The 71,785-nt window shown below is 47.2% G+C and overlaps 5 protein-coding genes and 1 pseudogene across 5 annotated transcripts; 3 read left to right on the forward strand and 3 right to left on the reverse strand.

Annotated features, from left to right (window-relative positions):
- Positions 1 to 3,579: 3,579 nt before the first annotated feature.
- Positions 3,580 to 4,393, forward strand: LOC141020567 (uncharacterized). The gene has a single exon (XM_045232508.2). It carries the CDS (start codon positions 3,638 to 3,640, stop codon positions 4,175 to 4,177), a length of 540 nt encoding a protein of 179 aa, XP_045088443.1. The 5' UTR covers positions 3,580 to 3,637; the 3' UTR covers positions 4,178 to 4,393.
- A 13,176-nt stretch (positions 4,394 to 17,569) lies between these two features.
- Positions 17,570 to 21,927, forward strand: LOC109745025 (uncharacterized; annotated as a pseudogene).
- Positions 21,928 to 23,093: 1,166 nt separating this feature from the next.
- Positions 23,094 to 27,911, reverse strand: LOC109745023 (uncharacterized). The gene is made up of 4 exons (XM_073506796.1): positions 27,612 to 27,911; positions 24,124 to 24,132; positions 23,841 to 24,027; positions 23,094 to 23,723 (listed from the first exon to the last, which is right to left on the reverse strand). The coding sequence occupies exons 1-4, from the start codon at positions 27,909 to 27,911 to the stop codon at positions 23,158 to 23,160; spliced, it is 1,062 nt and encodes a 353-aa protein (XP_073362897.1). The 3' UTR covers positions 23,094 to 23,157.
- A 16,667-nt stretch (positions 27,912 to 44,578) lies between these two features.
- Positions 44,579 to 46,812, reverse strand: LOC109736450 (uncharacterized). Its single transcript, XM_073506797.1, has 3 exons — positions 46,541 to 46,812; positions 46,385 to 46,464; positions 44,579 to 45,105 (listed from the first exon to the last, which is right to left on the reverse strand). The coding sequence occupies exons 1-3, from the start codon at positions 46,680 to 46,682 to the stop codon at positions 44,641 to 44,643; spliced, it is 687 nt and encodes a 228-aa protein (XP_073362898.1). The 5' UTR covers positions 46,683 to 46,812; the 3' UTR covers positions 44,579 to 44,640.
- Positions 46,813 to 59,630: 12,818 nt separating this feature from the next.
- On the reverse strand, positions 59,631 to 60,767 carry LOC109736451 (uncharacterized). The gene is made up of 2 exons (XM_020295678.3): positions 60,571 to 60,767; positions 59,631 to 60,423 (listed from the first exon to the last, which is right to left on the reverse strand). Exons 1-2 carry the CDS (start codon positions 60,713 to 60,715, stop codon positions 59,930 to 59,932), a joined length of 639 nt encoding a protein of 212 aa, XP_020151267.1. The 5' UTR covers positions 60,716 to 60,767; the 3' UTR covers positions 59,631 to 59,929.
- Positions 60,768 to 67,289: 6,522 nt separating this feature from the next.
- Positions 67,290 to 68,316, forward strand: LOC109736448 (uncharacterized). Its single transcript, XM_020295676.4, has one exon. It carries the CDS (start codon positions 67,369 to 67,371, stop codon positions 68,005 to 68,007), a length of 639 nt encoding a protein of 212 aa, XP_020151265.1. The 5' UTR covers positions 67,290 to 67,368; the 3' UTR covers positions 68,008 to 68,316.
- Positions 68,317 to 71,785: the final 3,469 nt, after the last annotated feature.

Below are 71,785 nucleotides of genomic sequence, written 5' to 3' on the forward strand. Positions count from 1 at the left end.
CCGATCCACAACCTCCGGCGGGTACGACGCCCCCCAATCCTCCTCCGGCGGGTACGACGCCCCCCAATCCACCTCCGGCGAAGAAGCAGAAGCAGGCGGACAGCAAGGAAACCCGCTCCTGGACTATTAACCCGGACCCTTATGTACCTAAGACCACAAGGGTACCAGAGCCATCACTGAAGCCTCTCCTCCCAAGGCCTGGGGAACTTAGTGAAGCTGAAACCAAATTGGCCGCGTCTGCTGATTATGAGAAATGGAAGGCGGATATGAAGGCGAAAAAAGAGCCTGAGCCCAAGCAAGTATTCACTGAGAAGCAAAAGAAGTGGGCTAAGGATTTTTTGACGACACCGTCCCAAGCCGAGCTGAATATGCCTGACGACTATGGACATGAACTTCGTAGGCAAGCAAAAATATTGAAGGAGGAGAAAGAAGAAAGTAAAAAAAGCGGGAAACAAGTTGACCAGCTCGGGATGCAGAAGAAACAATCGATCCCCCTGCTCATAGTGAAAGCCGGTCCGGAAGAGGACCCCGAGATCATAGCAGCTGCGGCAGCACTTGGATTGACTATAGCGAGTGCCATGAAACAAGCGTCCGAGATGGGTTTGACTCTTCGTGCCTTCTTAGGCCTTGAGGATGCGCCAGTATGTGAGATAGCATTACAATATGTGCGGAATGGGCCTCTCGTCGAGCCTGCGCGGGAAAAGAGTCTACCACCACAAATGCGAAATCTGCTACGTTGGTACAAGCAATTCATAACATGGGCCGACAAAGAATATATTTATGCGGATGTTACAGATGAGCATCACACCAAACGGTACTCTGTAGAAGTTCATATGAGTGAATTGTTCCAGCTGTTCAATCTGTGCGACCTCGACAAATCTATGCTGAGTTGCTACGTTCTGTAAGTGATTTATTTCTACCTCATCTCGTTCTTCATTGCCTGCACTATATATATATATATATTGTCCTAACTATATTGTTGCGTACGCTATTATGCAGATTGAAGATTTGGGAATGCAAAATAAGAAACATCCATGATGTTGGGTTCATTGACCCACATATCGTTAATGGACATGTGTTACAACATCACCCCGAAGACGTGGAGAAAGACTTGTACAAGTTTCTTAGAAAGCATCAACTCAAAAGTCATATTCTATTTCCTTACCATTTTGGGTGAGTGTTTCTCTCTTGTGCCCATTCTCTTTTGTTTACTCTTTGCATGGTATGTCTAATCGATGAGTTATGCATGACTGTGCATGCAACGTGTCCACAGGTTCCACTGGATTCTGCTAAATATTGAACTTCACACCTTCAGAGTTCTAATCATGGACTCTATGGATTCGGATCCAAAGCGTTGGGCCGACATGAGAAAAATGCTGCAAAAGTAATTATTTTCAATCATTTGAGCTCTATATCGATTGGTCTCTTTCGTTCATTTCCTAATATCAAGTAACTAATAACTCCCTTGTTCATTTAATTTTCTTTGCCCTGTAGGGTTTGGAGACGGTTCTCAGAAGAAATTGTCGGTGAATTCAAACATGAGCTAGATTTCAGAAGGTTAGTTAATGTGGATAAGCAGCCACCGGGGACCAATCTATGTGGATACTATGTTTGTGAGAACATCCGGAGACACACCTCTGAGCGGAAGGCATCGGATAGCGTGCGGAACGCGACGGATAACTTGCGGAGGAGGCTTAGTCCAGAAGCTCGCTTCCGACCAATTCAAGAAGAATTAGCAGGATTTTTCATGAGGGAAGTCATCAATCCTAAAGGATAACACTATACCGAGGACGAAGAAATTTATATGCATACCCGAGATTGAAACTTGTACGAAGTTGTATATGGTCATCCATCCTAATTGTGTATGGAAACTTGTTCGAAGTTGTATATGGTCACCCGAGATTGAATATATATTATATATTCCTCTTGAATTCTTCTTGTTTGAAATTTCATATGCATGTATATAGTAGCGTAGAATATGTGTACTGAAACTTTATCAAAATTAAAATAAAACACAAAATATAATATAAAAGAAATAAAACACTCCAAACTAAAAAGAAACCAGGTTTAGGGGGGCTAAAACCCTAAACCTGCGGAGGAGGCCTTTAGTCCCGGTTGGCCACAAGAACCGGGACTAAAGGTCCTCCGCCCCGACGGACCACGGGCGCCCACGTGGACGGGCCTTTAGTCCCGGTCAGCCACAAGAACCGGGACTAAAGCCTTTAGTCGCGGTCCGTAAGAGGCGCGACTAAGGGGGAGGGGGGTCTTTAGTCACGCATATTTAGTCCCGGTTGCACAGCCAGGACTAAAGGCTGTTGCGAACCGGGACTAAAGGGCTTTTTTCTACCAGTGGCCGGTGAAGGTTTCCCCGCTATGTACAAGTCCATGTGCATTTTAAACAGTCCATCTTGGGATTGCAAGCCAGCGTTTTATTCTATCACTACTAAGGTGCTAATCTGTTGTATATATTGGTCTTTATGAGACAGGCAGAGCTCTATTCATCGTTCATTGGGGTATGAGTAGACATCTAAAACATATATATATTTATAAATATGGAATTGTTCGTGCTGCGAATTATTTTCTGGAGTGATAACAACCTTCATACAATGATGCCTTATCACCCTGAAGAGAGTGAACATCGTCTATCGAATATACACCTTCGGCTCGCTCCAGTGTTTGTAGTCGTCGCTAGGTGGTCAACGGACCTGGATGTATTTTTTATTTTTGATGATCTTTGTAATACTTTGACAGTTGATAAATAGATTGAAATTTTTCTCGCACACACACAACTATGTTCCGGTTTTCCTTGTAAGGGCAAACTATGACACTTGTAAACACAGAGGTAAATCCGTGACCCTTCAGACATTGGTGTCAATTGTCACCTATGTTGATCAGCGGATCAAGAGCCTTGATCAGATTGATATACTGCAGGACATATATGTAGCAAAAGTATATTTGTCCTCACCGGTCCATGCTGCTTTACTGCCTCGGAATGAGGTACCTTGCTACATTTTTAGGCACAATTCTACCATGGATCCTGTTTATGTGCAGAGACCAGAGATAACGTACGCCACGATATGTCGTCGTTCCCTCGATATGCCGGGTTTCCTGAACTCATGCCATACCTGGAACAGAGTGATGAGGCAGCAGAGCATAACAGAGTGAGTGGAGGCAACCATCTCGATCGACGTGGTATATATCCAAGGAGCAAGCGATGGACATGTTGTGAACTTGCTGACCGACCTGAGGGTGCAAGCATAATGCCAGCTGAGGGACGCGATCGACCACCGCACGAGTCGACCACCAACCGAGTAACTGGCCAATGACGTGGATCAAATCGACGGTCGACGCATGCATGCATGCAGTGCATGGCGTGATCAGCCGACGGAGTTTTAATTCGCCATCTGCAAATTCGGCGCGCCAAATGAGCCGGTCTCTCCTTGTCTCGCTTCACTGCGCCGATCGACGGCCGACCACCACCACCAATGGAGCATTCAACCAGATCATCCATCGAGCTGTGCCGTGCCGACCAATGCGGAGCGGAGGCCTATATAAGTCATGCGTCGCCAGTTGCATCCATCCATCGAGCTGCTACTTCACGCCAGCAGGCAGCTCAGTTCATAGAGGAGACTCAAACATGGCAGCTCCGAGAGCATTCTTCCTCGGCGTCTGCGCCGTGCTGCTGGCGGCCACCGTCGCCAACGCCGAGGCGGCGTCCGTGGTGGTCGGCCTGGCCAAGTGCGCCGGCTGCACCAGGAAGGACATGAAGGCCGAGGAAGCCTTCAAGCGTCTCCGGGTGGCGATCAAGTGCAGGAACGTCCACGGCGAGTACGAGAGCAAGGCGGTGGGCGGCCTCGACCGCACCGGCGCCTTCAGCGTGCCCCTGGCCACCGACCTCCACGGCGCCGACTGCGTCGCGCAGCTCCACAGCGCCGCCTCCAACGCGCCGTGCCCCGGCCAGGAGCCGTCCAAGATCGTGCCGCTGTCCGAGGGCACCACCACCTTCGGCGTCGTCGCCGGCGCCAAGACCACCGCCACGCCGTCGGTGGCGTCCCCGGAGTGCGCGTCGGCCTTCTGCCCCTCGACCACGCACAACATCGGGAAGAAGCCCCGCGGCGGCGGCCACCACAAGAAGAAGCACAACCCGCACAAGCCGGAGACCAAGGCCCTGCCGTAAACAGAACTCCATCCGACTCCATTGAAATCCCCATGATTTCGTTCTGTCACCGTGTGCTATTTACGATTTCAGTGTCTGCAGAACTCAGCAGAGTTCAGAATAACACGATTATAAGAAGGACAGACGGATCTGCGTGTGTCACGGTGTATCCTTCTTACCAGTGTTTGTAATATCAGTGTGATTTTTCTACGGGAAACAAGAAGTTATCGTAATAAATCAAGTAATATATCCGGTTTTGATGGTTCAGGGTTGAAACTTAGCCGGTTTAGAGTTTAGGGTTGAATCTTATAGATAAACCAAAGAGATCAGAGCTATAATATGGTACTTACAGGGCTTCCAAACGCGGCCAGCAAGTCATGAACATGACAAACAAACGATTAAGATTACAACGGGGGAACACAAAGTCATTACTACAAGTCATGAACATGACAAACAAACGACATCATACCTGGAGCAACATTATCCAAAAAGCACCCCCAGTAATGAACTCCATATAAGATGAGAAGATAGCATAGTGCACAATGAACAAGAACCACGTAGTGAGCAACCAGCAGGGTCGCACATTCAAATTTAAGGAGAGATTAGGTGTCTGCTGCTGAATGCATCCTGAACTCTGACGGATCAAGGTATGACATATCAGTTCAAGAAACCCCAACATATGAGTTTAGGCCTACCAAGTGCATCACTGTAGCTACAGAGAATTTCTGCATGGCGTATGATATCGAGGGAGCTTCGCAAAAGTTTCTTCATGCCATTCTGTAATGGACTGCAGACTGCACATTACATATCTTAGAGATTACCACAATCTCCACAGAGTTCCGTATCAAATCAAGGAGAGAAAAGATTAATTTCCAGTTTGAGTTCACAAGATTCAGTAAATAACATACTAGAATGAAACATATCAGTTGTTTTCGGTGCTTTCAGTGAATATGGCAAGCAAAACGGATTGCATGAGGATGAGGTTCCCACGTGAAAGCGTACCAGCCCAGGAAACTGTCACAAGATCAGCTTTTTATACTTTCCAAGAAACTAATAACAGAAATTCAGCATGTAAATTCTGGACATGATATGATCTATGGTGGAATTGCGCCTAAAAGGCAGCGAAGCACCACCTTCCGAGGCAGTAAAACAGCACACAGCTACAGATGCTAACCTCGGTTATGACAAATATACCTATGCTGCCATGTGTTCTGCAGTAAGGCTCTAGCTAGATCCACTGACCAACACAGTTGACATTTTTTTTGACCGGAACGGCAGGTGCTCTGCCTTTTCATTTAAGGAGGGGGGGAAACTTTACGGTAGTAGTGAAGCTACTAGTAAAAGCCAAAAAAAGAATAAAAGACCCAGTACAAGCAAGGCCTGCCTCGCTGTACAGTTCAAAAAAACCTATTGCTCCCATGCCTCATCAAAGAGGCTGATCTCATCGTTAATCTTCGAACACACAGAGGGTTCATTTGCTGATTTTTGAAAACTCTTCGATTTCGCTCATTCCAGAGGTTCCATGCATGCCACGTAAGCTGAGAAGATGCAATCATCAGTGCCCTCTCCTTTTTTCCTGAGAGGCAGGATCGTCTCCCACTAGGTCCCAACAGAGGTTGAGCGCAGCGCTGCCTGGCTTGCCAGTGGTCTCGTATTTTGGTATGCAGTCTAGACCTGCTTGGCGAAGGGGCAACCCAAGATCGGGTGGTGAGCAGACTCGAGCACCTGCCAAAAGTGGAGCAAGTATCCTGATGATTCCAGCCTCTCACAAGCAGTCGATCCGCAGTCCAAAGTCTGTTCTGCAGCAGCGTCCAGACAAAGAATCTAATACTTGAAGATGGCAAAACTTGCTCCAAACTTGAGGCAAACCCTCGTGCACCTTAACCACTCCGAGCTTTAGATAGCAAAGATGAGTAGGATTTACCAAACTGCACATGAGGGAATTAAAATCAGCAGATGTTGCAGATGTCTGTAGGAGATGAAGATTATGTGCCTTTCGGAGCACATCTTGGCGCTTGCTGCCGTGGCGCACCTCCCTCCTTTTCTGACGAGAATAGAATCTCATTAAATTCACCAATGACCACCCACAGGAGATTAGATTGAGCATGCAAGTAACGTATTAGCTGGTACGTATGATCCTTGTTATCCCAACTCGGCTCCCCATACAATCCCTAAAGCCTTCATTCTCTTCCATTTGATTCCTCCACCATCACATTGATGACACGAAAAGTGGTAGTCCGGGAGTAGATTCTCACCTCCTTCTTCCAGACTAAAAGCAAACCACCTTTCCTTCCATCAAGGCTTGGCGCAATGATTTTGTAATCCATCCTCGTTTTCCTTCTCAAGTTCTCTGCCCTATCCTCATCCAAATGCGTTTCAGACAGAAAAAACGCATCTGGATTATGTCACCTCTGGATGTCCAGAAGCAAAAGAATTTTCGGGGTTCCCAAGAGACCCCGACAGTTCCAACTTATTATTTTATTTGCTCCCAGCGATCCTCCCCGGAGGAGGACGTCGATCGATCGTTTGGTGCATCCAAGGAGGACGCCGATGGAACAACATGGTAGTGTATTACTGGAATCATCTCATCTGAATTTAACGGAGCATCTTTGAATGGTCCTTCCACACGCGCACACACGATCGAACCTTCCGCACTTCGGGTGGGCAGGTGTTTCAGCAACACCCCCATAATCACCCCCATTGCTAGCAGCAAATGACATCGGCAACGTCACACTATCAGGCAGCTTTGTGGGGAATCTTTATAATAAATCTGATCTTTTTGCAAAAAATAAACCCAGCTCGTGTAAGAAGAACCGAAACGAACAACTTATATAATTTTTTTTGAAGAACAACTTATGTAGCTTTAGTGGTGTGCACGGGACACACGGGAAAACCACGATTTGATTAAGTTCGACAACCCCCAGCCCCATCAGGTGCACATTCCGTCCCCAGGCCAATGATTTTCCTCACATTCCTGAGCCACGCCCTATAACTTCGGACTCGACGCCTCCGTGCGCCCACCCCATTAATCTCGCCTGCCACCTACGGTTTGGTCCCGCCATACATCACTGTTCTTACGACCTCCTCATGTATACGCGATTTTCCAACTGCTAAAACCTGTCCCACGTCAGCATTTTTCCAAATCCCCACACCGGATCAAACGCACACGATACCGGCCACATGCCCGCGCATCGAATCGCCGTCCTCCATATTATACTTGTTGTCCTGTTTGTATATAACATATTTGTAGAGCGGAGATGCGGCGGTGGCGGATACCACGGACCACTGACTCTGATCTGCCACCGTCCGGTGCACCACTGAAATCTCATCACGGGGTTCATGATCAGTGAGTGATCGAGGTCGTTGCTTTGGTCTACTGCCATTCGCTGCCGCGTTTTAGTATCTGCACTGCAGATTTGTGAGTTCAGAATAACAGTTGTGAGGAACACTTGCATGGATTAGTGTGCTTGGATTGCTTTTTTAAGATTGTAATTTATGTCAATGAAATTACTGCAGATGTTGGCTTCTTCTAGCTTGATCTCGTTCTGCTGTGTGCTGCCTGCTTTTACTTCATGTTCTGTCTAATGATTTAGGCTTGCTTTATGTTTTTCTTTTTCATTTTTTAATTAGAATTGTGTGATGGTTTCTTTAATGGAAAAATGTTTTGCCATTGTGCAGTTGTCTAAAACAATCATTACTTTCAGTTCATATTCAGATCTGTGGATTGAAACTCAAGTGCGATGCAGGCAAGTGTGCAAATGGATCTGTCATGGACAACTCATGGCATTCATGTCAAAAACAAAATTGCAGCTACCAGGGATCATACATTCATATATACTGCCCGTTCTACTTGGACTTCTTTCAGCCTAAGCAGGAGGGGAACTGGGCCATGGTCCAGTCCAGCTCAAGTACATAAGGGTGCATATTTGGCTTGAATTGTTGAAGACCACCAAACGATCAATACCACTTGGGCATGAGGGTGATGCTAAAAAAACCTAGGGCATGAGAGAACCTTCTAAGTCAGGTACATGTATTTATAGGGGTAAAGTTTTTCTTTGGCAAAAAGGATCCATATCTATTATAAAGGTTCACCAAAAGTAGAATTACAAAGCACCAGATATATGATAAAAATTACATCGAGGACCCTTAACAACCGAACGACCACTACGGCCACCAGAACGAGCCGCCGGATTGTCGGTGTCACCGCTCCCATATCGGCGCCGGCCTGACCTTGCCGGTGACAGCTGAAAAGTCTTTGTGCACATGTCCTTAATTAAGGACTAACGTGTGACGCCCGGATAATTAAGCTACAGTAAATTTCTACTAATGATGCCACGTCACCTCGATTACTGTTGCTAATCTCACGTAAGTTCGAAACTGATTCAAATTCAAATTCAAAATCAAGCAAACAATAAAAGTTTTCAAATATTAAAACTAAAATGTTCGGGGTGAGCCAAATAATCCATACTAAATATTGGTGTAGAAACCACACTCCTCTAAAATATTTAAATGCACCATAGTAACTAAAACAGCGGCAAAACTGTTATTTAATAAATACTTTTAAATAATAAATAATTACAAAACTATTTTATTTAGGTGCCAAAGTTAATGTGGCAGTAGTATATTTATAAATACAAATTTAGGTGCTAGTGTTAATTTTTATAAAACTGAAATAAAAAGGAACAAAAATAAAACAGAAAAAAAAGGAAAAGACTAAACAAAGAAATAAAGTCAAACAAGAAAAAAAAACAAAACAAAAGAAAAACCCCCCACTGCCCTTGGGCCTCGGCCAACTGGCCAGCCCAGCTGCCACTGTACCCCCTCGGGCCAACCAAGCCACGGCCCAGCCTGCCGCCCCCCACGCGCTAACCCTAACCCCCCCACGTACCCACTCCCCCTCTCGGTCCACTCCTCTCCTCCCCGATTCACGCCTCTCCCTCGCCACTCCTCCTCCCACGATCCCGATCTGGATTGGGACCGCGCCTCCCCGACGACGACGCCCGGCGGCCCCCCGTCGCCCCCGTCCTTGGTCGCCCCCGACGCCCGTCCGCACCACCCCATCCCCTCTGCCCCCGATCTGGAACTCGGGCTCGGCCCTGACGCCACCGCCGCGCGGAGCTCGCCGTTGTCCGCCCCGTCCTCTCCCTCGCTGGCCTGCTTCCTCCCCCCCACCGGACTGCCTCCTCTTCGCCGCCACGTCCTTGACCTCCTCCCCACGCCCCACTGCCCGTGCCCTACTCCTCGTCTGTGAGCTCCCCCTCCCTCCTCTCTCTCTGCCGTGGCCGCGCCCTCTCCTCCGCGCTCGTCTCCGCCACCAAACGTCGCCCGCGGACAGCCGCACCCGGCCAACCCCGCGGCGCTCGTGCCCTCACCGCCCCGCCGCTTGCCGCACGCGCACGCGCCCCGCGCCTGCCGTGCCCTCCTTCCCCTCGCTGTGCTCTGCCCCTGGCCTCCTCCTCCTCCTACCCCTGCTGCGTGGCTGTTGCTGTTGCCTCGGGCCGCCGTCGTTCGTCACCGGGTGCGCGCCCGCTGCCGCTGCCCCTGTCCGCCTCCCCCCGCTCGCCGCTGCTGCCCTTGCGGGCTCGGTCGCGCGCCCGCGCCGCCCCGCCTCTACGCTCCCGGTGCGCCCCCCCCCCCCCCCAGCGCCCCAGCACCCACTCGCCCGTGCGCCCGTGCCCACTGTGGCCAGGGCCACTAACCACTGGGCCAGTGCCCCTGGCCCTATGACATGTGGGGCCCCACCCCCCCGAACGTGTAAAAAAAGAAAAAAAGAAAAAGGAATTAGAAAAATAATATAAATAAAACTAATAATAAAAATAAATTTAATTAATTAATTAACTAAATTAATTAAGTTAATTAATCCTACTTAATTAATCTAATTGACCTGTTAGTTTAATTAAACAGTATTTTGTTTAACCTAAACCCTAATCAACCTAACAGAGTATGACAGGTGGGTCCCACTGGGCCCACACGTCAGTTTGACCAGTTAACACCTCTGTTGACTGCTGACGTCGTGCTGCCGTCATGATGATGTCAGCAAACACTATTCTGGATAATGTTGGATTAAATTAATTAGATAAATTCTAAAAATGATTTAAAGCATTAGAAAATCATATAAAATAAACCGTAGCTCAGATGAAAATGTTTTCTACATGAAAGTTGCTCAGAACGACGAGACGAATCCGGATACGCAGCCCGTTCGTCCGCCACACATCCCTAGCATGGCAAACACGCAACTTTCCCCCTCCGGTTCATGTGTCCGAAAACGCGAAACACCGGAAATACTTTCCCGGATGTTTCCCCCCTTCGCCGGTATCACTTACTACCGCGTTAGGGCATACCTAGCACCGCATATTGCCTCGTTATGTTTTGTGATGCTTTGTTTGCTCCGTATTTACTGTTTCTTCCCCCCTCTTCTTCTCCAGTAGACCCCGAGACCGGCGCTGATGCCACCGAGTACGACTACGTCACCGACGAACCTTCTCCCTGTACAACAGAGCTTCCAAGCAAGCCCCCCCCCTTGATCACCAGATATCGCCTATTCTTTTCTATACTGCTTGCATTAGAGTAGTGTAGCATGTTACTGTTTTCCGTTAATCCTATCCTGATGCATAGCCTGTCCTTGCTTCTACTGTTTTTACCTTTACCTGCAATCCTACATGCTTAGTATAGGATGCTAGTGTTCCATCAGTGGCCCTACACTCTTGTCCGTCTGCCATGCTATACTACTGGGCCGTGATCACTTCGGGAGGTGATCACGGGTATATACTATATACTTTATATACATGACACATGTGGTGACTAAAGTCGGGTCGGCTCGTTGAGTACCCGCAAGTGATTCTGATGAGGGGGCTGAAAGGACAGGTGGCTCCATCCCGGTAGAGGTGGGCCTGGGTTCCTGACGGCCCCCGACTGATACTTTGTGGCGGAGCGATAGGGCAGGTTGAGACCACCTAGGAGAGAGGTGGGCCTGGCCCTGGTCGGCGTTCGCGGATACTTAACACGCTTAACGAGATCTTGGTATTTGATCTGAGTCTGGCCATTTGGTCTATACGCACTAACCAACTACGCGGGAACAGTTATGGGCACTCGACGTCGTGGTATCAGCCGAAGCTCTTCCTGACGTCAGCGACGGAGCGGCGCGCGCCGGATTGGATTGGAACGCCTGCTAGGCTAGGTCTGCTTCCGGCCGCGTACGCAACGTGCAGGTGTGCAATGGGCGATGGGCCCAGACCCCTGCGCGCATAGGATTTAGACCGGCGTGTTGACCTCTCTGTTGAGCCTAGGTGGGGCTGCGACGTGTTGATCTTTCGCGGCCGGGCATGACTCAGAAAAGTGTGTCCGGCCAAATGGGATCGAGCGTGTTGGGTTATGTGGTGCACCCCTGCAGGGAAGTTTATCTATTCGAATAGCCGTGTCCCTCGGTAAAAGGACGACCCGGAGTTGTACCTTGACCTTATGACAACTAGAACCGGATACTTAATAAAACACAACCTTCCAAGTGCCAGATATAACCCGGTGATCGCTCTCTAACAGGGCGACGAGGAGGGGATCGCCGGGTAGGATTATGCTATGCGATGCTACTTGGAGGACTTCAATCTACTCTCTTCTACATGCTGCAAGATGGAGATGGCCAGAAGCGTAGTCTTCGACAGGATTAGCTATCCCCCTCTTATTCTGGCATTCTGCAGTTCAGCCCACTGATTTGCCCCTTTACACATATACCCATGCATATGTAGTGTAGTTCCTTGCTTACGAGTACTTTGGATGAGTACTCACGGTTGCTTTTCTCCCTCTTTTCCCCTTTCTATACCTGTTTGTCGCAACCAGATGCTGGAGTCCAGGAGCTAGAGATCCCGAGGATGATTCTACGTGGAGTTCGGCTTCGAGGAGTAGTTAGGAGGTCCCAGGCAGGAGGCCTTGCCTTTTCGATCGTTGCTACTTTTGTGCTAGCCTTCTTAAGGCAAACTTGTTTAACTTATGTCTGTACTCAGATATTGTTGCTTCCGTTGACTCGTCTATGATCGAGCACTTGTATTCGAGCCCTCGAGGCCCCTGGCTTGTATTATGATGCTTGTATAACTTATTTATGTTTTAGAGTTGTGTTGTGATATCTTCCCATGAGTCCCTGATCTTGATCGTACACATTTGCGTGCATGATTAGTGTACGGTCAAATCGGGGGCGTCACAAGTTGGTATCAGAGACAACTGCCTGTAGGGATCCCCCTTTCCAACTCCTTGGCCGAAGTCGAGTCTAGTCATTGTAAAACTTTTACTAACATGGCTGTGTGGCTTACGGGCCCACGTCGCCATTGGGTGGTATTAGGATCTTTTACTCCTTGTCTATACTCCGGGGCTCTGATCTCTCTTCTATTTGGGTTATGTGAATTTTGCTAAATCTAACATTAGGATCTCGTTATCACTTTCACCCGGAGAGCCCCTTATTACTGATGATCGTCTGCTGCCCGTGAAGACCCTGAAGATACTCTCCGCTGATAACCCGAGAACTTGTGTTCATCGCTTTTGCAATTCCCTTTCATCGATAAACTCCTATGGATAACCACGTATACTCGCCATTCATACAATGTTTCCCAGTTGATCTTGTTATTACAAGATACCCCAAAATTCTCTCTGTTGTTCCGAGAATCCTTTGAGCTTACTGCCTTGGTGTTCTTTGTCACCTGAATACCCCTACGGATAATTCTCGCACTTACCGAGTATCCGCTCATCCCCAGTTGAATCAAGTATTTCACAAAAGTGTTCAAAATACCATTCGATCTTCCGAAAATCCTCAGGAGCCTTTTTCTCTTGAAATTCTTGCTTACTTGCATTATGATTAATCTTAAGTCTCGTAATCTTATTGGCATCTCTTGTCATTATCATTTTGGGTCCGTTGATTCAATCTGTTGCGAATGCTCGCAATCCTCAATCAGAGCCTAGCATTCATCCTTCCGGCTCAGACGTCATTTGAAACGTGAGCTGGTTCTCGCCAATCAAATTGTCGTCGATTTTGCCCCTATGTCTATTGAACTTATCCATCCTTGATCATAGCGTCTGTTTCTGATCCTTCGCTTTGTAAATCATAATTCCTTTGCGATTGAGCTCTAAGTTACTTAGTTGTTTCTATAATCCAAAGTCTTTGCATTGATTCTTCCTCTGGTTGTGTGCCGATACTCACATCAGATCCTTTATGGCCCATCAGAACCTTGTTGGATTTTATCCGACAACGTCCTTCATATTCAATCACTTTGGAAGTTCTTTGCCTGATACACAATGCCTTTAGTAAATTGTATCCTCTCGTTTTGTCACCCATGCTCTACTATCGAGCTTGAGTTATTTACCCCTGAAGTTTGTGATATATGTTTCCACGAAGCCCCAATGGCTTGAACCTATGCCTTCCTTAATATGTGTGAACTCGAAAGTTTTCACGAGTCATACTCTTCTGGTATTTTGCCATATAAAATTTCAACACTACAACTTCATCGAACGCGAGAAGTAAATGAAAGGATATGCATTGGAGAAGTGGGAGTCGACCTTGAACTTTGTGTTCATGCCCATGGACACGATGTATAACTTATCATGGAAGCTGCTTGTAAAAATAATTACCCCTTGTTATAAGTTCCTCTTGTATCCGTGGTTCGATCATTTATGATCGTGGTTTCTGACCATGTTCTCCTTTAAATACCATTTCTCGTGCAAGTTTAAGCACTTGTCCTCTGCAGAGCAATACCCCCGTCCAACCTCTACTTTGGTCTGTCGTCGAGTATTACCCCCGTGGTATCTCGAGAATGCCAAGGAACTACTTAACTTCTTATGAGTTCTTCATCAACTAATATTCTTGCCGATTCCATTTTTCAACGGGTTCTGAGTTGATAGAACCCCTCAAGGACACCGATAAGTGAATCAATTCCGCACTCCGATTCAATAACTCTAAGTAATTTTTGTTGCTTACGAGTTTAATAATCCTTCAAGTCATTCCTAGCCTACTCGGCTATGTCATTATCGTGCCGATTTTAACTGTGCTACCTGGACCTTCCCAGCGCACAAATTTTGACAGTGAGCTAATCTTGCGTCGATCTTCCTCGTCATATCACTTCTCCTTGAACAGCAAACTTGATTTCGAGTTTGTGTCCTACTCGTGGTTCCAATAACCTTTCGCTTTCATCATTCCTCTGACTTGATGTCATCACCGATAGATTACATCTTCATGAAATCTCTCGACAAATGTGTCGTGATCAGCACCAACATTTTTAGCTCTTCCAGGATATCAGTCGAAATTCAGGATGAGAAATACCATCCTTGCCCCTCGATGATTTGTGTTATCATCGGCAACGTTATTGCCCCCCCCCTCCAATTCAGACTTGATCATGTTATGGAGCTCTTTCCTATCTAGCTTATGTTATGTTCTACATTGAAGTATTACTGTCTTTCATGTCAAGGATGTTGTGAGGATTGCCCCACCTCTTAAGAATTCCTGATATAGTAATACTTCTCGCCATCTCCATTCATTTCCAGGTTCATGTGTTGATTCTAACCGGGATACCAACAGGTGAACTGTGTTGTTCGGATTCTAAAACTTCTAGCAACCCTATTGCTTTGAAGTCAATGGTCGGCCGTTCATTCTTAGACTATTGATTTTTGAATCACCATTCCGACGTTGGTCGTGCAACCCATCCCATATTTTGGGTGCACCTTTCAACCAATGTATAACTGTGTATGTTTTACCTCGAGCATACATCATTATATCATTTGATCTGGCTAATGTTATCTCCTTGTTCACATAGTTGTGGAAATCCATCTTTTGGAAATCTCAATGGAATGTCGCTGAGTCCATCAGCCACCTCCTCATCCTCTCCTTGGTTAATGATGAACTCTTGTTTCGGAACTCGCTTCCATAGTTCAAATCCCAAAAATCTTACAATGTCATCTCGACAATTTGTGTTGCACCTTTTCTTCTCAGACATCCTGAGTCTGAGGTATCCTGACACCAATTAGATTTGAATCTCGGTCAGATGTGATGGTTGGAACATATTCCAAGAGTTATAACATTTGCCTTTATATAACCCGGTAAGGTGATGTCATGCCTAGTACACCTGGCCGGAGGACCTATTGTTATAGTTTCCTTCTTAGCAAGGTTAGCGATTCTTCCATGAGGAAATCGTAAGACTTATTCTATAAGTTGTTCCTAATGGATCCTTTGTGCATCCAAATTCTGACCCTTACTTGATGGCCATGTCAATGCTATCTCGAAGCATGTCTATGGTACTCCGATTTTAAACAGGAACATTTGAAGCCCAAAGCTAATTGTTTCCTGCTCAATTATCCAAACACCGTTGTATGGGTAATGTCATGAAATTTCTCTCCCCTTACCTAAAGGGTTTTCTACATTATATCCTGTCATGGATATCATGCTCTGCTTGTCCTTGGGAAGGATATACCCTTGAAATATGTGTTTAAACACATTTTCCTTTCCATTGTTCTGTTTACTCTGATAATCATATTTTCCTTTCCATTGTTTTGTTTAACCTTTCTTGTAATCTGACTTAGCTGAGCAGAGATAATTCCCTCCTTAGTTGAGCACCTCGATGTACCACTCTCTCAATAGACCATGTTACTTTTGTTGACGACATTTCGGTAGCCACCGATGGATGAGAACTTTGCCTATTGGTCCGCCTCGTTTCAACGAGCAGGAAAATGGTTCTCTTTGTCCCTCGTCCTTGGTACCAACGTGTTGCCGACATAACTGACAGGGTACTCTCTGACATGCCTTGCTATCATGACCGTGCAAGATGTCACCGCTCCTATTTTTAACCCACATGGTGGGCCCATAACCCACAGAGGTGGGCCCATAACCCACGGTTCCACAGGATCGAAACCTGACTCTCCTGTACACCCCTGTTTCTAAAGTTATTCCTCACGCTTGGCTTCATATGAAAGATCACGACCCACCTTCCTAGTGATCTATTCTGGTATCAGGAGCAATACTTATTCCCATTGCTCTGAACCCCTTTCACCCTCTGTTTCAGGCAACGGACGGTTGCCTAACCGCTTGGAGCTTCTTGTTGCCCCTCCTTTCCTTGCTCTCGATAACTTTCTTGAATTTCAACTCGAGAGATGCCTCTATGCCACTTTCACTGAGATAGCCCCCATGTACCTAACATATGTTGAGCTCCGTCCTTCCCGAGTTTTTCCCCCTTAGATTTCCGTAAGTACGATGGAGATCCTGAAGGAAGGATGACGACTTCATCAGGATGACCTGAAGCAGACAAATGAAGACGTCAATGTAATGGATCGACCACTTCGAGAAGAGCAACCAAGACCGAGAAGAATCGTTAGAATTTCGTAACCTATCCTTCCCCCTTACTCCCCTCTTAAATCTCGGGACGAGATTTCTTGTAGTGGAGGAGAATTGTGACGCCCGGATAATTAAGCTACAGTAACTTTCTACTAATGATGCCACGTCACCTCGATTACTGTTGCTAATCTCACATTTGTTCGACATTGATTCAAATTCAAATTCAAAATCAAGCAAACAATAAAAGTTTTCCAATATTAAAACTAAAATGTTCGGGGTGAGCCAAATAATCCATACTAAATATCGGTGTAGAAACCACACTCCTCTAAAGTATTTAAATGCACCATAGTAATTAAAACAGCGGCAAAACTGTTATTTAATAAATACTTTTAAATAATAAATAATTACAAAACTATTTTATTTAGGTGCCAAAGTTAATGTGGCAGTAGTATATTTATAAATACAAATTTAGGTGCTAGTGTTAATTTTTATAAAACTGAAATAAAAAGGAACAAAAATAAAACAGAAAAAAAGGAAAAGACTAAACAAAGAAATAAAGTCAAACAAGAAAAAAAACAAAAGAAAAGAACCCCCCCCCACTGCCCTTGGGCCTCGACCAACTGGGCGGCCCAGCTGCCACTGTACGCCTTCGGGCCAACCAAGCCACGGCCCAGCCTGCCGCCTCCCACGCGCTAACCCTAACCCCCCCCCCCCACGTACCCACTCCCCCTCTCGGTCCACTCCTCTCCTCCTCGATTCACGCCTCTCCCTCGCCACTCCTCCTCCCACGATCCCGATCTGGATCGGGCCCGCGCCTCCCCGACGACGACGCCCGGCGCCCCCCCCCCCCCCCGTCGCCCCCGTCCTCGGCCGCCCCCGACGCCCGTCCGCACCGCCCCATCCCCTCCGCCCCCGATCTGGAACTCAGGCTCGGCCCTGACGCCACCGCCGCACGGAGCTCGCCGTCGTCCGCCCCTTCCTCTCCCTCGCCGGCCTGCTTCCTCCCCCCCACCGGACTGCCTCCTCTTCGCCGCCTCGTCCTCGACCTCCTCCCCACGCCCCACTGCCCATGCCCTACTCCTCCTCTGTGAGCTCCCCCTCCCTCCTCTCTCTCTGCCATGGCCGCGCCCTCTCCTCCGCGCTCGTCTCCGCCACCAAACGTCGCCCGCGGACAGCCGCACCCGGCCAACCCCGCGGCGCTCGCGCCCTCACTGCCCCGCCGCTTGCCGCACGCGCACGCGCCCCGCGCCTGCCGTGCCCTCCTTCCCCTCGCCGCGCTCCGCCCCTGGCCTCCTCCTCCTCCTCCTGCCGCTGCTGCGTGGCTGTTGCTGTTGCCTCGGGCCGCCGTCGTTCGTCACCGGGTGCGCGCCCGCTGCCGCTGCCCCTGTCCGCCTCCCCCCGCTCGCCGCTGCTGCCCTTGCGGGCTCGGTCGCGCGCCCGCGCCGCCCCGCCTCTGCGCTCCCGGTGCCCCCCCCCCCAGCGCCCCAGCACCCGCTCGCCCGTGCGCCCGTGGCCGCTGTGGCCAGGGCCACTGACCACTGGGCCAGTGCCCCCTGGCCCTATGACATGTGGGGCCCCACCCCCCGAACGTGTAAAAAAAAGAAAAAAAGAAAAAGGAATTAAAAAATAATATAAATAAAACTAATAATAAAAATAAATTTAATTAATTAATTAATTAATTAAGTTAATTAATCCTACTTAATTAATCTAATTGACCTGTTAGTTTAATTAAACAGTATTTTGTTTAACCTAAACCCTAATCAACCTAACAGAGTATGACAGGTGGGTCCCACTGGGCCCACACGTCAGTTTGACCAGTCAACACCTCTGTTGACTGCTGACGTCAGCAAACACTATTCTGGATAATGTTGGATTAAATTAATTAGATAAATTCTAAAAATGATTTAAAGCATTAGAAAATCATATAAAATAAACCGTAGCTCAGATGAAAATGTTTTCTACATGAAAGTTGCTCAGAACGACGAGACGAATCCGGATACGCAGCCCGTTCGTCTGCCACACATCCCTAGCATGGCAAACACGCAACTTTCCCCCTCCGGTTCATCTGTCCGAAAACGCGAAACACCGGGAATACTTTCCCGGATGTTTCCCCCCTTCGCCGGTATCACTTACTACCGCGTTAGGGCATACCTAGCACCGCATATTGCCTCGTTATGTTTTGTGATGCTTTGTTTGCTCCGTATTTACTGTTTCTCCCCCCCCTCTTCTTCTCCGGTAGACCCCGAGACCGGCGCTGATGCCACCGAGTACGACTACGTCACCGACGAACCTTCTCCCTGTACAACAGAGCTTCCAGGCAAGCCCCCCCCCCTTGATCACCAATCACCAGATATCGCCTATTCTTTTCTATACTGCTTGCATTAGAGGAGTGTAGCATGTTACTGTTTTCCGTTAATCCTATCCTGATGCATAGCCTGTCCTTCCTTCTACTGTTGTTACCTTTACCCGCAATCCTACATGCTTAGTATAGGATGCTAGTGTTCCATCAGTGGCCCTACACTCTTGTCCGTCTGCCATGCTATACTACTGGGCCGTGATCACTTCGGGAGGTGATCACGGGTATATACTATATACTTTATATACATGACACATGTGGTGACTAAAGTCGGGTCGGCTCGTTGAGTACCCGCAAGTGATTCTGATGAGGGGGCTGAAAGGACAGGTGGCTCCATCCTGGTAGAGGTGGGCCTGGGTTCCTGACGGCCCCCGACTGATACTTTATGGCGGAGCGACAGGGCAGGTTGAGACCACCTAGGAGAGAGGTGGGCCTGGCCCTGGTCGGCGTTCGCGGATACTTAACACGCTTAACGAGATCTTGGTATTTGATCTGAGTCTGGCCATTTGGTCTATACGCACTAACCAACTACGCGGGAACAGTTATGGGCACTCGACGTCGTGGTATCAGCCGAAGCTCTTCCTGACGTCAGCGACGGAGCGGCGCGCGCCGGATTGGATTGGAACGCTTGCTAGGCTAGGTCTGCTTCCGGCCGCGTACGCAACGTGCAGGTGTGCAATGGGCGATGGGCCCAGACCCCTGCGCGCATAGGATTTAGACCGGCGTGTTGACCTCTCTGTTGAGCCTAGGTGGGGCTGCGATGTGTTGATCTTCCGCGGCCGGGCATGACTCAGAAAAGTGTGTCCGACCAAATGGGATCGAGCGTGTTGGGTTATGTGGTGCACCCCTGCAGGGAAGTTTATCTATTCGAATAGCCGTGTCACTCGGTAAAAGGACGACCCGGAGTTGTACCTTGACCTTATGACAACTAGAACTGGATACTTAATAAAACACACCCTTCCAAGTGCCAGATATAACCCGGTGATCGCTCTCTAACAGGGCGACGAGGAGGGGATCGCCGGGTAGGATTATGCTATGCGATGCTACTTGGAGGACTTCAATCTACTCTCTTCTACATGCTGCAAGATGGAGATGGCCAGAAGCGTAGTCTTCGACAGGATTAGCTATCCCCCTCTTATTCTGGCATTCTGCAGTTCAGCCCACTGATTTGCCCCTTTACACATATACCCATGCATATGTAGTGTAGTTCCTTGCTTACGAGTACTTTGGATGAGTACTCACGGTTGCTTTTCTCCCTCTTTCCCCCTTTCTATACCTGGTTGTCGCAACCAGATGCTGGAGTCCAGGAGCTAGAGATCCCGAGGATGATTCTACGTGGAGTTCGGCTTCGAGGAGTAGTTAGGAGGTCCCAGGCAGGAGGCCTTGCCTTTTTCGATCGTTGCTACTTTTGTGCTAGCCTTCTTAAGGCAAACTTGTTTAACTTATGTCTGTACTCAGATATTGTTGCTTCCGTTGACTCGTCTATGATCGAGCACTTGTATTCGAGCCCTCGAGGCCCCTGGCTTGTATTATGATGCTTGTATAACTTATTTATGTTTTAGAGTTGTGTTGTGATATCTTCCCATGAGTCCCTGATCTTGATCGTACACATTTGCGTGCATGATTAGTGTACGGTCAAATCGGGGGCGTCACATAACGCCTGGGAGCTCCAGTTATCAAACTGACCGTGGTTAGAGGGAGGAATCGAGGAGATGCTAAAACACTTGGACCTCAATGATGAGCAACTTGATAATGTTGTTGTTGGGCGACTAAGGTGAAAAGATCAAGGAACATGCAAGATGGAAAGCTCAACACGAGCAAAATCGTTCACTTTGGGTGCTATGTTCGGTGATACTGAAGTACGTGTGGACTATAGTGCATGAACCAAACTATGGAGAGGCAGGTGAAAACTTCCACCACAAGAAGCCCATGTCACCCAAGTGGGAGCCCAAGCCACATCCCACCCGGAGTACCATTTTATCCCTCACATGCCCACCTACTACGGTGGCGAACACCCCTAGTCTGTGATTACCATCTACCACCCTCCCACCCAACATTGATATCCGCACGGTTTCATGTTGCTCTCGCATGCACGACTCATTTGGTTCCTTTATCATTCTTTGCCATGTTTTGCGCATATGCTTAACTCAACACCTCATAATAACAGAGTTATGTGTGTCTGTGGGGGGAGGGGGGATGGATCAGTGTGTGTCACTCAAGTGTACGAGTGATAGGTATGTCTTTATCGACATTTGTAATACAATGTGATTTTTTAACCAAAGTTATTTTAAATCAAGTAATACAATAGATTCCAAAGTAACTCATATTTTGTCCATATAACTTTCTTTTTTGTCCATATAACTTCCTTAGGAGTGAGTTTCCATGACAGCGATGTTTCTTCTACGATACTATGTTCACTTTAACATCTTAGGAAGGTTAAGATCCCCCCCCCCCCCCCCCCCACACACACACACACACACACATCAAAATTAAACTTACATGTGATTGACATGGCATAACTCCATTGTGTGGCAATGCATGATGGGTTGACGCTATTCACCGTTATTCTGCCATGAACGTACCTCAGGTCTTCAGGTGGTGATCAAGTGGAAGAACGTCTACGGTGACTATGAGAGCAAGGCAGTGAATGCCCTCGATGGCACTGGCGCCTCTAGCGTGCCCCTGGCCGCCGACCTCCATGGCGCCGACTGCATCGCTCAGCTCAACAGGCCACAACGCCACCTCCAACGCGTCGTGCCTCGCACAGGAGCCATCCAAGATCGTGCCAGTGTCCGAGGGCACCAACTTTGGCGTCGTCGCGTAGGCTAAGAAGAACGTGGTGGCATCGCCAGGGTGTTGGTCGGTGACCCTGTGCGGGCCGATCAAGAAGCACATCATCGAGCACTTCCACCACAAGAAGCCCGTGCAACCGAAGCCAGAGCCCTAGCCGCAGCCCCACCCGGACTACGGCCCGTGCCTAAGCCGCAGCCCCACCCGGACTACCACCCTGTCCCTCCCACGGCCACCTACAGCAGCGGCGGCAGTGGATACCACGATCACCACGGACTCCGATCTACCACCGTCCAGTGCAGCACTAAAATCTCATCACTGGGTTCATGATCAGTGAGGGACGTGGGCATTATTTTGGTCTTCTGCCATTCGCTGGCGCATTTTATTATCTGCACTGCAGAGGTGAGAGTACAGAATAACAGTTGTGAGGAACACATGGATCAGTGTGGCTCTATTAGTTTCTTAAGATTTGTAATTTTGGTGTGTGTTTTGTATACGAAGTTGTTGTGGATCAATTAATTTAATCAAGTCCATTCGAGTCAATGGAATTACCGAACGTGTTGTCTTCTTTTTGGCTTGATCTTGTTCTACCGTGTGTGCTCTGGATTGACCTTCTCAGGCTTGTTTCTGTGGTGTAGAAAGCCAGGTTTGTCTATTACTTGTGCTGATGGCTTTGGCTATAGGTTGGCGAGTTTAAAGACTGATGTTTGCTCTTTAGGCCTGGTTTGGCTATGGTCTGGTTGCCTGCGTGTAGTTCATGTTTTTCCCAATGTTTTAGGGTTGCTTTTACTTTCAGTGTTATTTTCTCTAGTTCATGTAATAAGCAGCAGGCATGTTGCATGCCAGCGCCACGAGGCAATATGCCAGAAGCGCTATTCGGCTACAGCATCACAGCCAAAGGGCGTCCATCGTGAAGGCAACAATTATATGAAGCACCACTTCCTGTAGGTCAGGTAGCATAATATTTCAAACAATGGAAGTAAATGCATACAAACTACTCCCTCCGTCCCATACTAGTGTAAAAAACGCTCTTATATTACGAGACGGAGGGAGTACATTATATCCCTAACAAATAAGAGCCAAAATAGACAGGTGTGGTAATGTGCGCCATCAATGATGTAGTACACTCTAGAACAGTTAGACAATTACTAAGTTTAACAACCATATTTTTTGAACCTATATTAGGATATTTGTTTAACTCATGAAGTAGAATCCATTATGAAGATATTTATATATGTTGTGCACACACACACACACACACACACACACACACACACACACACACCATAATTTACCTTTTTTACATTTGTTTATGATTTGTTAGAAGTTGAATCAATTCTACAATATGCCTCAAACTAAAATTTGAACAAAAAGGACACAATTGCATGATTAATTTTATCCCAGATTTTTAAATGATTGACATGTGATTTTATAACAATAAATTTTGATTATTTTACATACCTACTCATTTGTGTGAATAATATTGCTAGATACAATTGAAAGAAATAGTGTTGACCATTGTATGGCATATGTTATATTGATTCAAACTAGGGTTGAGATTCAGCGGCAATTAGATACCAAGAAGTACAAGTGTTTAATATAAAATGCGGGATTTGGTGGTCGCCACCTCTCGTTCGTGGTTGATTTGCGGTACAAAGTGGTATATTTTACACCGCCGTAGCTGGGCGTGGGAGGGACGGGGTGGTAGTCCGGGTGGGGCTGCGGCTTGGGCTCCGGCTTGGGCACGGGGCCGTAGTCAGGGTGGGGCTGGGGCTTGGGCTCCGGCTTCGGTGGCACGGGCTGCTTGTGGTGGAAGTGCTCGATGATGTGCTTCTTGGTCGTCCCGCACAAGGTCGCGGACGCGCACTCTAGCGATGCCATCGCATCGGTCTTGGCGCCAGCGACGACACCGAAGGTGGTTCTCTCAGACACCGGCACGATCTTGGGTGGCTCCTGGCCGGAGCAGGGCGCGTTGGAGGCGGCGCTGTGGAGTTGCGCGACGCGGTCGGCGCCGTGGAGGTCGGCGGCCAGGGGCACGCTGAAAGCGCCAGTGCCGTCGAGGGCACCCAGCGCCTTGCTCTCGTACTCGCCCTGGATGTTCTTGCACTTGATGGCCACCTGGAGACCTGAGGTACGTTCATGGTCATGGCAGCAGGACAAACATGAGCTGATCTCCATCTATAGGTGTGTGGTTGTGTGCATTGACATATATAATACGATTGAGCCGCATAGCTAGCGCTTACCTTTGAAGGCTTCGCCGGCCTTGATGTTGTTCCTGGTGCAGTCGGCGCACTTGGCCAGGCCGACCACGATGGATGCCGCCTCGGCGTTGGCGACGGCGATTGCCAGAAGGACGGCGAGGACAAGTGCTCTCGTTGGAGCCGCCACTAATCGAACCCGGCCCACTACTTGCCTGTGTGAAGTGAGTAGCTACTAGCTCGATGGATGGATGGATGAATGGAACAGGCGACGCATGGTTTATATAGGCATCCGCATTGAAGGAATATGACGCAACTCGTTAATGACCTGATCTGGCTGCAAGCCAAGAAAAAGCGAGGCAATGAGAGACAGACCAATTTGCGTGTGGCGCGCCAAAATTTCAGATGGCCAATTAAAACTAGCAGGCTGATTCCAGAGTCCACTGCATGCATCGATCAACGATTTAATCCACGTCGTCATTAGTTATTCAGTTGGTGATCGACTTTGCATTGGCTGGTGGTGGATCGCGTCATTCTCGTACGCATGTAGGTTCCACGCGGCATGCACATGGATATTCATGCATGCAGCGTACGTACATGCCCTTTTTATAGTCTGGCGTGCAAGAAAATAGGTATCAAGAGATGAAAGTGAAAGAAGAACTGTTGATCGACCGGTGGTTTGGGTCTTGCCTTTTAGGATTCGGATTCCTATTGAATTGACTTTGCCTTTGCCGAGGAGCAGAAACCGAGCCCTTTGATTTGATCCAGTGAGTGACGTTACGAGCAGAAGCCTCGACAAGTTGAATCCGGTACCGAAATAAGGATCACATTATTGAATATATTCTTCTTTCATGTGCTTTGCCTTTCCCGTTTTCCGTACCTTTTGTAGATTTATTGATTTTATTTTATTTTGTGTCAAAATTTGATCATAGATTTAACTGATAAAATGTTAATGCATGTTATAAAAAATTATATCGTTGGATTTGTATTCGAACATAGTTTCCAATGATATTAATTTTTTACAACACGCATTAACATTTTGTTAATTAAATATATGGTTAAAATTTGGCACAAAATACTCATGGGACCAATAAATCAGGACCGAGGTAGTAGAGCGTTCTTAAGTCAAAGCGTTCTCTTTGTTGATCCCTTTCTGCGGGTGTGGTGCGCCTCCCGCTCATTTAATTGGCAAGGACGTGGCTAGGTGTAAGTGTCGACTAAAAAAACGTTTAGGTCAGTTGATCTGTTTTGAGCCGTCGGATGCAAGATGAATGGCCAGACCATCTTCTCCAACCTCCTGCCGCCCTTCGGTTCATCTCTTACCTAAAACCACCCCATGCAGCACAGGCCCAACCTCCTTCCTCCATCGCTCGCGGCCGGCGGAGCTCCCGCATCAGCCTCACCGCACCATCACCCACCGTCGTGCTAGCGCCGCCCCCGGCCATCCCTCTAAACTGGCGACCATGAGATTTTTTTTGGCGAGCTTCCACCTGCACCCATCAACCTTCGTACTCGACTCCGCCGACTACACCTCATTCCTTTATGAGGCATTGACATGTAAATAAGCTGAATTGGCAAAGCAACAATAGTTGGAGCTAGCAGCGTCGATTGGTTGGTTAGAAGCTTAAATAGAAAGAAATCTTAAAGTGACATAATAACGTAAAAACGTCTCAAACTTTGAATATGACTTCGATTGCAGCCATACATATTTTGTTCTACGGTTCAGAAGATAGTTGTATTCCATTGACTTGAAATTGCTCTACGACTGCCGGCTCATCAAATTTGGGATTTCTATCGTGCCGCAATATTTTGGTAAGTAGTTTCCATATCAGCTAAATTAAGATCGGGGCTATTATAGTACTACGCACCAATGCAACCATGGCTAACCATGAACCCTGGCCATACACCATTCACGTGATTCCGATTAGGAAGAAGAAGAGGGTGTGGATGTTAGGATGTGGATGGCACTCTAGACGGATCATGAAGGATGCAGAGGAGAGGGGCGGTGGCAGCAACATCCCAGGCATCGGTGTGTGTTGACGATAGTGATGATGGGGTTTTGCACCACATACAGGACAAGCTGAGTGTGCACTTGATAAATGACGAACGACAAACGTCTAAAACTAAGTGATTAGATGTCCACTAAATTCTAGAAAACAAAGATGTTGATAGGAGAGGTGTGTATATCAATCTCCGCTTCACCGCTTCGCCGAGGTCAAGAACACCACCACCAGTTGGATTGCGTACGTAGAGAATACATCCATAAAATGAAAGGGTGTTTCATATAACCCAAAGTTTAAACCAAAGTTTAAAACCCCTTTAGATGAAGCACACACATGTTCCACAACCATGAATTGGTACACCTATTTACAATTGGGAGCATCAGGGTTTGGGGGATTTGGGGGGGGGGGGGGGGGGGGGGGCATTGACCCTTTATCCCCATTGAAGTTCCACTAATGTGTCCAAGTGACCAAAAAAAAAAGGTAGTACATAAGTAGGAGATATGTTGGTCCAAACCTATTAACATGCGAATATAATCCTCGATTTACTCCCGGCTAAGAAAAAAAAGAGAAGTCGCACTTGTCCCCCAATCAGACGTACTGAACACATAAATTTTTAGAACAAAATTCATGAGCAGAATGTTGTGCGATGCTATCGCACATCATCAAAATGGCTAGCCCATCGCGGATAACTACGAGCCTGCGATGGTTCAAAGATCGGTGACGCATGACCAAAACAGCTAAAATCAAAGCACTGCGGGATAACAAAAGCATATGAAAAAATGACTGTTGAGCATGCACTAAGACCGAGGAGAGCGTGGAGGTGGCGAAAATTGCTCTATACCTTGAACCGACGACCAATACTGATAAGCCCCCCACCCATCCCGACCACTGCTTGACTGATTGCGAGGCCGGCGAGAGATCTCCAACGACCTCCTATCCATACCACCCCTCTCCTACCTGCCGCCATTCTCGGGCAACACGAATCCCTCCTACCAACGCTACTCGCCGGCAGCTCTCTGCGCTCCATGGCATCTACCCAGCCCCTGCCGTTGATTCACCGATGAGGTGCCCTACTTCCTCCACAGCCCCCCCCCCCCTCCCCCCCCTTTTCAGTCGCCTCCTCACCTATGCAGTGCGACCAAAAAGTGAACAGGGTGTCGACCAAAACCTAGATAGGCAACCCGCAAACCCGAAAATGAAAAAGGGCTCAACAACAAAAATCCCCGGACTCACACACGCGGGACACTCGAATGAGATGACCGCTCAAGTGTTGAGATTCCTACTAAATGGGTGGCCACAAAAAATGACCTGAGGCGAAATAAAAACAGACACACGAAAATTAGGAAAAAAGTTCAATATTGCATCCGCATAAGTGGGAAGAAAAACCTCCTGGACGATATCTTATGGCGGCTGCGAGGCGTCATCCGGATGCACAGGGGAAAAGAACAGCCATCTTCCCTACCATCCGATTCATCACAATCTGCGTGATTCCAGCCGTCCAGTCAGTCAACGCGGAAAAATGCCCCGTTTCTTCCCTATCGTCACCAGCTCATGTCACGACGGCGACGGCAACGGCGACAACACTGGCTTGGAGCACGTCGACGACGTTGCCGCACTCGTGGCAGCACCTTCTTGAAGCATGACGGCACCGTCGCAGCACGTCGACCGTCGTCGCAGCACCGGCTCACAGCACGACGGCGCCGTCACAGCACCACCGGCTCACAGCATGTTGACCGTCGTCGCAGCACCATCTCGCAGCACGACGGCGCCGTCGCAGCAGCCTCTCACAGCATGTCGACCGTCGTCACATCACCAGCTCGCAGCAAGGCGGCGCCGTCGCGAACTTCGATGGTCGTCGCAACACTGGCTCGCAGCACGGCGCCACTGTCGCAACACGATGGCGACTGCACAGCACCGCCGGAGTAGCCAAGGCGTCGCGCCTGTAGCACCGGTGCGCTTCGGGCGGCCTTCCCAACAACGGTGGTGCTCGGTCGTCGCCGCACCGCCTCCTAACGACATCCCGCCCCTCGCAGCGCTTGAAGGAGCTCGCGGCACCGGGACCACCCTCGCAGCTCTCGCACATCGCTTGAAGGAGCTCGTGGAGGCCGTCCATGGCGGACGAGATTCCCACGGAACAGAAAAGGGGAGATGGGGAGAAGACGAGTTGACCAGGCGAAATGAGAAAATGAGTTGTTGGAAGAGCTCGTGGAAGGATAAGAAGAGAAAAGGGTGGAGCGGTGGGCACGTGAGTGGGCCTCATTGGACGCGTGTCGCATGCACGAGACGGCTGCGCGAGGGAGCATCTTATCGCCAAACCGCAGCTAAGATGTCTCCTGTCCAAGTATTTTTAGACAAAACACACTTTATTAATTGCTCAAACCAACGGTTTTACATGAATTACAGCGGGGTCATAAGGGTTTCCCAACCATACATGACCACCAACATCTAAACCAACAGCGTTTTTTGCGAGGGGGTGACCCTCAAAGTTAAAAATTCTGTGCTCATAAACTAAAGAACATTTATCGAACTGAATCCTTCGATCCCTGAATTCTGTGATGATTGCTCTGTAGGCTCCAGTTGCACCTTGCTGTATGTCATTCACTACCGTTTGAGAATCAAAAGCAACTACTCCCTCCGTTCCTAAATATAAGTTTTTTTTAAAGATTTCAAGAAGTGACTACATACAGAGCAAAATGAGTGAATCTACATTCTAAAATATGTCTACATATATCCGTATGTTGTAGTCCATTTGAAATGTCTAAAAAGACCTATATTTAGAAATGGAGGGAGTACAATTTTCGAGAGAAAAGATCCTTCGCCAAACCTAGTGTTAACGTGTATTGTACCTATGTATCTGTATGTAACTATATTCCTAGTATATAGGATCATAGATCACGCCCAGGCCTGCGTGCCACATCCTTCGGGCTCCTGTAACTACTCTAGCGTTCTATATGTTGTACAATGCGTGGGTGATTCAATGACAGACAACATTTGATCGTCCTACTTGGTATCAGACTTCAGGTGCCTTCCCCATGGCTGAGAACTCCACCTCCTCCGCCACCTCTCCGGCCACCAGCTCTTCCACCGGCGCCGGCACATCCCCCCCCCCTCTCATCTTCGGCACCATCCCCTCCACCCACAGCGGATCCTCCCCTTCGCTCGGATCTCAGTTCGCCCCTCTCTTTCCCCCACCCACGGCGCCGCCGCTCTCTTTCGCCGCCGCCCCGTCCAACCATCCCATCTTCCGCGACAACATCCAGAACCATATCAAATTTCTCCTTAACCCTGACAAACACAACTACCACAAGTGGAAGTCCTTCTTCCTCCTGGTTCTCATCCGCTACGGCGTCGCTCAGATCATCGAGCAGCCCCTCCCGGCCAATGCCACCGCCTTCCAGCGCGAGCTCGACGCCCATCTTGTGCTCTGGATCTATTCCACTCTCGCCGATAACCTCGTCGACCACGTCGTCGGGGCTACCACCACCTACGATCTCTGGCACCGCATCCGCGATTACTTCCTGGCGAACCGTGCGGCGCGGTACATGATGCTGAACTGCCAATACCGCAATCTCAAACAGGGAGATCTCTCCGTCGCCGAGTACGCTCGTCGCATGAAGCTCCTCACCGCCGGGCTGGCCGACATCGAGCACGCCGTCACTGAAGTGGATCTCACCACTCAGTTTCTTCACGGCATCGACAAACGCCTCGACACCATCCGCGTCGTGCTCGGGGACACGGTTCCTCTGCCACCGTTCGAGACGGTCTTCTCTCGCCTGAAGCTCGCCGAGGAGAACCTCGCCCAGCGCGTGGCCGATGAGACGGCCACCATCCTCGCTGTCACCGGGGGCGGCGGCCCCTCCGGCTCTGGCGGCTCCCCTCCTCGCTCCGGCGACCGCGCCGATCGCGCCACTGATCGGGGTCCTAGCTCCCCGGCTGGCCGTGCCTCTGGCACTCGTGATGGTGGTGACCGCGGTGGCCGTGGGCGTGGTCGTGGCCGCGGCCGTGGCCGCGGCGATCCAGGTGGTCGTGGCGCTCCTGCACCCATGGCGTACAATCCCTACATGGGGTTCTTCGCGCCCTACGGGATGGCCATCCCGAACCCGCGCCCTGGCTGGGTCCCTCCGAACGCCGCCGGCGTGCTCGGCCCGCGGCCCGGGTCGCATGCGCAGGTCTACCCGATGCAGATCTCCGGCTACCCCCCCCCCCACGGCGCCAACCCAGCCACCTTCCTGGGATCACCTGGCCATGCTCCAGGCCGCGTACAGCGCCCACGGCGTCCCCAACAGCGGCTCCACTCCACACGAGTGGTACCTCAACAGCGGCGCCTCCTCCCACGTCACCGGCAACCTTGGTAATCTCGACCTCTCGAATCCTTCTTTAAAGTCTCGTTTCACTAGCATTGTTGTTGGCAATGGCACTCATCTCCCCATTCAAGCCACCGGCTCCGTCACCCTTCCCCCTCACAATTTTCATCTTCGGGACGTTCTCTTTTCTCCTCACGTCGTCACTAGTCTTATTTCAGTTCGCCAATTCACCAAAGATAACTTGTGCTCTATTGAATTTTTTCCCTCTGGCTTTGTTGTGAAGGATCTTCGAACCAGGAGGTGTTGGAAATATGCCCTAGAGGCAATAATAAATGGTTATTATTGTATTTCTTTGTTCATGGTAATTGTCTATTGTTCATGCTATAATTGTATTGTCCGGAAATCATAATACATGTGTGAATACATAGACCACAACGTGTCCCTAGTAAGCCTCTAGTTGACTAGCTCGTTGATCAACAGATAGTCATGGTTTCCTGACTATGGACATTGGATGTCGTTAATAACGGGATCACATCATTAGGAGAATGATGTGATGGACAAGACCCAATCCTAAGCATAGCATAAAAGATCGTGTAGTTTCGTTTGCTAGAGCTTTTCCGATGTCAAGCATCTTTTCCTTAGACCATGAGATCGTGCAACTCCCAGATACCGTAGGAGTGCTTTGGGTGTGCCAAACGTCACAACGTAACTGGGTGACTATAAAGGTGCACTACGGGTATCTCCGAAAGTGTCTGTTGGGTTGGCACGGATCGAGACTGGGATTTGTCACTCCGTGTGACGGAGAGGTATCTCTGGGCCCACTCGGTAATGCATCATCATAATGAGCTCTATGTGACTAAGGCGTTAGTCACAGGATCATGCATTGCGGTACGAGTAAAGAGACTTGCCAGTAACGAGATTGAACAAGGTATTGGGATACCGACGATCGAATCTCGGGCAAGTAACATACTGATGGACAAAGGGAATTGTATACGGGATTGATTGAATCCTCGACATCGTGGTTCATCCGATGAGATCATCGTGGAACATGTGGGAGCCAACATGGGTATCCAGATCCCGCTGTTGGTTATTGACCGGAGAGGCGTCTCGGTCATGTCTGCATGTCTCCCGAACCCGTAGGGTCTACACACTTAAGGTTCGGTGACGCTAGGGTTGTAGAGATATGTGTATGCGGAAACCCGAAAGTTGTTCGGAGTCCCGGATGAGATCCCGGACGTCACGAGGAGTTCCGGAATGGTCCGGAGGTGAAGAATTATATATAGGAAGTCAAGTTTCGGCCACCGGGAAAGTTTCGGGGGTTAACGGTATTGTACCGGGACCACCGGAAGGGTCCCGGGGGTCCACCGGGTGGGGCCACCTATCCCGGAGGGCCCCGTGGGCTGAAGTGGGAAGGGAACCAGCCCCTAGTGGGCTGGGCGCCCCCCCATGGGCCTCCCCCCATGCGCCTAGGGTTGGAAACCCTAGGGTGGGGGGGCTTCCCACTTGCCTTGGGGGGCAAGGCACCCCCCTTGGCCGCCGCCCCCCACCCTAAATGGGTTTGGCCGGCGCCCCCCTCCCAGGGGGCCTATATAAAGGGGGGAGGGAGGGCAGCAACAACACAGCCTTGGGCGCCTCCCTCCTCCCCTGCTACACCTCTCTCTCTCGTAGAAGCTCGGCGAAGCCCTGCCGGCATCCCGCTACATCCACCACCACGCCGTCGTGCTGCTGGATCTCCATCAACCTCTCCTTCCCCCTTGCTGGATCAAGAAGGAGGAGACGTCGCTGCACCGTACGTGTGTTGAACGCGGAGGTGCCGTCCGTTCGGCACTCGGTCATCGGTGATTTGAATCACGGCGAGTACGACTCCGTCATCCACGTTCATTGGAACGCTTCCGCTCGCGATCTACAAGGGTATGTAGATGCACTCCTTTCCCCTCGTTGCTAGTATACTCCATAGATGCATCTTGGTGAGCGTAGGAAAATTTTAAAATTATGCTACGATTCCCAACAGTGGCATCATGAGCCAGGCCTATGCGTAGTTACTATGCACGAGTAGAACACAAAGAAGTTGTGGGCGTTGATGTTGCCAATTCTTCTTGCCGCTACTAGTCGTTTCTTGTTTCGGCGGCATTGTAGGATGAAGCGGCCCGGACCGACCTTACACGTACGCTTACGTGAGACAGGTTCCACCGACTGACATGCACTAGATGCATAAGGTGGCTAGCGGGTGTCTGTCTCTCCTACTTTAGTCGGAACGGATTCGATGAAAAGGGTCCTTATGAAGGGTAAATAGAAATTGGCAAATCACGTTGTGGTCATACGTAGGTAAGAAACGTTCTTGCTAGAAACCTACAAACCACGTAAAAACTTGCAACAACTATTAGAGGACGTCTAACTTGTTTTTGCAGCATGTGCTATGTGATGTGATATGGCCAGAAGATGTGATGAATGATATATGTGATGTATGAGATTGATCATATTCTTGTAATAGGAATCACGACTTGCATGTCGATGAGTATGACAACCGGCAGGAGCCATAGGAGTTGTCTTTATTATTTTGCATGACCTGCGTGTCATTGAATAACGCCATGTAAATTACTTTACTTTGTTGCTAAACGCGTTAGCCATAGAAGTAGAAGTAATCGTTGGCGTGATGACTTCATGAAGACACGATGATGGAGATCATGATGATGGAGATCATGGTGTCATGCCGGTGACGAAGATCATCATGGTGCCCCGAAGATGGAGATCAAAGGAGCATAATGATATTGGCCATATCATGTCACTATTTGATTGCATGTGATGTTTATCATGTTTTGCATCTTATTTGCTTAGAACGACGGTAGTAAGTAAGATGATCCCTTATGATAATTTCAAGAAAGTGTTCACCCTAACTGTGCACCGTTGCGAAGGTTCGTTGTTTCGAAGCACCACGTGATGATCGGGTGTGATAGATTCTAACGTTCGCATACAACGGGTGTTGACGAGCCTAGCATGTACAGACATGGCCTCGGAACACACGCAATACACTTAGGTTGACTTGACGAGCCTAGCATGTACAGACATGGCCTCGGAACACGGAGGACCGAAAGGTCGAGCATGAGTCGTATAGAAGATACGATCAACATGGAGATGTTCACCGATCTTGACTAGTCCGTCTCACGTGATGATCGGACACGACCTAGTTAACTCGGATCATGTTTCACTTAGATGACTAGAGGGATGTCTATCTGAGTGGGAGTTCATTGTGTAATTTGATTAGATGAACTTAATTATCATGAACTTAGTCTAAAATCTTTACACTATGTCTTGTAGATCAAATGGCCAACGTTGTCCTCAATTTCAACACGTTCCTAGAGAAAACCAAGCTGAAAGATGATGGCAGCAACTATACGGACTGGGTCCGGAACCTGAGGATCATCCTCATAGTAGCCAAGAAAGATTATGTCTTAGAAGCACCGCTAGGTGATGCACCAATCCCAGAGAACCAAGACGTTATGAACGCTTGGCAGCAGCGTGCTGATGATTACTCCCTCGTTCAGTGCGGCATGCTTTACAGCTTAGAACCGGGTCTCCAAAAGCGTTTTGAGAAACATGGAGCATATGAGATGTTCGAGGAGCTGAAATTGGTTTTCCAAGCTCATGCCCGGTCGAGAGATATGAAGTCTCCGACAAGTTCTTCAGCTGTAAAATGGAGGAGAATAGTTCTGTTAGTGAGCACATACTCAGAATGTCTGGGTTGCACAACCGCTTGACTCAGCTGGGAGTTAATCTTCCGGATGACGCGGTCATTGACAGAATCCTTCAGTCGCTTCCACCAAGCTTCAAGAGCTTTGTGATGAACTACAATATGCAGGGGATGGAAAAGACCATTCCCAAGGTATATTCAATGCTGAAATCAGCGGAGGTGGAGATCAGAAAAGAACATCAAGTGTTGATGGTGAATAAAACCACTAAGTTCAAGAAGGGCAAGGGTAAGAAGAACTTCAAGAAGGACGGCAAGGGAGTTGCCGCGCCCGGTAAGCCAGTTGCCGGGAAGAAGTCAAAGAATGGACCCAAGCCTGAAACTGAGTGCTTTTATTGCAAGGGAAGTGGTCACTGGAAGCGGAACTGCCCCAAATACTTAGCGGACAAGAAGGCCGGCAACACCAAAGGTATATGTGATATACATGTAATTGATGTGTACCTTACCAGTACTCGTAGTAGCTCCTGGGTATTTGATACCGGTGCGGTTGCTCATATTTGTAACTCAAAACAGGAACTACGGAATAAACGGAGACTGGCGAAGGACGAGGTGACGATGCGCGTCGGGAATGGTTCCAAGGTCGATGTGATCGCCGTCGGCACGCTACCTCTACATCTACCTACGGGATTAGTTTTAAACCTTAATAATTGTTATTTAGTGCCAGCTTTGAGCATGAACATTGTATCTGGATCTCGTTTAATTCGAGATGGCTACTCATTTAAATCCGAGAATAATGGTTGTTCTATTTATTTGAGAGATATGTTTTATGGTCATGCCCCGCTGGTCAATGGTTTATTCTTGATGAATCTCGAACGTGATGTTACACATATTCATAGTGTGAATACCAAAAGATGTAAAGTTGATAACGATAGTCCCACATACTTGTGGCACTGCCGCCTTGGTCACATTGGTGTCAAGCGCATGAAGAAGCTCCATGCAGATGGACTTTTGGAGTCTCTTGATTACGAATCATTTGACACGTGCGAACCATGCCTCATGGGTAAGATGACCAAGACTCCGTTCTCCGGAACAATGGAGCGAGCAACCAACTTATTCGAAATTATACATACCGATGTGTGCGGTCCAATGAGTGTTGAGGCTCGCGGAAGATATCGTTATGTTCTCACTCTCACTGATGATTTAAGTAGATATGGGTATGTCTACCTAATGAAACACAAGTCTGAAACCTTTGAAAAGTTCAAGGAATTTCAGAGTGAGGTTGAGAATCAACGTGACAGGAGAATAAAATTCTTACGATCAGATCGTGGTGGAGAATATTTAAGTCACGAATTTGGTGCACACTTAAGGAAATGTGGAATAGTTTCACAACTCGCGCCGCCTGGAACACCTCAGAGAAATGGTGTGTCCGAACGTCGTAATCGCACTCTATTGGATATGGTGCGATCTATGATGTCTCTTACCGATTTACCGCTCTCATTTTGGGGCTATGCTTTAGAGACTGCCACATTCACTTTAAATAGGGCTCCGTCGAAATCCGTTGAGACGACACCGTATGAATTATGGTTTGGGAAGAAACCTAAGCTGTCGTTTCTAAAAGTTTGGGGATGCGATGCTTATGTCAAGAAACTTCAACCTGAAAAGCTCGAACCCAAGTCGGAGAAATGCGTCTTCATAGGATACCCTAAGGAAACTATTGGGTACACCTTCTACCTCAGATCCGAAGGCAAGATCTTCGTTGCCAAGAACGGGTCCTTTCTAGAGAAGGAGTTTCTCTCGAAAGAATTGAGTGGGAGGAAAGTGGAACTTGATGAGGTGATAGTCACCCCTTCCGAACCGGAAAGTAGCGCAACGCGGGAAGATGTTCCTGTGGTGCCTGCACCGATTGGGGAGGAAGTTAATGATGATGATCATGAAGCTTCGGATCAAGTTACTACTGAACTTCGTAGGTCCACAAGGACACGTTCCGCACCAGAGTGGTACGGCAACCCTGTCCTAGAAATCATGTTGTTAGACAACGGTGAACCTTCGAACTATGAAGAAGCGATGGCGGGCCCAGATTCCGACAAATGGCTAGAAGCCATGAAATCCGAGATAGGATCCATGTATGAAAACGAAGTATGGACTTTGACTGACTTGCCCGATGATCGGCGAGCCATAGAAAACAAATGGATCTTTAAGAAGAAGACGGACGCGGATGGTAATGTGACCATCTATAAGGCTCGACTTGTCGCTAAGGGTTATCGACAAGTTCAAGGGGTTGACTACGATGAGACTTTCTCACCCGTAGCGAAGCTGAAGTCCGTCCGAATCATGTTAGCAATTGCCGCATACTATGATTATGAGATATGGCAGATGGACGTCAAAACGGCATTCCTTAATGGCTTCCTTAAGGAAGAGTTTATATGATGCAGCCGGAAGGTTTTGTCGATCCTAAGAATGCTAACAAAGTATGCAAGCTCCAGCGCTCAATCTATGGGCTGGTGCAAGCATCTCGGAGTTGGAACATTCGCTTTGATGAGATGATCAAAGCGTTTGGGTTTACACAGACTTATGGAGAAGCCTGTGTTTACAAGAAAGTGAGTGGGAGCTCTGTAGCATTTCTCATATTATATGTGGATGACATACTATTGATGGGAAATGATATAGAATTCTTGGAAAGTATAAAGTCCTATTTGAATAAGTGTTTTTCAATGAAGGACCTTGGAGAAGCTGCTTATATATTAGGCATCAAGATCTATAGAGATAGATCAAGACGCCTCATTGGTCTTTCACAGAGTACATACCTTGACAAGATATTGAAGAAGTTCAATATGGATCAGTCCAAGAAGGGGTTCTTGCCTGTATTGCAAGGTGTGCAATTGAGCACGGCTCAATGCCTCACCACGGCAGAAGATATAGAAAAGATGAGTGTCATCCCCTATGCCTCGGCCATAGGGTCTATTATGTAGGCCATGCTGTGTACCAGACCTGATGTAAACCTTGCCGTAAGTTTGGTAGGAAGGTACCAAAGTAATCCCGGCATGGAACACTGGACAGCGGTCAAGAATATCCTGAAGTACCTGAAAAGGACTAGATATGTTTCTCGTTTATGGAGGTGACGAAGAGCTCGTCGTAAAGGGTTACGTCGACGCTAGCTTCGACACAGATCTGGATGACTCAAAGTCACAAACCGGATACGTGTATATTTTGAATGGAGGAGCAGTAAGCTGGTGCAGTTGCAAGCAAAGCGTCGTGGCGGGATCTACATGTGAAGCGGAGTACATGGCAGCCTCGGAGGCAGCACATGAAGCAGTCTGGATGAAGGAGTTCATTACCGACCTAGGGGTGATTCCCAATGCGTCGGGCCCGATGACTCTCTTCTGTGACAACACTTGAGCTATTGCACTTGCGAAGGAGCCCAGGTTTCACAGGAAGACCAGGCATATCAAGCGTCGCTTCTCCATTCGTGAAAGTGTTCAAAATGGAGACATAGATATTTGTAAAGTACATACGGACCTGAATGTAGCAGATCCGTTGACTAAACCTCTCCCTAGGGCAAAACATGATCAACACCAGGACGCAATGGGTGTTCGATTCATCACAATGTAACTAGATTATTGACTCTAGTGCAAGTGGGAGACTGTTGGAAATATGCCCTAGAGGCAATAATAAATGGTTATTATTATATTTCTTTGTTCATGGTAATTGTCTATTGTTCATGCTATAATTGTATTGTCCGGAAATCGTAATACATTTGTGAATACATAGACCACAACGTGTCCCTAGTAAGCCTCTAGTTGACTAGCTCGTTGATCAACAGATAGTCATGGTTTCCTGACTATGGACATTGGATGTCGTTAATAACGGGATCACATCATTAGGAGAATGATGTGATGGACAAGACCCAATCCTAAGCATAGCATAAAAGATCATGTAGTTTCGTTTGGTAGAGCTTTTCCAATGTCAAGCATCTTTTCCTTAGACCATGATATATGCAACTCCCGGATACCGTAGGAGTGCTTTGGGTGTGCCAAACGTCACAACGTAACTGGGTGACTATAAAGGTGCACTACGGGTATCTCCGAAAGTGTCTGTTGGGTTGGCACGGATCGAGACTGGGATTTGTCACTCCGTGTGATGGAGAGGTATCTCTGGGCCCACTCGGTAATGCATCATCATAATGAGCTCTATGTGACTAAGGCGTTAGTCACGGGATCATGCATTGCGGTACGAGTAAAGAGACTTGCCAGTAACGAGATTGAACAAGGTATTGGGATACCGACGATCGAATCTCGGGCAAGTAACATACTGATGGACAAAGGGAATTGTATACGGGATTGATTGAATCCTCGACATCGTGGTTCATCCGATGAGATCATCGTGGAACATGTGGGAGCCAACATGGGTATCCAGATCCCGCTGTTGGTTATTGACCGGAGAGGCGTCTCGGTCATGTCTGCATGTCTCCCGAACCCGTAGGGTCTACACACTTAAGGTTCGGTGACGCTAGGGTTGTAGAGATATGTGTATGCGGAAACCCGAAAGTTGTTCGGAGTCCCGGATGAGATCCCAGACGTCATGAGGAGTTCCGGAATGGTCCGGAGGTGAATAATTATATATAGGAAGTCAAGTTTCGGCCACCGGGAAAGTTTCGGGGGTTACCGGTATTGTACCGGGACCACCGGAAGGGTCCCGGGGGTCCACCGGGTGGGGCCACCTATCCCGGAGGGCCCCGTGGGCTGAAGTGGGAAGGGAACCAGCCCTAGTGGGCATGGCGCCCGCCCATGGGCCTCCCCCCATGCGCCTAGGGTTGGAAACCCTAGGGTGGGGGGGCTTCCCACTTGCCTTGGGGGGCAAGGCATCCCCCTTGGCCGCCGCCCCCCACCCTAGATGGGTTTGGCCGGCGCCCCCCCTCCCAGGGGGCCTATATAAAGGGGGGAGGGAGGGCAGCAACAACACAGCCTTGGGCGCCTCCCTCCTCCCCTGCTACACCTCTCTCTCTCATAGAAGCTCGGCGAAGCCCTGCCAGCATCCCGCTACATCCACCACCACGCCGTCGTGCTGCTGGATCTCCATCAACCTCTCCTTCCCCCTTGCTGGATCAAGAAGGAGGAGACGTCGCTGCACCGTACGTGTGTTGAACGCGGAGGTGCCGTCCGTTCGGCACTCGGTCATCGGTGATTTGAATCACGGCGAGTACGACTCCGTCATCCACGTTCATTGGAACGCTTCCGCTCGCGATCTACAAGGGTATGTAGATGCACTCCTTTCCCCTCGTTGCTAGTATACTCCATAGATGCATCTTGGTGAGTGTAGGAAAATTTTAAAATTATGCTACGATTCCCAACAGGAGGGTCATCATGATCTCCGCTAGCTCCGGTGATCTCTACCCCTTCTCCAGCAATAACAAGCTATGGCGCGCTGCTCTCTCCGCCACCACCTCCACCGCCGATGTTTGGCACCGGCGACTCGGCCACCCAAGCCCTCAAGTCACCTCCTCTTTAGCAGCCCATGATTTTCTTCCCTCCTGTAATAAGCTTGCGCATATCCCATGTAGTGCTTGCCAATTAGGTCGGCAGCCGCGCCTTTCTTTTCCTTCATCTCTTAGTCGCACCTATGCACCTTTTGAGTTAGTTCATTGTGATTTATGGACAAGCCCGATTGTAAGCTTCTCTGGTTATAAATATTACTTGATTGTTCTTGATGATTACACTCACTTCTCCTGGTCCTTCCCACTTCGCCACAAGTCGAACACCTCCCTCACTCTTCAACGTTTCTTTTCGTTTGTTCGTACTCAATACAACGTGATCATCAAAGCATTACAATGCGATAACGGCGGTGAGTTCATCAACTCCACCCTCCGTGCTTTCTTCTCCGCGAATGGGATTGCCTACCGCTTCTCTTGTCCTCATACATCACCCCAAAATGGCAAGGCAGAACGACTTCTTCGCACCACTAACGACATCATACGTACCCTTCTTGTCCAAGCCAACCTTACACCTCCCTTTTGGGCTGAAGCACTGCACACGGCCACTTATCTCCTCAATCGACGACCCTCCCGCGCCATCTACGACTACACTCCTTACTACATGCTCCACGGCATTCATCCTACATACGATCACTTGCGCGTTTTTGGGTGCCTATGCTACCCCAATCTCTACGCCACCTCTGCCCACAAGCTCTCCCCCCGCTCCACTCGCTGCATTTTCCTAGGCTATCCCCTCGAGCATAAGGGTTATCGGTGTTATGATCTTACCCAGCGCCGCGTGATCGTTTCTTGTCATGTTATTTTTGACGAGAACGTTTTTTCGTACGTACCTTCCCCACCATCCACCACATCGCTCCTCTCCACAGAAAATCCCATGCAATCCACTCTGCGATCTCTGCCAGATTCGCCTCCCTGCCCGCCCGATTCCTTGTACCGGGGCCCACCCGATCCGCCCGATGGGACAGCCCCATGCACGCCACTCCCGTCGCGCCAGATCTCCCCTACCCCCACTACCCAATCCACGTCCGGCCCCACCACTGCCACCCAACGGACCCCCGCACCTCCCTCCCCACTACCGACGCCCCCACGCGCGTCCTCGGCCCTCGTGCCCACCAGGTCTCCCACACCCCACGCCTCGGATCGCGTGCCTGATTCCCCTATGCCCGGATCAGCCTTGGATCCCTCGCCTGCCAGCCCTGCGCCTGACCCCACGCAATCCACCTCCCCTTCCGCGCCCTCCACTCCCGTGCAGCCACGTCTACCAGCTCATGCACAGCCCGTAATACCTCCACACAACTCCCATAAAATGCACACCAGGTCCAAATCAGGTTTCTGCCAACCCAAACGTCTCTTTCTCACCCATACACCCACCACCACTATATCTCCCATTCCCCCCACGTACCGTTCCGCGCTCAAAGATGCCAATTGGCAACGTGCAATGCTAGATGAATACGATGCTTTAATCAAGAATTCTACTTGGTCGTTGGTTCCCAAACCTGCAGGTGTTAACGTGGTGACTGGCAAGTGGATTTTTCGCCACAAGTTCAACACCGATGGCACTTTGGCTCGGTACAAGGCACGTTGGGTGGTCCGAGGGTTCACTCAGAAGGAGGGTGTCGACTACGACGAGACATTTAGTCCGGTCGTCAAGCCGGCAACCATTCGAGTTGTGCTCAGCATCGCCACCTCCAACTCTTGGCCCATCCACCAACTCGACGTCAAGAATGCTTTCCTCCACGGCGACCTCAAGGAGACGGTGTACTGTGCTCAACCAGCTGGGTTCGTGGATTCCTCTCGGCCGGACCACGTGTGCCTCCTTCGCAAGTCCCTATATGGCTTGAAGCAAGCACCCCGCACTTGGTTCCATCGCTTCCGCTCCTTCCTTTTGTCCCTTGGTTTCCATCGTCCAAGAGCGACACCTCTCTCTTTATCTTGCAACGTGATGACTCCATCGCATACCTTCTTGTGTACGTTGATGACATCATCCTCACCGCAAGCACGCCCCATGCTCTCCATCACGTCATTTCCTCTCTTAAACGTGAGTTTTCCATGACCGACCTTGGCGAGCTTCATCACTTCCTTGGCATCAACGTCACTCCCAACACACATGGCTTGTTTCTTTGCCAACAGCAGTATGCCCTTGAAGTTCTCGAACGTGCCAAGATGCTCAATTGCAAGCCTGTATCCACTCCCATTGATACACAATCTAAACTCTCCGCTCATGCTGGCCCCCTCCTCGACAACCCCACTCTCTACTGTAGCTTAGCCGGTGCCCTACAATACCTCACTCTTACTCGCCCGGACCTCTCCTATGCGGTTCAACAAGTGTGCTTATTCATGCATGCACCTCGTGATTCTCACATGCAACTTGTCAAACGCATTCTACGGTATCTTCGTGGCACTACCCACTTTGGGTTGCAGTTGTACAAGTCCTCTCCTCTCGATCTTGTGGCCTACACCGATGCCGATTGGGCCGGTTGCCCGGACACACGCAAATCCACGTCGGGCTTCTGTGTTTTTCTCGGCCACAACTTGTTGTCTTGGTCATCTAAACGGCAAGCCACTGTCTCTTGTTCGAGCGCTGAGGCCGAATATCGTGGCGTCGCAAACTGTGTTGCTGAGGCGTGTTGGTTGCGCCAACTCTTGCATGAGCTTCGTCGCCCCCCAGCCCATGCCACCATTGTCTATTGTGACAACGTCTCGGCCTCCTACATTGCCTCCAATCCTGTCCAACACCAGCGAACGAAGCACATCGAGATTGATCTCCATTTTGTGCGTGACCGGGTGGCATTCGGCGACATTCGTGTTCTTCACGTACCCTCCAGCTCGCAGTTCGCAGATCTCTTCACCAAGGGGCTTCCGTCACAGGTCTTCCACGAGTTCCGAACCAGCCTCAACATCCTTCCACATGGAGTTCCAGCTGAGGGGGGGGGGGGGGGGGTGTTAACGTGTATTGTACCTGTGTATCTGTATGTAACTATATTCCTAGTATATAGGATCATAGATCACGCCCAGGCCTGCGTGCCACATCCTTCGGGCTCCTGTAACTACTCTAGCGTTCTATATGTTGTACAATGCGTGGGTGATTCAATGACAGACAACATTTGATCGTCCTACTCCTAGGCCCTCTCGGCAGGTTCGTTAATACCCTCCACCACAATGGCCAATGCACCAATGTAGACGCCTTGCTCCGATCTGCATATCGCAGCAGCCGCGCCCCTTCTGTCCAAGTGGTACTGATTGTTTGGTCTTCACCGGTTTGGGCAAGGTATGCCCTCCTGTGTACTTGAGCTGGACCAGGCCATAGCTCTCGTACCCACAGTGCCGCTTCCAAATTAATCCACTCACAAGCCTGGACCAGTAGTACGAATGCATGATCCCAGGTAGCTACCATTTTGTTTTTGAATGCCATGAGTTGTCCATCACAAATCCATTTGCACACTAGCCTGGATTCCACTCCACAGATCTGAAAATCGACTCAGAAAACTACGCAATGCATGGCAAAAACATTGTCATCGTCATACCCAATCACCCATCCACAGATCCACACCAACGACTTCATTAAATTACTTGATTCACAGTAACTTCTTATACAAAACACACGCTGAAATTACAAATCTTAAAAAAGCAATACACGTTCCTCACAAATGTTATTCTGAACTCTTAACTCTGCCGTGCAGATACTAAAATGGGGCAGCGAATGGCAGAAGACCACCAAAGATACCCACGCGGCCACGCATGCAACTGATGATAAATAGTAACGTCGGTCACTCACTGACACTGATCATGCCCTCGGTGATGAGATTTCAGTGCTGGGCCGGATGGTTGCAGATCGGAGTCAGTGGTGACCGTGGTATCCGCCGCCGCCACCGTATGTAGGCGTGGGAGGGACGGGGTGGTAGTCGAGGTGGGGCTGCGGCTTGGGCACACTAGTAGAAAAAGGGCCTTTAGTCCCGGTTCTGGAACCGGGACTAAAGGGTCGTTACTAAAGCCTCCCCCTTTAGTCCCGGTTCTTACACGAACCGGGACTAAAGGCCCTCCACGTGGCCGCTGCCTGGAGGTCCACCTTTAGTCCCGGTTGGTAACACCAACCGGTACTAAAAAAAATTTATGATTTTTTTGAATTTTTTTTATTTTCAAATTTCTGAGTTATTTTAACCTCTAATTTCTAATCACCCCTCATCACTGCTTAATTTAAGCTCTAATCTCTAATCACCCCTCATCATCTAACTTCCCGGACGGTCACCCATCCTCTCACTACTCTAGCCTGAGCACGCTTAACTTCCGGGTTCTATTCTCTCTCGTTTTCAAGTCTGCACTTGTTGTTTTCTTGACAATAGTAAGATGTCAATCCTATTAACCCTCAGGAATTTAGCTTGAGCATGAAGTCACACATTTCACTGTTTGAGTTTGAAACTATTGTTCTAAAAAACAATAATTATTTAGTAACACTAATATTTCTTGAATAAGTAGTTTGACCATAGTTTGACCACAGTTTGACCAGATTTGACCAAAATTCAAAAAACTAAAATAATTATTTAGTAACACTAATATTTCTTGAATAAGTAGTTTGACCATAGTTTGACCACAGTTTGACCAGATTTGACCAAAATTCAAAAAACTAAAATAATTATTTAGTAACACTAATATTTCTTGAATAATTAGTTTGACCAGATTTGACCAAAATTCAAAAAAACTGAAATAATTATTTAGTAACACTAATATTCTTGAATAAGTAGTTTGACCATAGTTTGACCAGATTTAACAAAAATTCAAATAAAAACTGAAATTTGAGCATAACTTTTTTTCCTATTAGAATTTGAGGATTCTAAAAATTTGCAAACAGGCCGTAGGCCGTCAAAATCGGATGCGGATTTTCGTGCTGAACATTTTGATATATTATACTTTTTTTCTGACATCGTATGCAAAAGTTATAGCCGTTTTACATTTTCGCTACACTTTTTGCAAAACATGTCCAAATTTAAGTTTTTAAATTTTCCTAACTAGTACATGTAGTAACATAACTACATCTGGAAGGATTTTAATTTTTGAAGTTTTTATCATTTTCTTTTGCTTTTTACAAAACTGAAAAGGCGATCCACGCGCGGGGGGGGGGGGGGGGGTAGAGTTTGAAAATGGGACCTTTAGTACCGGTTCGTGCCATGAACCGGTACTAATGCCTCAAACCCCATTAGTACCGGTTGGTGGCTCGAACCGGGACTAAAGGTCTAACTTTAGTACCGGTTGGTGCCACGAACCGGTACTAATTGGCATCGCACCCTTTAGTCCCGGTTCGTGGCACCAACCGGGACTAAAGGTCCCATTTGAACCGGGACTAATGCCTGTACGGTGCCCTAGCCGCTCATTAGTCCCGGTTCATAATGCAACCGGGATTAATGCTCTTTTCTGGCCGAACCAAAGCTCTGTTTTCTACTAGTGGCACGGGGCCGTAGTTAGGGTGGGGCTGGGGCTTGGCCTCCGGCTTGGGCGGCACGGGCTTCTTGTGATGGAAGTGCTCGATGATGTGCTTCTTGATCGGCCCGCACAGGGTCATGGACGCGCACTCCGGCGACGCTTCATACGGCGTGACGGTGTTGTCGCCGGCGACAATGCCAAAGGTAGTGCCCTCCGACACAGGCACGATCTTGGATGGCTCCTGGCCGCGGCATGGCGCGTTGGAGGCGGTGATGTGGAGCTGCGTGATGCAATCATTGCCGTGGAGGCCAGCGGCCAGGGGCACCCTGAAGGCGCCGGTCACTGGTAGAAAATGGGCCTTTAGTCCCGGTTCACAAAGGCCTTTAGTCCTGGCTGTGCAACCGGGACTAAATATGCGCGACTAAAGACCCGTCCACGTGGCCGCCAGGGGTCCGTCGGGGCGGAGGACCTTTAGTCCCGGTTCTCGTGGCTAACCGGGACTAAAGGCCTCCTCCGCAGGTTTAGGGTTTTAGCCCCCCTAAACCTGGTTTTTTTGCGAATTTTTTTAATTTTTTTTTATTTTCAAATTTCTGAATTATTTTAACCTCTAATCTCTAATCACCACCCCTCATCACTGCTCAATTTATCCTCTAATCTCTAATCACCCCTCATCATTCCAAATCATCTAACTTTCCGGACGGTCACCCATCCTCTTACTACTCCAGCCTGAGCACGCTTAACTTCCGGGTTCTATTCTCCCTCGTTTCCAAGTCTGCACTTGTTGTTTTCCTGACAATAGTAGGATGTCAATTCTATTAACCCTCAAGAATTTAGCTTGAGCATGAAGTGACACATTTCACTGTTTGAGTTTGAAACTATTGTTTTAAAAAACAATAATTATTTAGTAACACTAATATTTCTGGAATAATTAGTTTGACCATTGTTTGACCACAGTTTGACCAGATTTGACCAAAATTTAAAAAAAACTGAAATAATTATTTAGTAACACTAATATTCTAGAATAATTAGTTTGACCATTGTTTGACCACAGTTTGACCATGATTTGAAATTTTTTGAATTTTTTTGCCTCTCCAGATCTTAAAAGCCCCGTATCTTTTTTTCTGTTAGGTTTTTAAGGATTTTGAAAATGTTTAAATTCGGATGTAACTTTTTGAGTAGATGATTTTTCATATAAAAAACTTTTTCATCCGAGTTCGTATGCAAAAGTTATGCCCATTTTAAGAAATTCCAGAGAGATTTTGCAAATAAAGTCGAAATTCATATTTGTTAATTTTGCCAACAACTAGACCACATATCACATGAGAAACTTATTTTATTTTATTTTTTGACATTTCCATCATTTTCTTTTGGTTTTTCTAAAACTGAAAAGGCGGTCGGGGGGTAGAGTGATGGGCCCTTTAGTACCGGTTGGTCTGGCCAACCGTAACCTTTAGTCCCGGTTGGTCTGGCCAACCGCGACTAAAGGCCTTCGGGCCAGCCTGAGGACCTTTAGTCCCGGTTGGCCAGGCCAACCGGGACTAAAGCCCCTCCCGTCCGCCAGCTGTCGACCGAGCGCGATGGGCCCAGATAGTTGGTCGCGGGTCTCCTCCCGAACCGCGACTAAAGACCCCTTTGGTCACGGTTTGATTATTTTGGGGACTAATGGGGACGTATGGAAGCCTCTTTTTCTACTAGTGGGTGCTGTCGAGGGCACCCACCGCCTTGCTCTCGTAGTCCCCGTGGCTGTTCTTGCACTTGATCGCCACCTGAAGACCTGTTGTGCATTCATGGCAGAACAACAGTGAGCAGAACACCATCATGCATTTACACAGTAGCTAGCTAGCGCTTACCCTTGAAGGCTTCCTGGGCCTTGATGTTCTTCCTGGTGCAGTCGGCGCACTTGGCCAGGCCGACCACGACGGACGCCGCCTCGGCATTGACAACGGCAGTCGCCAGAAGGACGGCGAGAACGAGCGCTCTCGGAGCTGCCATGTCTGAATGGGCTGCTTGGTTGGGTTAACGGATGGATGATGGATCAACTGAGTGGCAGTGTGGTTTATATAGGCGTCCGCATTGGATATTGATCGACACAGCTCGATGGATGATCTGGCTGCATGCTCTCCAAGGATGGCCGGTCGGTGCAATGATGCGTGACAACGAGAGGCCGGCTAATTCGCCGAAATTTCAGATGGCGAATTGAAAACTCGATTGATTCTGCACGCATCGATCATCGATTTGATCCACGTTGTCATTACTCGGTTGGTGATCAAGATCAAAATTGTTAAACTGGTTGGTGATCGACTTTGACCGGTGGTCGATCACGTCGTTCTCCTTCATAGGTTGCACGCCGCATATGGCCATGCATGGATGCATGCAGCGTAAGTACGGACTACGTACGTACCCTTTATCATCTAGAGCCTACATAAAAGTCGTCAGAGCGTACGTACTGTTAACTAATTATATCTGATGATCCCTTTCTGCGTGAGGTGCACCTCCCGTGCATTTATATGGCAAAGCAACAAGTAGCGACGTGGATTGGCTAGTTACAGGCTTAATTTGAAAGCAATCTTACAACCATTCAGAGCTAGAAGGATTTGAGCACCAAAGCTAGGTGGCATTATCTATATCTATATCTATACCAATATAAAAAGATCCAAAGGGGCAGATCCAATTAATCTTGGTCATTAAATCATGTCAATCCAACAACCTAGACTGCTTCAATGTCGAGCGCTCAACACGTTTAGCCTGCAGTTAATTTCATGCCAAATATAGTGCTAATCACGTAATAACACGCAAATAATACCCTACTTAATATCCACATGCAGTTAATATATTTCCAAATTAACGTGCATTGCACGTACACAATGACTAGTAACATAAAAACTTCTCAATCTTTCAATATAATAACGCCGGTTGCAATCGTACATATTTTGTTCTGCAGTTCAGAAGGTAGTTGTATATCCCGCAAAAAAACAACAAGAGTTGTATTAGTTATAGGGATCAAATCAATCTCGAGGACACATGGTAGTTTCATCAAGTTACTTTCATCTTGTTTTATTGAGTTACCGCTCATTGCTTTGATAATTTGTTGTGCGGTGGAACCTGTAATATATAATGTGTTATTCTTACTTTCATCAAGATTCATTGAGAATAATTAAGATAACATCTAACCATAACAATAAACTTTAGGATTCCAACAGCCCCTCATGCTAATTCATAAACTTAGGATTTGGTAATTCGGCCACTCCAACCTTCTACCATAGATAAACTAATCACAAAATAGTCTCTTCTAGGCTTATGAAGATCAAGTGATATGCAGTCAATGTTCGCACATCACCACTACAGAATTACATCACAACCTAATATCAAAATATTGAACTATATTTAAATTCACAAGATTAATAGTAACAAGGTTTATCCCATGTCCTCAAGAATGTAATGGGCTGCTACTCACAACACATCATATGTATCATAATCAGTGGAGATGAAAGTATGAATAACAACCTGAACATATGAATCCAATAAAACTTCTAAGTATCAACTGCATGCAATAATCAACATCAGACATTGTACTCAACAAAGGATCTGATGTAATAGTTCATAAGTTAGAATATGAGTTGGTCCCAATGATGATCGGAGTGTTGGTGATGACGATGGCTTCGAATTCCCTTTCCCAAAGGGATGACACTCTGGCAGATCAGCCTCCCAGAGGACAAAAGAGCTTCGCCTCTCTTCCACCTCGCAGACGACTGCATGCAAGGAGGGCAATCGTCATGGCTCGGCTCTGGCTAATAAATAGGTTGGGGTTTTAGTCCTCATAGGGGCGATGCTACATATTAGAGCTGGTCTTCTAGGTATTGATTCTCCTCGAGTTTGCCCGTTGCGACGGATCGACAAACCTCCGGCGTAGATTCTTGTCGGCTCCTCGGGTCGGCGAGGATAGGGTTTATCGGTGTGTGTATGCCATGATGATATTTGATGATACCGAAAAAGGGTTTCCCCCCGCTTTGTATTACAAAGCAACCAGCTCCGATACATCCAACGATAGGTGGTGGGGCGGAAACAGCACATGCACGCCCAAAAGAAACAACAGAGAAAGCGTAAAAGAAACAAATGCCGACAACGGCGTATCAACGAAAACGGAGAAGCCTCGCAACTGCTGCGCCCACCGAAGTACACCCACCAGGCTCCTAGACTCCGAGACGCTGGTACCAATCAACACCTCCAAGAAGGGACGCGACGATGACGACGCTGCTGATAAGGGTTTACCCCGGTACGCGGCGAGGGGAAAGGAAGGGTAGCCCCGACGCCCTCCAGGAAGGTCTGGCGGCACCAGCAGGCGCCACCGCGACGGGGTCGACCATGCCATCATGGATTTCTCCCGATCCCAACCTCCACCTCAGACGCATCGGAGCCCGCCACCAAACCGACCACCACCCCGGGCCAACACGGACTTGAAGCTTCCCACGCGTCTCACCACAGCAACGCGAGGAGGGGCCTGCACGACGAAGAAGAGTAGCCGGGACTAGGGGCAACACCACCGTCAGCACGCGGGAGGTCCCAACCTCCACCATCAACGACGGTAACCGACTAGACGCAATAGTTGGAGCAAACTAGGCCTGTGGCCATAGGCCCGGCCGGGACTTCAAATGCCCCCAATGCTTTGCGATGCAGAAAGCACGTTGTCTGCTACGCCGCCCCTGTCCAAGCCGCTCCTCCTCACGTCAGCACAGAAAGCATCATGGCCGCGGCAACACAACCAGTCCGCCCCACCGCCAAGCGAAAGCACCACCACCATGCTCACCGCCGGACACCTCCACCAAGGCGCCGGACTGCCATCGGCCTAGCTGCACCACCGCCGCACGCCCGCGACAAAGGAGACCAATCGCAGCAGCCGAGAGCCTGAAGTCGGACCCCAGCCACCACCCACGCCAATCGCGGCCCGCGCAGCTGATACGTCCATTTTGCATCATGCTTTTATATCAATATTTATTGCATTATGGGCTGTTATTACACATTATGTCACAATACTTATGCCTATTCTCTCTTATTTTACAAGGTTTGCATGAAGGGGACAATGCCGGCAGCTGGAATTCTGGGCTGGAAAAGGAGCAAATATTAGAGACCTATTCGGCACAACTCCAAAAGTCCTGAAAGTGCACGGAGGCACTTTTTGGAATTAATAAAAATACTGGCGAAAGAATCAACCAGAGGGGGCCCACACCCTGGCCACGAGGGTGGGGGGCGCGCCCTACCCCCTGGGCGCGCCCCCTGTCTCATGGGCCCCCTGGCAGGCCTCCGGTGCCCATCTTTTGCTATATGAAGTCTTTCGCCCTGGAAAAAATCAGAAGAAAGCTTTCGGGAGGAAGCGCCGCCGTCTCGAGGCGGAACCTGGCGAAACCAATCTAGGGCTCCGGCGGAGCTGTTCTGCCGGGGAAACATCCCTCCGGGAGGGGGAAATCATCACCATCGTCATCACCATCGATCCTCTCATCGGGAGGGGGTCAATCTCCATCAACATCTTCACCAGCACCATCTCATCTCAAACCAAGTTCATCTCTTGTATTCAATCTTTGTCTCAAAACCTCAGATTGGTACCTGTGGGTTGCTAGTAGTGTTGATTACTCCTTGTAGTTGATGCTAGTTGGTTTATTTGGTGGAAGATCATATGTTCAGATCCTTTATGCATATTAATACCCCTCTGATTATGAACATGAATATGATTTGTGAGTAGTTACTTTTGTTCCTGAGGACATGAGAGAAGTCTTGCTATAAGTAGTCTTGTGAATTTTGTATTCGTTCGATATTTTGATGAGATGTATGTTGTCTTTCCTCTAGTGGTGTTATCTGAACGTCGACTACATAACACTTCACCATTGTTTGGGCCTAGAGGAAGGCATTGGGAAGTAATAAGTAGATGATGGGTTCCTAGAGTGACAGGAGCTTAAACCCTAGTTTATGCGTTGCTTCGTAAGGGGCTGATTTGGATCCGTATGTTTCATGCTATGGTTAGGTTTACCTTAATACTTCTTTTGTAGTTGCGAATGCTTGCAATAGGAGTTAATCATAAGTGGGATGATTGTCCAAGAAAGGGCAGTACCCAAGCACCGGTCCACCCACATATCAAATTATCGAAGTAACGAACGCGAATCATATGAGCGTGATGAAAACTAGCTTGACGATAATTCCCATGTGTCCTCGGGAGCATTTTCCTTTATATAAGAATTTGTCCAGGCCTGTCCTTTGCTACAAAAAGAGTTGGGCCACCTTGCTGCACCTTGTTTACTTTTGTTACTTGTTAGCCATTACAAATTACCTTATCACAAAACTATCTGTTACCGATAATTTCAGCGCTTGCAGAGAATACCTTACTGAAAACCGCTTGTCATTTCCTTCTGCTCCTCGTTGGGTTCGACACTCTTACTTATCGAAAGAACTACGATATATCCCCTATACTTGTGGGTCATCAAGAATCTTTTCTTGCGCCCTATACATTAGCTCACTTGATGAGTGGAGAACCCAGGCCTATGAGAATGCCAAACTGTTTAAAGAAAAAGTTAAGATGGCATGACAAAAGGATACAAAAGAGTGAGTTTAATGTAGGTGATTATGTTTTGTTATACAACTCTCGTTAAAGATTTTTTTGCAGGAAAACTTCTCTCTAAATGGGAAGGTCCTTACGTTATCGAGGAGGTCTATCGTTCCGGTGCCATAAAAATCAACAACTTCGAAGGCACAAATCCAAAGGTGGTGAACTGTCAAAGAATCAAACATTATATCTCAGGGTAATCCCATAAATGTTGAAACTAATGTTATTGACACCGTAACCCCGGAGGAGTACATAAGGGACACTTTCCAGAACGTTTCAGACTCCAAAAAGGAATAGGTATGTGGTACGGTAAGTAAACCGACTCCAAAACAGTTCTAATAGCAATTTCTCTCCGTTTCGGAATATTTAAGAAAATAGGGAAATAATAAGTAGTTCGGGAAGGACACGAGGCGTCCATGAGGGTGGAGGGTGCGCCCTACCCCCCTGGGCGCGCCCCCTGCCTCGTGGGCACCTCGTGTGCTCTTCGGACTCCGTTTTCCTGCACGATACTTCTTTTGGTCGGTAAAAATTGATTATATAATCTCCCGAAGGTTTTAACCACCGTACCACGCAAATATCCCATGTTTTTGTATCGAGCTATTTTCTGACAGAGTTGTCAAGGCCAGGCATCATGTCGTCCCCCTCCTCCAACAATGAGGGCAACGTTGCTTGGCTAATGAAGATAGAGCTGAAGAGAGAAGAACCCGGGGAGATCAACAAGGATGATAGGATCAAGAAGGCCACGGAGGATCAAGCTCCGGCGGCAGAAGAAGAAGACATCCTTCAACCTCATTACAATCTTCTTACCCCAACTGAGATTGAAGCTTTCAAGATGATTGAGTTAGCTCGCATACAAAACAAGTATCTCACTCGTGAAAATATTTTGTTGAAGGAGCATATCACCGCACTCAAGGGCATTATCCGCAAATTGGAGGGTCTCCTACGCTCGATGCGTGACACTACATCATCAACAACTCCATCATCACCACCTCCGAAGAAAGAGACATAATCACATGGCTATGGGCACTCCCCTTGGCAACTGCCAAGCTTGGGGGAGGTGCCCCGGTATCGTATCACCATCACACTCCTATATTTACCGTTTTTCTTAGTTCGATCGTTTGGTAATATCTTGATCTAGTAGAATAAAGTTTAGTATGATCTAGTTTTGAGTTTTGCTTTATGATCCTGCTATATAATCGAGTCTGTGAGCTATATATAATAAAGATTAGTTTTGGGTCAAGGGCTTGATTATCTTCCTATGATCTTGAGGGAATAAAAATAAAAGATAAAAGAAAGAATAAAAAGAAATAAAGAGATCATATTGATCTTATGGAGACTAATGACTTCACATATAAAGAGTATGATGAATAAAAGTCGCTGAGAGTTGAAAAACATAGTTTTGGTCATCGTTGCAATTAATAGGAAGTAATAAAGAAAGAGAGGTTCCCACATATAAATATACTATCTTGGACATCTTTTATGATTGTGAGCACTCATTAAAATATGACATGCTAAAACGTTGGTGTTGGACAAGGAAGACAACGTAATGGGTTATGTTTTCTTATATCCGAAATAAAGTATATTGTCATGGATCATCCAACATGTTGAGCTTGCCTTTCCCCCTCATGCTAGCCAAATTCTCTGCACCAAGTAGAGATACTACTTGTGCTTCCGAATAACCTTAAACCCAGTTTTGCCATGAGAGTCCACCATATCTACCTATGGATTGAGTAAGATCCTTCAAGTAAGTTGTCATTGTTGCATGCAATAAAAATTGCTCTCTAAATATGTATGATTTATTAGTGTGGAGAAAATAAGCTTTATATGATCTTGTGATGTGGAAAAATAAAAGCGACGGACTGCATAATAAAGGTCCATATCACAAGTGGCAATATAAAGTGACGTTCCTTCGCATTAAGATTTTGTGCATCCAACCATAAAAGCACATGACAACCTCTGCTTCCCTCTACGAAGGGCCTGTCTTTTATTTTTGTCTCATGTCTTATACAAGAGTCAGGGTGATCTTCACCTTTCCTTTTTACACTTTATCCTTTGGCAAGCACATTGTGTTTGAAAGATCCCGATATATATACCCAATTGGATCTAAGTTATCATGAACTATTATTTTGACATTACCCTTGAGGTAAAAGGTTGGGAGGCAAAACTATAAGCCCCTATCTTTCTCGGTGTCTGATTAAGACTTCATACCCATAAGTATTGCGTGAGTGTTAGCAATTGTGAAAGATTAAATGATAGTTGAGTATGTGGACTTGCTGAAAAGATCTTATATTGACTCTTTCTGATGTTATGATAAATTGCAATTGCTTCAATGACTGAGATTATAGTTTGTTAGTTTTCAATGAAGTTTCTGATTCATACTTGACATTGTGAATAGATTGTTACTTTAGCATAAGAAATCGTATGACAATATATATATATATATATGTTGTTGTTATAAGAATGATCATGATGCCCTCATGCCCGTATTTTATTTTATCGACACCTCTATCTCTAAACATGTGGACATATTTTTCGTTATCGGATTCCGCTTGAGGACAAGCGAGGTCTAAGCTTGGGGGAGTTGGTACGTCAATTTTGCATCATGCTTTTATATCAATATTTATTGCATTATGGGTTGTTATTACACATTATGTCACAATACTTATGCCTATTCGCTCTTATTTTACAGGGTTTGCATGAAGAGGGAGAATGCCGGCAGCTGGAATTCTAGGCTCGAAAAGGAGCAAATATTAGAGACCTATTCTGCACAACTCGAAAAGTCCTGAAACTTCACAGAGGCACTTTTTGGAATTAATAAAAAATATTGGCGAAAGAATCAACTAGAGGGGGCCCACACCCTGGCCACGAGGGTGGGGGCGCGCCCTAGTTTATGCATTGCTTCGTAAGGGGCTGATTTGGATCCGTATGTTTCATGCTATGGTTAGGTTTACCTTAATACTTCTTTTATAGTTGCGGATGCTTACAATAGGAGCTAATAATAAGTGGGATGATTGTCCAAGAAAGGGCAGTACCCAAGCACCGGTCCACCCACATATCAAATTATCAAAGTGACGAACGCGAATCATATGAGCGTGATGAAAACTAGCTTGACGATAATTCCCATTTTCCTTTATATAAGAATTTGTCCAGGCCTGTCCTTTGCTACAAAAAGGATTGGGCCACCTTGCTGCACCTTGTTTACTTTTGTTACTTGTTACCCGTTAGAAATTACCTTATCACAAAACTATCTGTTACCGATAATTTCAGTGCTTGCAGAGAATAGCTTACTGAAAACCGCTTGTCATTTCCTTTTGCTCCTCGTTGGGTTCGACACTCTTTCTTATCGAAAGGACTACGGTAGATCCCCTATACTTGTGGGTCATCAGCAGCCTAGATAGTTCCGCCGCCAAGATGCCACCGGAACCCGCCTACGCACGCCCCACCATGGCAACCGCCGCACTGTTGGGGAACGTAGCATGCAATTTCAAAAAATTTCCTACGATCACGCAAGATCTATCTAGGAGATGCATAGCAACGAGAGGGGGAGAGTGTGTCCACGTACCCTCGTAGACCAAAAGCGGAAGTGTTAGGTCAACGCGGTTGATGTAGTCGAACGTCTTCATGATTCAACCGATCTAGTACCGAACGTACGACACCTCCGAGTTCAGCACACGTTCAGCTCGATGACGTCCCTCGAACTCTTGATCTACCAGAGGGTCGAGGGAGAGTTCCGTCAGCACGACGACATGGTGACGGTGATGGTGATGTGATCTGCGCAGGGCTTCGCCTAAGCACTAGGACGCTATGACCGGAGGAGTAAAATGTGAAGGGGGGCACCGCACACGGCTAAGAGAACAATTTATGTGCCTTTGCGTGCCCCCACCCCCGTATATAAAGGAGGGGAGGAAGAGGCGGCCAGCCAGGAGGGGGCGCGCCAAGGGGGGAGTCCTACTAGGACTCCTAGTCCTAGTAGGATTCGGCGATTCCCCCCCCCCCTCTTTTCCTTTCTTTACCAGAGGGAGAAGGAAGGAGAGGGAGAGGGAGAGGAAAGGGGGGTCGCGCCCCCTCCTCCTTGTCCTATTCGGGCTCCCTAGGAGGGGGGCGCGCGCCACCCCCCTGCGGGCTTCCCTCTCTCTCCCCTAGGCCCATGTAGGCCCATTACTTCCCCGGGGGTTCCGGTAACACGTCGGTACTCCGGTAAAATACCCAAATCACTCGGAACAATTCCGATGTCCGCATACTACCTTCCAATATCTGAATCTTTACCTCTCGACCATTTTGAGACTCCTCATCATGTCCGTGATCTCATCCGGGACTCCAAACAAACTTCGGTCACCAAAACACATAACTCATAATACAAATCGTCATCGAACGTTAAGCATGCGGACCCTACGGGTTCGAGAACTATGTAGACATGACCGAGACACATCTACGATCAATAACCAACAGCGGAACCTGGATGCTCATATTGGTTCCTACATATTCTACGAAGATCTTTATTGGTCAAATCGCAATAACAACATACGTTATTCCCTTTGTCATCGGTATGTTACTTGCCAGAGATTCGATCGGCGGTATCATCATACCTAGTTCAATCTCGTTACCAGCAAGTCTCTTTACTCGTTCCGTAATGCATCATCCCGCAACTAACTCATTAGTTACATTGCTTGCATGGCTTATAGTGATTTGCATTACCGAGAGGGCCCAGAGATACCTCTCCGATACTCGGAGTGACAAATCCTATCTTGATCTATGTCAACCCAACAAACACCTTCGGAGACACCTGTAGAGCATCTTTATGATCACCCAGTTACGTTGTGACATTTGATAGCACACAAGGTGTTCCTCCGTATTCGGGAGTTGCATAATCTAATATTCAGATGAATATGTATAAGTCATGAAGAAAGAAATAGCAATAAAACTTAACGATCATAATGCTAAGCTAACGGATGGGTCTTGTCCATCACATCATTCTCTAATGATGTGATCCCGTTCATCAAATGACAACACATGTCTATGGTCAGGAAACTTAACCATCTTTGATAAACGAGCTAGTCAAGTAGAGGCATACTAGGGACACTCTGTTTTGTCTATGTATTCACACATGTACTAAGTTTCCGGTTAATACAATTCTAGCATGAATAATAAACATTTATCATGATATAAGGAAATATAAATAACAACTTTATTATTGCCTCTAGGGCATATTTACTTCACGCGCCACCGGCGGATCTACAGCAGAGGCCACCAGGGCAGCCACCACGACACAGGCAGCCACCCGGCGCCTCACCGCCGGCCGCACAGGGAGGGGCCAGGGCCGCGCTTGCAGGGCCAGATCCAGGCCGGATCCACGCCCACGCCGCCGCACGGGAGCCCCCCCTTCCCGCTCAGTGGCATAGCGGGCCGCCGCGCAGCGAGCTGACGCCCCACAACCGCGGCGCAGCACCTTCCACCAGACCACTGCCGTGCCATCGGGCCCCGTGTCCACCCGATGCCTCTGCCCTAGTCTGGTTGCCCCGCGCCAACCACCAACGAGTGGAGAGCAGAGAAGGCACCCCGCCGCCAGGCACCGCGAGGGGCATTGCCCCGGCGGCGGCGGCGGGGGAGGGCAGAGAGGGCGCGGGAGGTCGTATCTGGCGCCGCGGCCCGGGTCGCCCACGAGGGAGCGACGCTGGGGCAAGGGGGATTTTTCAACACCCTACATGCCAGCCCATGATATTTGATGTTAGGTTCTTCAGATCAATTTCAAGGGATCTACAATGACGATTGCAACTCCGGAGCGATGGTCCTTAGGGGCATGTGCATCAAGACTTTCTAGCTGCCGTCGACAAGGCCAAGCTGGCTTCGGTATGGGAGCAACGACAACGACACGTCGTCGGATCGTTCTGGTGGTCAGTGGCCGTTCGATGGTTAATGGACCTTGATCTAATTTTTATTATGTTTGTGGTGCTTTGTAATTGTACTTCTGGTGAACCTTTATAATAATCCCTCCGTTCCTAAATACAAGACTTTTTAGATATTTCAATATACATTACATACAAATGTATATAGGCATATTTTAAGTGTAGATTCACTTATTTTGCTCCGTACGTAGTCCATATTGAAAACTCTAAAAAGACTTATATTTAGGAACGTAGGGAGTAGATCTGGATCATTTTCGCTAAAAAAGAAAAAAACTATGTTTAGCTATTACATGAGCTACCTCTTTATCTTCTCTAAAGCATTGTTCAAACTTTACCTGTGTAAATCCATGTACTTGACTAAGCAAGTTCTCTCCTGCCCATCATGTACTTGACTAAGCAGGTTCTCTCCTGCCTAAGTGGTACTGTATTTTTGGTCTTCAGCGGTCCGAGCCAAATATGCCCCTTATGTACTTGAGCTGGACCAGGCCATGGCCCAGTTCCCCTCCTGCTTAGACTGACAGAAGTCAAAGAGAAGGGGCAGTATGAATGCATGATCTCTGGTAGCTGTAATTTTGTCTTTGACATGAATGCCATGAGTTTTCCATGACAGATCCATTTGCACACCTGCCTGAAGTCCACTTGAGTTTGAGTCCACAGATCTGAAAACCGGCTGAAAGTAAATGATGGTCTCACACAACTACACAATGGCAAAACCATTTTTAGACCAACGCTAGATCAACGGACCATTACGGATGTTTTACGGGGTGCTTTTGAGTTGGCAAACTGTGATTGGACTAAGAGGGGAGAGGGGCCCCACCTTCTTGAAAAATAGAGGGGGGGTGGGAATTTTAGTTAGTTGGAAGAGTCCGTTGAAACCCCGTAAAGAGCCATCGATGTAGCATTTTTGACACTTTTCCATTAAAAACCACCACACAGTTATTACATGAACTAAAAACATAAAAGAAATAAAGGTAAGAGCAAGCCTATACCATTAACATGAACTAAACGCACGCAACACATTGTAGAACAAGACTGAAAAAGGGTTGCCCCCTGCTTTATATTATAAAGCAAACATCACCACATACATCTGAGCGAATCGATACAAACACACTCACCACGGCACACAGCACACACCCAAGGCAAGATACAAAGGTGCCGGGCATCGGCACACCACTCGGACGACAACCAAGCAAACTAGAGATGAACCAAGAAGAACTACTTGAAGCCACCGAGGAGGGGTGAGACGGACAATGACGAAGTAAGGCCTCCAGGACGGTGCCTCCCAGAAGGGTACGACCACGGATAGCCGCCATCGTCCAATCCAAAGATCAAGTTTTCACCCCGGAGCCGCATGAAGGAGTGGGAGCACCATGACGGAGCCTTCAAGAAGGATATAACGTCCTTGGACGCCGCCGCCGCCGTCCAGTACGAGGACTGGGCAAGTGATGTACCCCGATGATCACACTCCTCCGACACCCCCGCTCCGCCAACCACCCGCATCCAAGCCCCCCACGAAGCCATGGCTGCCCGCCCGCACCTAAGACGCAGGTTCCGCGCTCGAACTCCACGCCTCTCGCCGCCAGGGCCGCCGCCCAACATCCAGGGACCCTCAAGACCATTCAAAGAGGCCAACTTTGTACCAGAGGGACACCCCAGACTGATGTCCCACAGTAGACGACCCGCCTTGAACATTGTCGGAGTTGCGAAAACCTGGACGTGGCTGGGGAAAGGGGGAGGCGGGGGAGCGGACACATCCGTACCGGCACACCCCTGTGCCAGTGACGGGTGACCCGAGCACGTTGGCGCCGCCCATCCCTCCAACCAACCTCCCCACCGAACACACCCCCGCCCCATGTCAGCAGCCGTCGCAGAACCGTGCAAAGTCACGTCGCAGGCCCGGCCACAGCAGCGAGGAGGGCCCCAAGGACCGCCGCTGACCACCAAGAAAACTCACCGGGGAACCCATCTGCACTGCCGCCTGGATCATGACCAACACGCCCACCAGCCACCGCCGATGTGCCTCCACCACCACCAGCCGCGGCCATGACAGGAGCGGACGCCCGCGCCACCTGCGCCTAGATCTAGTCGTCCGTCGCTGCCGGAGCCCGCCGAACACCACCGCTGCTGCAGCCCCTTCACGTCGCCGCCGGCTGCTGCCACCGCGCCGCCATGCCCCGCGCAAATGTCGCGCCGCCGCCCGACCCTGAGGCCCGCGCCCGCCCGACCGAGCGGGGAAGGATAGCGCCCCGCCGCCGCCATCACGTACTGGCCGGGCTTTGCCTGCTAGTACGTCGAGGCGGCAGCGACGGGAGGGAGGTAGGAGGAGGGGGAGCTTGAGGCGGCGCTAGGGATTCCCCCCGGGTGCTCGCGGGAGCGTTGCGGGAGGGAGGGGAGGGAACACAGTAGAACAAGATCAAGCCAAAAAATCCAAAAATTTCAGTAATTCCATTGGCTCAAATGGACTTGATTAAATTAATTACTTGATCTGCAACAACTTCGTTAAAAAAACACACCCAAATTACAAATCTTTAAAATGCAAAATACACTATGATCCCTGTGTTCCTCACAATTGTTATTCTGAACACTCAACTCTGCAGTGCAGATACTAAAACGGGGCAGCTAATGGCAGAAGACCAAACAATACACCCACACATGCAAAAGGATCATAAATAGCAATGTCGATGACTCAGTGATCACCAACCCGCTCATGAGATTTCATCGCTGGGCGGGACGGTGGTATACTGGACTCAGTGGTGTCCGTGGTATCCACCGCCACCGCCACCACCGTAGGTGGGCGTGGGAGGGACGGGATGGTAGTCCGGGTGGGGCTGCGGCTTCGGCTCGGGCTTGGGCACGGGGCCGTAGTCTGGGTGAGGCTGGGGCTTGGGTTCCGGCTTGGGCGGCACGGGCTTCTTGTGGTGGAAGTGCTCGATGATGTGCTTTTTGATCGGCCCGCACAGGGTCATGGACGTGCACTCCGGCAACGCTGCAGACGGAGTGGCAATGCTGTCGCCGGCGACGATGCCGAAGGTGGTGCCCTCGAAAACCGGCACGATCTTGGATGGCTCCTGGCCGGGGCATGGCGCGTTGGAGGCGGCGCTGTGGAGCTGAGCGACGCAGTTGGCGCCGTGGAGGTCTGCGGCGAGGGGCACGCTGAAGGCGCCGGTGCGGTCGAGGGCGCCCACTGCCTTGCTCTCATAGTCGCCGTGGACGTTCTTGCACTTGACTGCCACCTGAAGACCTGACAAAAATTTCGTGACAGGGACATGAGTACATCAGTGATTGTGAGCTGATTTTCATACATTTATAGGCGTGTGAAGCGTGCACCTGCAGAGTGACAGTACTCTTCATTTCTTATCTACCTATATTCGGTATGTAGCTAGCTCACCTTTGAAGGCTTCCTCGGCCTTCATGTTCTTCCTCGTGCAGTTGGCGCACTTGGCCAGGCCGACTACCACGGACGCCGCCTCGGCATTGGCAACGGCAATCGCCAGCAGGACGCCGAGGACTAGTGCTCTCGTCGGAGCTGCCATGCCTGAATTTCTGGTGTGAAGTGGCTGATGGATGGATGGATGAATGGAACAGGCGACGCATGGCTTATATAGGCATCCGCATTGATCGATCCAGCTTGGCCGATGATCTGGCTGCATGCTCGCCTGGTGGCCGGCGAAGTGCTGCCTGACAACGAGAGACCGGCTAACTCGCCGAAATTTCAGATGGCGAATTAAAACTCGGTTGATCGATTCTGGACGACTGCACGCATCGATCAACGATCGATTTGATCCACGCACGTCGTTTGTCATTACTCGGTTGGTGATCGACTTTGCATTGGCTGGTGGTCGATCGTGTCCTTCTCGTTCGTAGGTTCCACGCGGCACATGGATAAGCATGCATGCATGCAGCGTAAATATTCATGTAGTCCAGAGTACACTTTATCGTCTATCTAGAGCCTACATAAGTTAGGGCCTACGTACCTAATTCTTTTGTTGATCCCTTTCTACGTGCGGCGCGCCTCTGGAGCATTTATATGTACCAAATCAACAAGACTTGAGCTAGCAGCGTGGATTGGCTGGTTAGAAGCTTAATTTGAAAGCAATCTTACAACCAATCAGAGGTAGGAGGATTTTAGCACCAGAGCAGCACAAGTGGCATAAGCCTGGTCGTAGTGGAAAGTATCATATACTAGTATCATGCATATGATATTAGTGTATGATACTACATCTGTAGTGCATAGTATCATAAAGTAATATCATATGTGGTCTCATTTATTACCATGTATGGCACATATTAGTATAAAATTTATTATGATACGGTATCATAATATGATATCCAACCCTCTCTTTCTTCATTTAATTCTACGTCACCTCATCAACATTGCCTAGTTGGCATGCATGATACTAGTTATGATACTCTCATTACAAGTAGCCTAATAACATAAAAACTTCTCAAACTTCGAATATAATAACGCCAGGTGCAATCGTACATATTTTGTTCTGCGGTTCAGACTTCAAAGATGGTTGTATTCCATTTTACTTGAAAGTTGCTCTACGGTTATTGGCTCATCGAACGTGGGATTTCCATTAATTGGTGCACAAAGTCGTAAAAGTATTACAGCTCGCAAAAGGAGTAAAGTAACATAAAAAAACGCAATGCCACAACCGGTATGAATTAAAGGACTAGGGCCCTAGACTCCTATCCTGTTATGCGACCGCCAACCAAACCGGTTGAATATAGCCCGTGCTACCATCTCCCATTGATTGCACCCAGTAACCAATGGCCCCCTGGAGTCCGTAGGAGTGAGTAAGGACCACATACGGATCCATGTCGTAGCTCTGAAGATGACCTGCAAGAAGGTTAAAATATGCTGTCTGTTAAAAATCATATCATTCCTGCAGTTCGATATTGCCCACATAAGTGCACATATTCCAATTCGAATACGAGCCGCGGTAGTATGTTCCACCGCAGCTAACCACGTCCCAAATAACGATTCAATGCTAACTGGAGGGACGATGTTGAAAGCTATATGAATCGTTCGCCAAAGTAATTTGGCGAGAGGGCAATCTATGAAGAGATGTAGTATTGTTTCATCAAGATCACAAAAACAATATCATGAACGGCCTACCCATCATCGTTTAACAAAGTATCTTTGGTGAGGATCGCTTGCTTGTGGACAAACCACATAAAGATTTAATATGCAAGGGAACCTTAACCTTTCAGATATGTGTAGATCTCGGGATTGGGCCAGAACTAATTAGATCCATATAAAAAGATTTTACCGTAAACACTCCGTTTCTATCCAACTTCATGTGTAATGAGTCAGGTTGGTCGGATAATTGAACATCCATCAATCTCCGTACCAAGTGCATCCATCACTACTACAAAAACAGCTATAGCCAATATGGACACTAATGGCGCACTGTACATGTGGTGCGCTATTACTAAATACTAATGGCGCACCATGTGTTGGTGCGCCATTAGTGTGAAAATACTAATAGCGCACCGTGTAGTGTGAAAATACTAATAGCGCACCACATCCACGGTGCGCCATTAGTAAAAAAAAAATTTAAATTTTTTCAAAACTACTAATGGCGCACCGTGGGATGGTGCGCCATTAGTAATTTTGTTACAAATTTTGTTTCAAATTTTTTTTTTGAAAAACTACTAATGGCGCACGGTTGGGGTGGTGCGCCATTACTAGTTGAACTACTAATGGCGCACCACCCCCACGGTGCGCCATTAGTAACTTGGCCCATTCCACCGAATGCACCCCCTGTACCGCCTTTTCAGTTTTTAAAAAAATAAAAGAAAATGATGGAAATGTCAAAAAAATAAAATAAAATAAGTTTTCCATGTGATATGTGGTCTAGTTGTTGGGAAAATTAACAAATATGAATTTCGACTTTATTTGCAAAATCTCTCTGGAATTTCTTAAAATGGGCATAACTTTTGCATACGAACTCGGATGAAAAAGTTTTTTATATGAAAAATCATCTACTCGAAAAGTTACATCCGAATTTAAACATTTTCAAAATCCTCAAAAACCTAACAGAAAAAAGAAACGGGGCTTTCAAAATCTGGAGGCAAAAAAATTCAAAAAATTTCAAACTTACTAGTGGTGCACCGGTTGCTAGGTGCGCCACTAGTAACAGAAAAAATATTGGTTTTGAATTTTTTTTGGATTTTTTTTCAAAAAATGATTCGTAATATGACAGGGAAGTTTGAAATATTTTTCAAAATTTCATCATACTCATGAATATGAACAAAGTCCTAGACATCAACAAGGTTTAATAGGATTGATATGATAGATATATCAACAAGTGGCTGTTAAGTGAGGTGGTGCTGGGGTTGGATAGAACCGTGAAGTTAAGCGTGCTCAGGCTGGAGTAGTGTGAGGATGGGTGACCTTCCGGGAAGTTTGACCACTTAGTGCGATTTGACTTGAAATTAAGCATATTGACCTGAGATTAAGCCATAGTTACCCGAGATTAAGAAAAAATTGGAAAAAAAAATTTAAAAAAATTTTGTAAAACTTTTTTTTTGAAAATAATATTTCTGAAAAAATATTTGAAAAAAATTTGTTACTAATGGCGCACTTCTATGTGGTGCGCCATTACTAAGTCAGATAGTAATGGCGCACCGTGGCATATACTAATGGCGCACCACCAGATACTAATGGCGCACCAGCGGTGCGCCATTAGTAAAAATTACTAGTGGCGTGATGCTAGTGGCGCACCAGTAGTGCGCCATTAGTACGCAAAACTGGTGCGCCACTAGTAGGCCTTTTCTAGTAGTGCATGAACTCCAACACTCCCCAATTAATGATCGCATGAACTGAATATTCGAGGGAACCGATTGTAATACTGTGCCTACGTGTAATCCTCCTTACATTGCATAATATTATAAAGGCTTGGATATTGTATGGCTAATGGCGTCTCCCCTAGCCACGTATCCTCCCAAAATCTTGTTGTCATCCCATTGCCAACAAGAAATTTGGTCCTATGAAAGAACAAGCCTTTCGTTTTCATAAGCCCCTTCCAGAATGGCGAATCATTCAGCCTCGCGGTGACTTGGGAAAGAGTTTTCAATTGCAAATATTTGTTCTGTAATATTTGTGCTCACATACCGTCATTCTCTACTGATAACCTATATAGCCATTTACTCATAAGGCATCTAATTTTAATTTCCAGGTTTGAGATGGCTTACTTACATGTTAAAGTTGGTCTTTTACATGCTAAGATGGCTTACTTACATGTTGAGAGAAATAGGTTAATGAGGCCAACTATTTAGATTCTCCATGATTATCTCAAGATTTTTCATGCCAAATCGAGTTCTGTTGTCGTATTGATTTCAATCTGCTCAAAAGAATTGGCTTGTACAAGATATAGAAAACTTATGTTTATGATTGACCGTGCCACCATAGAAGAACATCCTTTTTAGATTGAAAAGCTTTGCTATACCCTTTTTTACAGCAACGAATAACACATGGGCCGGCAAGAGTGGCCTTGTTCTAGGACTGTTAATTACTAACAATGTTTTGGTTGCCTATGAAAGTTGCATCCAATGGAAGATAAGAGAGTCGTAAAGATGGATGCTACACTAGATAAAATATCAGAGAATACTATTGAAGCATCGAGGCACAACGGTACGTGGGATTTAGTTTGGATCTGCAGTGTCCGACCAAGGTAAATTTTTTCTTGTGTAGGGCAATTGAAAGGGGCGATACCATGTCGTGCAAATCTTGTTGATAGATATATAAAGGTGTCTCCTCATTGTACTGTTTGACAGTAATGGGATGACGACGTTAAACATCTTCTATTTGAATGATCTTTGGCTAGTGAAGTGTGGAATCCCCTGGGACTTGGTGATATCATCCATAAAATCATGTGTCGCTAGCCTCTCCTGGGAGGAGACGCTGGAATATTTATTGAACTTCCCTGACCAAGAAGCGGTGATTTTAGGATAGGCATCCTGATAAATTATTGCTATTGCGTCTTGGTATGTCTGGTGGGAGCAGAGGAAACTCTTGCATGGCCAGTCGAAACAAACACCAAGTCAAATTCATCTTGTAGTGAGAGCATTGGAAGGAAACTTCACATTAGGAAGCTACCCCAAACACATTATGAAGCATGGGGGGTGGACCAAGCCGATCCATGGTTACTTAAAGCTCAATGTGGATGCCTTGTTTGACCTTGATACTCTCTAGGCGTCTATAGGAGTTGTCCTTCGAGATTGTACAACAAAAATCATTGTTGTTGCGAACGGAAGAGTTGATGTTTATTTTGACACTTTCACTGTCAAAGCCACAACACTGAAATATGGGGTGAATCTTGCACGCACAGTTGTGTGCGACAAGATTGAAGTGAATTCAGATAATCTGGAGGTGATTACATACGACAATGCAGGAAGGGGGCTTCATCATTAGGCCTCAGGAGTGTCTTATTTGACGATTGTTACTATATGTCTCTTGATTTTACTCATGTAATCCATGATCATTGTCCTAGATAGGCTAATGCAACTGCACATGAATTAGCTAGATTAGCTAGATCTTCTACACATGGTACTTGGATGGATGACGCCCCTTATTGGGAGCTATTCCAAATTCTTGTCAACAATGTAATGCTACACTCGTTGTTGAACAAAAGGAGATCTTAAGTGTAAAAAAAGAAGATCCATGGCACCATGATTCTTGGAAAAGGGATGCTTTTTATGTGTAGATATTTTCCACTGGGATACAACAAGCTCAGGCAGTAATGTTTCACGTGGAGTATATGAACATCGCATAACCGTTGGATGCATGAAGAAATGGGATAAGACCTAGAAAAGTTTACGGTATCATCTGGGATACACCATTGCCCTTGGAGTTGCCTACTCTAGTTGACCTTTCATTGAAAATGAGATGAAACTTTATTATGTCCACTTATATGAATTCTCTTATTGCTTCCACCAATTTGAGAAACATCAAGTTTTTACGACGTCTGTTCCTGGTGTGTATTCCATACTCTTAAACCAAAAGGTCGTGTTAGCTTGTACAATGTTGATGTTTTTGTCATACTCCATCAGTTTCAAAATATAAGGTGCATTATCTTTTCAAAAATTCAAACATTTCGATATCTGATCAAGTTTAGAGAAAAATATATCAACATATACAATAATAAAACATAAATAAGAAAATATATTTAATGATGATTCTAATGATAATGATTTTGTATTGTAGACATTGATATATATTTTCTATAAACTTGGTCAAAGTTAGAGAAGTTTGACTTAAAAAAAAGAATACACCTATTATTTTGACACGGAGGGAGTATCTATTTGATCAAATAAACATGGGAGTCTGCAGTGTCATATATTTTTGATGCGTCAACCTGCAATCAGTTTGGTCTACTCTCTCTGTTTCTTTTTATTTCCCATGTCAGTTTGGTCTTAAGTCAAACTTTCTAAATTTGACCAAGTTTTTAGAATGAAAGAAATTTATCAACATGTCAAAATACCAAATCAATGTTGCATCCATCACAAAATATATTGTCCATATTATTTGATATTATAGATATTGATATTTTACATAAGGTTGATGAAATTTTACAAAGTTTGACTTCAAGAGATAACCAATATGAGACTTAACCAAGTCAAAGTCAAGTGACATAACAAGTGAAAAGATATTGCAAAAAAAAACATGTGAAAAGAAAAAAAACTAAAAAGAAAAATTTACACGGATCTCCATGTATGATCCCACGAATATAGCATTGACTGAGCTTGAAAAAAGAAATTAAGCAATCGTGGTTTGTACTAGAAGTTGCTACGTGCTGCTGTTGCTGTAGTGAGTTTCTCAACGATTCGAGCTTCCGCGCCAAAGATGCATGTTTGTATTTGTTTTTAAATAAAAAAAAATCGATCACCAAGGCACCAACCGAACAATGACGTGGATCAAAACGACGACCGATATTAATTCGGCATCAGAAACTTCGGCGCGCCGAAAGCGAATTAGCTCATCTCTCGTTGTCTCGCTTCACTGCGCTTCTTCTTCTGCGCTTGCAGACAGATCGGCCGGTTGAGCATTCGAGCTGTGCCGATCAGCGCGGACGCCTATAAAAGCCATGCGTCGCCTGTTCCATCCACTAATCCATCCATCGATCGAGCAGCCACTTCACACCAGCAAGTGGAAGTAGTGCGATCCAGAGGTTCAGGCATGGCAGCTCCGAGAGCACTCGTCCTCAGCGTCCTGCTGGCGATCGCCGTCGCCCACGCCGAGGCGGCGTCAGTCGTCGTGGGTCTGGCCAAGTGCGCCGACTGCACCAGGAAGAACATGAAGGCCGGGGAAGCCTTCAAGGCTGTGCAGGTGGCGATTAAGTGCAAGAACAGCGCCGGCGAGTACGAGAGCAAGGCGGTGGGCGGCCTCGACGGCACAGGCGCCTTCAGCGTGCCCCTCGTCGCCGACCTCCATGGCGCCGGCTGCGTCGCGCAGCTCCACAGCGCCGCCTCCAACGCGCCCTGCCCCGGCCAGGAGCCGTCCAAGATCGTGCCGCTGTCCGAGGGCACCACCTTCGGCGTCGTCGCTGGCGAGAACACCGCCACGCCGTCCGCGGCATCGCCGGAGTGCGCGTCCATGACCCTGTGCGGGCCGATCAAGAAGCACATCATCGAGCACTTCCACCACAAGAAGCCCATGCCGCCCAAGCCGGAGCTCAAGCCCCAGCCCCACCCGGACTACGGCCCCGTGCCCAAGCCGGAGCCGAAGCCGCAGCCCCACCCGGACTACCACCCCGTCCCTCCCACGCCCACCTACGGCGGCGGTGGCGGCGGCGGTGGATACCACGGGCACCACTGAGTCAGGTCTACCCCTGTCCTGCCCAGCGATGAAATCTCATCATCAGCGGGTTGGTGATCAGTGAGTGGTCGACGGTGCTAATTATGAATGGTTTGCATGCGTGAGTATCGTTAGGTCTTCTGCCATTCCCGCGAAGCCCCGTTTATTATCTGCACTGCAGAGTTGGGAGTTCAAAATAACAGATGTGCGTGTGTGTGTCGCTGTGTCAGGCAAGTGTGAGGGTGTGTTGGTGTGTTGCTTTATCAAGATTTTGTAATTTCAGTGTGTGTTTTGTATAAGAAGTTATTATGAATCAAGTAATTTAAACAAGTCGATTTGTCAACCGAACAATTGCAGCTGTTCGAGACGATTGGCATGATAAGGATAGTGTGATTTTACTTCAACTCAATTTTCAGATCCGTGAACTGAAACTGAAGTGAAATTCAGGCGTGTGCAATGCATTCATACTGTTGGTCATAGTTTTTTCTCTTAGGATGAACAAGTCGATTTATGAACATTTTTTCTAGATAAGTGAGGCTTTTAAAAAATGTTCATCATGTGTTCAAAACAATGATAACCGTAAATTTAAAGCAAAATTGTTCGCCGTGTATCTTAAAAATGTTCATCGTGAATTTAAAAGGTTTGCCACTAATTTTAAAAAGTTCATCATGTATTTATATCACTAATTTAGTTATCTAAACGCTCTTATATTAGTTTACAGAGGGGGTATTTAAAAGTTGTCATCACGTAATTAAAAAAAGGTTAATTGTGCATTAATGAAAATTTTCACCATGTTTCAGAAATGTTCATCATGTATTAATAAACTTAACCATGTATTTTTAAAAAGTAAAAAAATGCTCATTGTGTAATTAAAACATATAAAGATATTTTTTAAATGAACTAAAAATATTCATTGTGTATTAAAAAAATATTCACCATGAATTGTTCAAAAAAAATCACCTTGTATTATTCAAAAACGCTCGGACACAAAGGACAAATGTTCATACACGGTGTGGGGAAAAGGAGAAAATGCATAGAGTAAAAGAACAACAAAAGAGGAAAAATGGACAATGAAAACAAAAAGGGAAAGAATGAAGAATCCAACTAAGAAAAAAAACAGTTCAGAAGCCAAACACAAAAACCCCGCAAAAAGACGCAGCAGGAACCAGCGAACGAAACAACACCCCTAGCTGGCCTGCCCAAGTCACCTTGCTTGTGACTGTCTTCACATCCATTTGACGTGTGTGCGTATTTGCCGGAGACCTCCTATTCCCTGACCTACGCGGGGAAAAGTGAGGAAACATGCACCTAAACCTGTGGGTAGCCCGACCCGAGCCTGGCCCGAAAAATCCAGGCCGGGCTCGGGCCTTGTTTTGCAGCCCAATGTACATTTCGCCTAGGCTCGGGCTTTCGTAACAATACTGAGAAATAGTATTTGGTTGGGCTTTCAATATTCAGGTCGGGCTTACAACTAACAACATTGATAAACACCATTCGAGCTAGACTTTCGGGCTTCGGGCCTATATTTGGCTGAGGCTCGAGCTTGAGAAAGTGTGTACTTTCGGGATTTGGACCAGCTGGGGCTTGAAGTTTGGGTTTCTGGCTTTTTGAAGCCCAGCCCGAAACCCAGCCCAGCCCGAAACCCAGCCCAGCCCGCCATATAATCAGGTTTAAGTGCACCCCCGCCCCCCACGCGTGCTTTTGGCCGGCCCATATGCGGGGTGAGCCGGGCTTATTGTTATTATTTTTTGCTTTTGTACTTTCGTTCTTTCTCAATTGCAAGAAATGTTCATAAAATAATCATATATTTGCGCATTTCTGAAAGTGCTTCAAATTTTCAAAATATTATATGATTTAAATTCTTCATAAATTGAAAATTTTCTTGAATTTCAGAAAATGTTCATGAATTGTAAAATTGTTCCCCTAGTTCACAAATTATTCATGTATTTGAAAGTCCATGGATTCGAAAATTGCTCGCGAATTTGAGACATCGTGCGTGATTTTTATATATGATCACGAATCGGATAAAACATTCGCAGATCTGTTAGAATCTTTCCAGCTTTGTTCTCGTGTATAGTGAACATTATTAGACTTTTTCCTAGTGAGAGAAGAGAATGGAATAATAGAGTGAGTATAGCAATTGATATCTACAGATACTTTGCGAGGTTTATATCATTAAATTTAGAAATGATGTCATTATCACGACATGTATTGGATGTCCTTTTTTCACTAGTTAATATCCATACTCATATCATGTTAGATGACCGATTTTTCATAATATAACATTTATTGTGAATCAAAAACCAGAAAGCAAGAATCCTGCAAAGAAAATGTAACACATAATCCTAGAGAGCGCCTTACACATCTCATTTCTAAGTGTGTTTACTTATAATTTGGTAAACATAAGTCCAAGCAAAAAAAAGCAAATCAAAGTACAGAGAATACCTACATACCATGACCCATTGACCAGTCCACACAATTGACTGCTTTAATGTGACCCATCAAAGACACTGAGAGCTTCAAAGGTGAACTGTTGTTTGATCCAGGCTTTGGTTGGCACAGTAAAGAATGCAAAATAACAGCTCAAATATTTGTATCAGCAAAAGATCAAACAACTGCAATAAGAAGCACAGAGCACATGAGCAAGGAACTTAAATGTTGTTAATAAAACAAGAAAAAAACTAAGATACACTTGTGTCACTCGCAACTCACTAACTCATCACAAATTCTTCATACGAGCAAAATAACACTACTAGGGACAAAGCAGGGCTTCGATTTTCTTGCACAACAGCTAACAGTTAGAGCTTTTAATTCAAGTTTACCCAATAATTCTCCACAATTCCTCACATAGTTTCAAGTTCAACCATTACTGGTATGTAAATAGACAAGATTAGATCGATATTAAAATTTGCATTACGCTATCAACGAATGACGGCTCAATTTTATCTCCACATAGATGACACAAGAATCTCACTTGAGTAGTTGGTCACAATGCATACTAGCATACTAATGTTTCCAATCGAACCGCAGCCAGAAACTTAGAACGAATTATCCAACCTCTACCACCAAATCAAAGTCATAATATGATGTTGCCTCCAGGTTCCACGATCCCGGTAGGTACATCCATGCACTTTCCACATGCGAGATGCGATGAAGATGTGAGATGTGGCCAAAGATTTGGGATGTTGTAAACATATCTACGAGATATTTTTTTCTTTATGTATACCTAATAGTTTACTAGAAGCCGCTATCAGGATATTTCTGACTTTTAAAGACACACACACACACACAGAGGTATACGTATATACTATGGTCATGTGAGTGTCACAAATTAATCCATGAAACATGCAATTTTATGTATTCTATTTTCTTATGGTTATAGGGGTTAAGTTTAAGTATTATTTTATGGTGCAATCTACTCCCTCCGTTCCTAAATATTTGTCTTTCTAGATATTTTAACAAGTGACTACATACGGAGCAAAATAAGTGAATCTATACTCTAAAATATGTCTACGTGCATCCGTATGTGGTAGTCCATTTGAAATGTCTATCAAGACAAATATTTAGGAACAGAGGAAGTATTGAATAGAAAGAAACTAATCAAATTTAGCGTAGGGCGTGCACATATTTTAATGACACACATTACAACCTAGCAGAAAATACTATTATTTATATTGAGCATAATTATCGTAAGTAAATATAAAAAAGAAGTAACCGCTCGCAGTTAATAGTGAGTTTTAAACATGTATAAAAGTTTAATATAAATATTTAATTTAATTAGACTCGATTTCTTGTCACA

This window comes from Aegilops tauschii, chromosome 2, assembly GCF_002575655.3.
Source record: "Aegilops tauschii subsp. strangulata cultivar AL8/78 chromosome 2, Aet v6.0, whole genome shotgun sequence".
In the NCBI taxonomy this organism is placed as follows: Eukaryota; Viridiplantae; Streptophyta; class Magnoliopsida; order Poales; family Poaceae; genus Aegilops; species Aegilops tauschii.

Excerpts from the sequence above, each read along its gene's own strand:
- LOC109736448 (XM_020295676.4), top strand. The coding sequence starts at position 67,369 with ATGGCAGCTCCGAGAGCACTCGTCCTCAGCGTCCTGCTGGCGATCGCC.
- LOC109736450 (XM_073506797.1), bottom strand. The coding sequence starts at position 46,682 with ATGGCAGCTCCGAGAGCGCTCGTTCTCGCCGTCCTTCTGGCGACTGCC. Across the intron at positions 46,465-46,540 it reads GGCCCAGGAAGCCTTCAAGG|GTCTTCAGGTGGCGATCAAG; the intron begins GTAAGCGCTAGC and ends AATGCACAACAG. Across the intron at positions 45,106-46,384 it reads GTGCCCTCGACAGCACCCAC|ATATTTAGTCCCGGTTGCAC; the intron begins TAGTAGAAAAAG and ends CTTTAGTCGCGC.
- LOC109736451 (XM_020295678.3), bottom strand. The coding sequence starts at position 60,715 with ATGGCAGCTCCGACGAGAGCACTAGTCCTCGGCGTCCTGCTGGCGATT. Across the intron at positions 60,424-60,570 it reads GGCCGAGGAAGCCTTCAAAG|GTCTTCAGGTGGCAGTCAAG; the intron begins GTGAGCTAGCTA and ends AATTTTTGTCAG.
- LOC141020567 (XM_045232508.2), top strand. The coding sequence starts at position 3,638 with ATGGCAGCTCCGAGAGCATTCTTCCTCGGCGTCTGCGCCGTGCTGCTG.
- LOC109745023 (XM_073506796.1), bottom strand. The coding sequence starts at position 27,911 with ATGGACGGCCTCCACGAGCTCCTTCAAGCGATGTGCGAGAGCTGCGAG. Across the intron at positions 23,724-23,840 it reads GGCCGGCGAAGCCTTCAAAG|GTCTCCAGGTGGCCATCAAG; the intron begins GTAAGCGCTAGC and ends AACGTACCTCAG.